Source organism: Podarcis melisellensis (assembly GCF_964234715.1).
Source record: "Podarcis melisellensis genome assembly, chromosome: 6".
In the NCBI taxonomy this organism is placed as follows: Eukaryota; Metazoa; Chordata; class Lepidosauria; order Squamata; family Lacertidae; genus Podarcis; species Podarcis melisellensis.
In genome coordinates, this window is record NC_138538.1 from 56,923,157 (window position 1) to 56,975,155 (window position 51,999).

General features: G+C 42.5%; 2 protein-coding genes across 2 annotated transcripts; both read left to right on the top strand.

Annotated features, from left to right (window-relative positions):
- Positions 1-612: 612 nt before the first annotated feature.
- LOC309372189 (lanosterol synthase-like) lies at positions 613-12,784 on the top strand (the record flags this gene model as incomplete). Its single annotated transcript, XM_081915487.1, has 11 exons — positions 613-671; positions 1,954-2,122; positions 3,307-3,445; positions 4,536-4,644; positions 6,363-6,484; positions 8,023-8,119; positions 9,435-9,570; positions 9,957-10,065; positions 11,570-11,688; positions 11,971-12,068; positions 12,748-12,784. The coding sequence occupies exons 1-11, from the start codon at positions 658-660 to the stop codon at positions 12,782-12,784; spliced, it is 1,149 nt and encodes a 382-aa protein (XP_081771613.1). The 5' UTR covers positions 613-657.
- A 441-nt stretch (positions 12,785-13,225) lies between these two features.
- On the top strand, positions 13,226-22,635 carry LOC309372334 (lanosterol synthase-like). Its single transcript, XM_081915872.1, has 11 exons — positions 13,226-13,578; positions 13,959-14,030; positions 14,691-14,741; positions 14,988-15,137; positions 15,664-15,760; positions 16,739-16,844; positions 17,583-17,648; positions 19,760-19,840; positions 20,520-20,690; positions 21,167-21,245; positions 22,163-22,635. Exons 1-11 carry the CDS (start codon positions 13,528-13,530, stop codon positions 22,340-22,342), a joined length of 1,104 nt encoding a protein of 367 aa, XP_081771998.1. The 5' UTR covers positions 13,226-13,527; the 3' UTR covers positions 22,343-22,635.
- The last annotated feature ends 29,364 nt before the right edge of the window (positions 22,636-51,999 follow it).

Here is a 51,999-nt window from a genome sequence, read left to right on the forward strand (position 1 = left end):
ATCCTCAGGATCTTTGCATTGGGTCACCCCAAATTCACCATCAGAGCACATAGCATGTCCATGGCTACAGCCTGCCCCCCAAAATCACACACCCACTGTTGCCTGGGGCTGCAATGGTGCAAAAACTTGGTTACAAAGCATGGATCCACAGGGATTCTCAGGATTTTTGCATTGGGTCACCCCAAATTCACCATCAGATCACATGTCTGTGGCCACAGCATGAAGCACAAAAATGATACATCCACTGTTTCATTCAGAATGTTTTTCCCCTTGTTTTCCTCCTCTAAAAACGATGTGCGTGTTATGGTCAGGTGCGTGTTATAGAGCGAAAAATACGGCACTTTACTCATGATAGATTTTTATCTCCAGAAAAAGTCTGTGCAATGCATCAAGGATAGCCCTGTCATACATTGACCTTTGTTATTGTGGGTGTGCCTTTCACTGATTGCATTAACACTCCTGATCCCACCCTGTAAAATTATTCTTGCTGTGATTGGTTAGGTCAGTCTTTATATAACCTTCAAGTATTTTACTGGATGTGAGCCTGAATGCCCAGGGTCCAAGAGTTCAGTGTCCTATTCAGTGTCCTGCGTGGCTGTCTGGCAACATCTAAAATATAACCAGAACAATCTGAGGCAGTTTCATCAACCCAAGAAGATGTCTGATGGGACGTAAGTACAGTGTGTGCAATCTATATGCTTTGAATTAGGATGATGGTTAAATAAAATAACAAAGTGTGCCAGTTGCTTGACTTAATTCATATTGATTAAGCAAGCTTTATTACAGGAGAAGTTCACAGAAATAAGATGGGAAGGGCAATTAACCTGATGTATTAAGGAATAAAAAGGCAGCATTTTGGCTTTTCTTCATTCAGAAATACTGTGGAAAATAGAACAGAAGTTTTTTTATTGTGATTAGGAACAGAAATGAAAATTGGTGTAAAGAAGTTTCATTGGTTATAATAACTTTGAAGAAAAAGATTTGCAGTTGAGAAATGACATGAAACTAGATGTGTTGATGATGTTAAACTTAGCAAACCCAATTTGATAAATGATGGGAATAACTAAAAGATGGGCAAAATATCTGGCTGCATATAAATTAATTACTAAAGCAGAGTGCAGCACAGTACATGCATATTAACTCTCTTTGGAACTGAATCAGTGGTCCTTATTATTTGTCAATTATTGATGTCTAAAACAGTTAAATTAGTGGAGGCCTATAATAGGCCAATTACGAGAAAATCACCCCTAAATTTTAAACATGGAATAGTGTACTAGGACAATCTTATGCATGCTTACTCAGAAGTAAGTACCACTGTTTCACTGGGGCTTTTCTCCAGGAAAGGTATGCAAGAGATTCCACCAAAGAGATAATGTGAAAGACAGACACGTGAAAATTCATCATTACCAAGTTAGAAGAGATATTGTAAAATAACTAAGAGAAGTGGGGGGGGGCAGTTTTAGGAGCAGACTTGGGGAAATGAACATAGGTGGACAGACTGGAAATTAAAGGTGTGGCCCTATGCCCAATTATCTGAAAATAAGTTATCTTGATCAGTCTGGGACTTCCATACTTAAGAACCCTAAAATTATATCTGTCATTGGAATGAAGCAGGATATAAAAGAAACTCATAAGCAACCACTTTCTGCTCTGAACAACTGGGACAAAAATATGGTTGTAGAGAATAGGAAGTGTTTCCATAATGAGCTAGTTAGAAAAAGGAAAGGATCTATTGGTGGTATATGAATATGCCATACTCAGAGTAGACTCACTGAAATCAGTGGACAAATTAGTCATGAATAGACCCACTGAAATGAATAGACAAGTCTGTCCCTCACTTCTGGCTGGAAGGACCACAAAATTGGTTTCAGATTAATTTCCTGTGGTAGGATAACAAACTGAAAATCTGCCTGCATGTTTTAAACTCCCCACCTCCTCTGTGTTCTTTGGCAGATGTCTGCGCAGAAGAAAAGGAGCACATGAAATAGAACCCAAAACTGATCTGACTCGCTGGCGATTCAGCTCCGTGGAAGGGCGGCATAGATGGTACTACGTGGCAGACAGTGAAGAATGTGTCCGTGAACAGAATGCACTTGAGGCTTACACTTTAGGGCTGGACACTGTAAGTGGCTTAATGATAACAGATGGTACAACACTGAAAGGCTACAAAAGGAGCACAGGGCATGAGGACTGCAGGCTTGGCCCTACCTAGCAGCAGTTTCTCAAGGGCTGGGTCATTTTTCTTTTGGCTTTTCATCTTCTGACACCTCACTTAGGAGCACAGGAAGCTTGGTTATTGCAATCATAGAATTGTGGAAGGGAACATGAGGGTCACCTAGTCCAACTGCCTGCCACTTGGTGCTGTACAACTGCAACTTGATAATGTCAGGGTTGAATATGAAACCCTACTTGAAAGAAAGACAACCTTGAATAAGATGAATATGTCGATCTACTGGAAATACTGAAATACATAACTTGGTTATCACTTTCTACAAGGTAGCTGCTCTGTGCTTGATACCTAGAAAGCTGAGTGAGTTCATCTGCAAGCCAGAGTCAGTGTAGGGTTCTTACTTGTGCAAAGGGAGTTGGACTACATGATCTTCTGGTCCCTTATATTCTATGGTTCTCTGATCTAAGAGCTCAGAGATGTTCTCTAGAATGATTATTCTCCAGTATACTGATAATCATTTCCATGATGTACATATGATGCATTTGCATGAGGGACTTTATGTGTGTGAAAATACGGAGGCACATGCATCCTCTATGCAGTTTGTTTAGAGAAAGACTCCTGGATTTCTGAACAGCTGTGATCTCCCACTGATGTGAAGCATTGTGAGATGCTTGCAGATGTTGATTTCACTTTCCGGAATCACGGTGTGATTGTAAAACTTTATTTTGGAATGGTTTGTCAGGAGCAAACCATCCATTACATTAAACAACTTTATGTATTTAACACTACTGTTGTTCAACTACATGAGGACCCAGTCAGGATGGGGATTGTGGTGGGTGGGAAGGAGGGAGTTTGCCTTTCCCCGCCTGCTGGTGTCCCCAGGCACATACAAAAAGCAGCTGGCGAGGGGCGGGGGGATTTCCTTGAGACTACTGCTGAGAGGGGAAGTATTAAATGACACTTCCCCATCTGCCATGGTCCCTATCCTGACTACCTTTCTCTGCTATATTTATTTTCAAATGACCCAACAGTTGCATTATATGTAGCAGGACATTTAACACTATGCATACTTTGTACTGTAGCCAGACTTTTAAATTTCTGTACTTTTCTCTTACTTCCCCCATTTTGTTTTACAGAGTAAGTTCTTTCCAGACTTGCCCAAAGCCAATACGGCCCAGGAAGCAGTCCAGAAAGCAATGAAATTCTTCTCTGGCCTGCAAGCGGAAGATGGCCATTGGGCTATGGAGTGCTCTGGTGTCGTTGCTCTTGGACCAGGTATAGGGACGCTAACAGACTTACCACAGATACATTAACGGACCTCCCTGTATATTTTCTATAAATCTATTTCTTTTTTTACCAGATAGGCTAGGCACAAATTGGTGGACATTTCAAGAAACCTCTGAAACTGCTTAAATCAGTTGTCTTTCTTTTGCCTGTACAAAGCTGTTCATCATAATAACATAGGAAGCTGCCTTATCCCACTGGCACATTTATCTCAACACTGAACTGGTAGCAACCCTCTGTGATTTCCCCAGCTCTATGCCCAGGATCCAAGTTGGGATTTTCTGCAACAAAGCAGAAGCTATCACTCTTTCCAATGAAGTCAGAATAATCTAGAAAAATGGACCTATAAGCCTTTAGTATGAAAGGAACAAAGAGCTCTCACCTTTCAGAAACAGCATGAGAACTGAAACACAGGCATCCACTGACATTTGCTATTCACTGAATTTTGTAGTGCAGGTCTCCAGTCACATAATGTGCAGAATGGCATATACTAGAGTAACAACAACAGCAGAAACAGCAATAATAGCTTTGCAAAAATTGTATATTGGGATGATGAATTTTCATGAGAACTAAAATAAAAATAATAATCACAAACCGATGCGAAAAAGTGAACCAAACTTTGAAATGAAGTGAGAGAAGTGAGAGAAGCTGAATTCAGTTCAGTCCCTGCATGCAGAAGGTCCTAGGTTTGTCCTCTGGCATCAGACCCCAGCAGTCTGAAGAAAATTCACTGAGCATCCTGCTGCCTGTTGTTCAATGGTTCACCACACAGGGGATGTGCATACAGCTCCAGGCAATCACTGTAAGCAGCATCCAACATTGAATAGTCCAGAATGAAATCATGCACCTTCTAGTAAGGGGGCAGAAGTGATGATCTTTTGCCTAAACTTGCTAGATAATTAAATCTTGTTATGTTTGACCTTTTTCTTCTGTTTCAAGATAGGAAAAAAAAACCATCTACCAGGGGTACAAAAGCACAAATTACATTTTGATACCCCATTGGGTAGTATCCAAACAAATCAAACCAAAATTGAGATAGTCAAGTATTATACATTGTTATCTTTTTTGAAAAATCAAACAGGTTTTTTGATGTCATGCTATGCTGCCAAGATCTCACTGCCAGAAGAGGCCGAGAGAGAGCTCCTGCGTTACATCCTCTCAAAACAGCTTCCAGATGGTGGCTGGAATTTGTGAGTAGTCCAAGGAGGGTGTGGTGTTCTAATTCTGCATATCTTTGTCTTGGGCTGGTCCATGATGCAATTCCCCCATGAAGGCTTCTTTAAATCACTTCTGCATTCTGCTGTCTTTTGACTATCAGCAATACTCACCATGTGGACTGGGCAGCAGGGCAGATGACCAGAATGCCAGCTGGCCTCAACATGTACTGAAGCTGCCCAGCTGTGGCAGAGAAAAATAGAATTGTGGCATGAGGGGTGGAGAGAGGCAACAATAATGAAGACATGATTGTGACGTTAACATATGAGAGAGTGCTGGAGGTGAAATAGTTAAACAGGTTACCCAATCAGGACCCAGGGGGGTGGAGTCAGAGGGACTATAAAACCAGCTCTGGGATAGGCACCCCATGTTTGTAATTGACTGATACCGTTTATTAAACCACACACTTGTTAAACTGCAATATATAAACAAAAGTTTATGTTCCAATTTAACCCTGACTGGGCTCAGTATTGCACCAGGTAGGGCCTGGGTGGTGGCAGCGGGAAATATAGTGGTGGCACAGGGATCAATAGACGGTGAAACGTCCGGGGACCCTGTGTGATCACCACAATGATATCTGACATCACTCTTTCCTTTAAAAAGCACCATCTCTAGGAAGTATTACAAGTGATAATGGTGTGGTGAGGCCATGTTGCCTCCATCCAAATGTATCCTGTCAAACCAATAGCAAACCACAAAATGTTTTGGGGTTTGACTCAGCTTTGAATCTGAATTCAGAATCTACATTCTCATTGACCAAGATCAGCTTTATTTATCTGGAATGGAATTTCAACTGGTATTCTGGCTGTATGAGCTGCTCTCAAGCCCATGCTGTCTCCTGAAAAGAAACATTTCAAATCACTACATGTCCTTCATTAAGGCATTATTTTTTTTAAAAAAAGGAAATAGAAAAAAAGTAGGTATTATGTGGTATCCCGGCTAATGGCTAGCTAACTGGGTATTCTTGGAGTACAGTGGTACCTCGGGTTAAGTACTTAATTTGTTCTGGAGGTCCGTTCTTAACCTGAAACTGTTCTTAACCTGAAGCACCACTTTAGCTAATGGGGCCTCCTGCTGCTGCTGCCGCGCCGCCACCACACGATTTCTGTTCTCATCCTGAAGCAAAGTTCTTAACCTAAGGTACTATTTCTGGGTTAGCGGAGTCTGTAACCTGAAGTGTATGTAACCTGAAGCATATGTAACCCGAGGTACCACTGTATTCTGACAAGTTGTCCAAGAAGTTTTTGAATTTAAGTTAATGCACCAGAAGAATGGAAACTAAACAATTCAAACAGCTTCTTAGACATCCAAACACTCTGGTGTATTTTCTAATGCAGTGTTTTTCAACCTTTTTTGGGCAAAGGCACACTTGTTTCATGAAAAAAATCACGAGGCACACCACCATTAGAAAATGTTAAAAAAATTAACTCTGTGCCTATATTGACTTTATATAAAGTAATTCTCTTGAATAGGAATCAAATAAACACAAAGAAAGTATTTTATAATTACTTTATTATGAAATAGTAAGTAAACAGAAATATGAAAAATTATAAAATACTTTATTTTTAAATCTTTCGAATTTTTCAATTTTTGCCACGGCACACCAGGCAACATCTCGCGGCACACTAGTGTGCCGCAGTACAGTGGTTGAAAAACACTGTTCTAATGGCTCTTTGATCTCTCTTTATGGTAGCCATCTTACAGAACAGTCATCAGTATTTGGCACAACCTTTAGCTACATAGCTATGCGAATCCTTGGACTTGGGCCTGACCATCCAGATGTAGTGCGGGCTCGGATAAATCTCCATAAGAAAGGTAAGGCAGAAATCTCCGGCAGGGCTGGATCAATCCATTTTGCTTGAGCGTAGTACCCAGGCAAAACTTGGGGGTCCTGGTGTTGTACAGTTATTTGGGAGCACCTCTCTATTCTGTCTCTTTTCCTTCCTTCCTTCCTTCCTTCCTTCCTTCCTTCCTTCCTTCCTTCCTTCCTTCCTTCCTTCCTTCCTTCCTTCCTTCCTTCCTTCCTTTGTGGGTCCTTTTAGAAATCTCCATAGATTTCAATGATCTATGATCTATTTCACCATTTCTATGATCAAACAGAAGATGCTGGTCATATCTTCCCTCCTGTTTTTTTCCTCCTCCAAAATTTATATTGGGAACTCTTGGGAGGGTCTGGACACGGGCCCTTTTGTGCCACTTTGTAAAGCACAAATGCAGTGATAAAATATTATTTAATAAATACAAAGAATGAGGTGAGTTATAGTCTTTTTATTGCAGTAGCATTCATACATAGGGTTTAATGGCACAGTGGGAGGTTAAGTTTGTATGACCTAGTTCCAAATGTGATGACTTTGATTTCTTCATCTGTTCTTATCTTTCTCAACAAAGTCTCTAACACCAGAATAAATAACAGGGGTGACAATGGACACTCCTGTCTTGTTCCCTTTGTTATATTACATTTTTCAGTAACTGTATTGTTTACTATTGATTTAGCCTGTTGCTCAGAATAAATTGCCTAAATACCCTTAGCAAAGACCTGTCCAAAATTCATTATTTCAATTACTTTTTTCATATATGTCCATGATATATTATCAAAAGCTTTCTCTGCATCAATAAAAATCAAAGCTGCTTGCTTATCAGTTCTAACTTCTAGATATTCAATCACATCAATAATGTTCCATAAATTATCTTTCATAGATCCACCTGGTAAAAAACCGGCCTGATCTAAATGAATTCATGGGTGCAATTCAGGATGGTACTTTCTGTCAGTTTCCCAACCTTCTATAAATCTTACTTGTGAGGCTCCTCTAGTATAACAGACCAGGGGATCAGCTCACCCGTCCGACTGGTTTGGGATTCTTCTCTTTCAAGAAGATCTCTCCCCTTCTTACTGAATTGAGAATCCAAATAATATGTCCTCTCACATGTGCTGTTCCCAATTCAGCTTCCCAGTTTTCTCTTGTCTATATACTCTTAAAATACACTAATCACTGTCTCTCAAACTAAGTTCAGAGACTTTTTTTTCTGATTACAGAGTGGATTTAACACACAGCTCAGGAGCTATACAACTATCCAGCTGAATGCCAGAACGCCAATTCCTTAACTGCTTTTTTCTCGTGCCTACGCCAAGTGCTGTCACCACCTCCCTCTGGCTACCTGTACCCACAACCAATCAAAAGGAGGCTGCAGCACAGCACTCTAGTGGAATTCTGAGGCACTGCATCACTAAACTCTAAACAAGTTGAGCTTTCAATCTCACAAGGCTATAAACATATCTCGGTTTTCACTGAAGGTTTCTTTGACTTTGCCCCTTCAGTCTATGGAAACAAAGACTTTGTTAATTCTCTTTTCAGGTGGTGCTCTTGGAATCCCTCATGTGGGCAAAGCTTGGCTGGCTACTATGAATTTGTACAGCTGGGAGGGAATGAACACACTGTTTCCTGAGCTATGGTATGTGTCCTAAAGTTTACTCATCCCCAACCGACCCTGCCGATCATGAATTGCCAAAGAAAGGTCTCTGCTGCAACAGTATTACACAGTAGGCGGATCCTTCACTAAATAGCAATGACTTGGAAACGGAGACATCCATATTAATCTTCACTACTTCATGTCTGTTTGTGACAGAACCTGTTCCTCACAGGATTTCATGTAGAGGTTACTCAGATGAAGAACATCTACTCATGAGTCAGAGTGAGGTATGGCTGGTTGCCATACCTCTGCCTGATTGGTGAGCAGACACATGTCATGGATGTGGTATATGCTGCATGTTAAGGAGCAAAAACTGCAAGCCGCAAATGGAGCTCAAACTGCAGCCCATAGGCCTGGGAAATGATTTTAGGACTGCTTTAAGCAGTGCTTCCCCCCCTAAAAAATGGTTTAGGGCTACTCTCATTTTCTGACTCATATTAAAATACTGCCCCTCAATGAGGCCAAACTTAGATTCACAAAATGTTTAGATGTATGTGCACCCCTGCATACCCCCAGAAAAGAAGCACTGGTTTTAAGAAAGAAGTAACCAGAAGCTTGCAGAAGATACTAGGTTTCAGGAACTACGTGTGTAAAGAAATGCTGAGACCATTTGGTCTCTGTGACCAGTGAATTCTTGTCTATCACATTTTTTTTGGTAATAGGGTATAACAGGGTTTCAATCTGTATATGTAAGAGACTATGGACTCAGCTATACAGCTGCAAATAAAACGTTTTAAGTGTGTTTTAAGAGCAATATACAATGTGACACAAGATGGCGATGGTGAGCCTTATGGAAAATTCAAGGTATTTTTAAAAAGCATTTTCAGAACATTTTTTATATGTGTGTAGATTCTACCTATATAATAGTTTGCTCATGTGCAACCATCTCTCTGCCTTTTTGATCTGCTTGGGATTACAAAACACAGCTACAAAGATGTTTGGTGCACATTATGCAAATGTGCACATCATGGCAATACTGCACTGGTCCCCTCCACACTTCATTTCCAAGCTCAGAGTGCAGGCACTCTCAGAGGTCCAAAGAGGCCAGTTTTTGAGATCCCTAGCTATGATAAAAATGAAGATAAAAACGACAATACTGGAAAGCAAAATAAGGCACAAAAAATATAGTGGATTGTTTTGTTTGTTATTATGTTATGATTTTTTGTCTTTTTATACCGTAAACGGCCCTGTGATCCTCGGATGAAGGGCAATATAACCTGCTTTTAGTGTTACCACTACATCCAGGATTCCTGACATTGTCTTCCATGAACCTGTTTCTTCCTTCTTTCTGAAATAGGCTGTTTCCTACATGGCTGCCGGGACATCCCTCAACATACTGGTGTCACGCTCGCCATATCACCCTCGCGATGAGCTACTGCTATGCCACTCGCCTGACTATAGAAGAAGATGAATTGATCCAGAGTCTAAGACAGGCAAGGCAACATTCTCCAAACACCCACCATCCTTTGTCAAAGTGGGACCCTCATACTCCCTTGGATCTGCACTGGGGGGATTGCTTGCTTGTATCTGACAGGGAGAAGGCTGAGCTGGGTGTCCTTTTTCCATTTAAGGCAGAAGCCGAGCTCAGAGTATCAAAATGGTGATGAAGTGGACTATGAAAGCTGATGCCATAACACAGGGAGGGATGGGCTCCCTTCCTAGCACAAAGCATTGCGTTATGTGGGTACAGAGCAGATTTTGCCACACTAACATGAATTTTCTGGGGTTTTTAAAGCTCTGAAATGACAGTTGTCAAGTACACTAATATCCTGCTTCTTCTTTACTAAGAAAGTTATTTCACTTCATGGTTTCCTTCTAGGAGATTTATGTGGAGGACTTCTCCACCATTGATTGGCCAGCCCAGAGGAACAATATTTACGAAGCCGATTTGCAAGCTGCACACAGCTGGATGCTGAATGCTGCTTTTGGTGAGTGATGTAGGATTTGGCAAGTCTTAGTCCAGGAATTCGGGTCTTCAGCGTAGGTTTTCTAGGGTTTACTCGGCACAGAGAAAGAGAGGAAGATACTTCTGTTGGTATAGACAAACACATTTTCTGAGGAATAAGACGTGGATGTTTTGCATGTCCTTGGCCCAGACATATATCCATGGAAACATACAACATCTTCCAGGTTTCATATTATCACAGCTTGTTAGCTGGAAGCAAACAGTCAGCACTGAGAACAAACACAATACAAACCTTTGTAGCAAATACAAGTAAGAGCCTTGCTTTGTGAGCAAGAAGCCTGAACCATGCTATGGACATATGCCATGGAATTATGGATTTTGTTGTCTCATAACCATTCATGGTGATCATCACTGTGGTTTTGCCTGTCAGACTACAGGGTAGTTCGGGACAAACGATCGTAGAAAGGTTTTGAGAAGGGGATCTGCAAAATGTTTATGGAAGTGTGGGCAGGGGTTACCACAGATGGAAGGCATGACATTTTGGTTTTTTCCTCTGTGTTAAAAAATTGATTTTTTATTTTTTTAAAAAAATCTTTAACTTTTGAAAGCTAAATTGTGTTTGTCTTGGCAGACTCTGGCTGGTATCTGCCATTTTCATCTACAGAGAATGCCCTGAATTCTGGGGGATATGTCAGCTGCCACAGTAACCACCATTGGTGGGCATAATTTTGGTGTGGTAGCAGCTGTTCTCCTTTCCCCACTGAATTCTGGGGAAAGAAAATGGTCAGCTTGCAGCTGCTGAGAATTCTGCTTACCCTTTAAATGGGTAACAAGATGGCCAATCACAAATCTGCTAAGTGGTGTCACTTGGGTCCACACATGAAAGAGGGTGTCCCATTAAAGGGATCCACAAGGAGTTGCTTCTGTCTGAACATCCAGGCGGGGATTAGGGTTATAGCACTCATTGACCAGGGATCCTTTGGGGGGTTTCCCAATTTGGTGTAGGTCATAGTATTGGGTTGACCTTAGAAAAACTTCCAATCGGTAGGTTGGACTTCAAATGATATACCCAATGCCTATTGCTAACATTCACATCTGTAATCAATAAAGTTGTGGCCTATTTGACCCATTTTACATTTACTCTCTTTGTCCTGTCTGGTTATTTCACTGTAATGGGGGCAATGGGGTCATTCATGGTGACTTGGCATGCAAGCTCCTCACTTGTTTGAAAGGCAAAGGGAAAAAACCAAATGACCCTAAACCACTGGTTCCCACTCCCTGGTAAACCCCTTGTTCACACCCATATTACTTTTGCAGATTCCCCCCGAAATCATCTTTGAAATTTGGGGGCTGAAATCCTGCCTCTATTTTGAGCCAAAAGATCTCTTGGAAGCAAGTGCCATTGAATTCAATGGCGCCTTCTTCCAGGTAATTGCATGGAGGATTCAGCCCAAAACACACGAGGAAGATAGAACCACATTAACATGATTGTGATGTTCATAGTGTCTCTCTTATTCCTTCTGCAGCTACCTTAAATTTGTATGAGAGATACCATTTCGCCAGTTTCAGAAAGAAAGCCATCGCAGAAATGTATGAGCAAATAAAGGCTGATGACATATTCTCAAATGCCACCAATTCTAATCCGGTAGGTCCTTTGTGAATGTATTTCAGAAATAATTGTATCGGGACCAAATTACTTTTGATGGCAGCATATGTTCCTTTTCCTGCGGAAGATTTCCCCCAGAAACCAGTATACTTCCAAAGGTAGAGCTATGCTTGTGGCAATCTTGTTCTGCCCACTTGAAGGGGTTTCTGTGTTTGGCTGGTGACATGCAGAGACATAGCCATGTGGCAGATGAGTGTGCTAAGCATGGAGGTATAGTGGAGGAGAATTTCTAACTGGAATGATATCTCTTTTGTCCTGTAGATTTGTAAAGCGTTTCATATGCTAATAAGACGGCAAGTTGATGGAGCCAATTCTCCAGCTTTTCAAGAACATATCTCCAGAATTTATGACTACCTTTGGTAAGGCTGGCATATTTATTCCACCCATCTTTGTAGTGTCCTGAACATGGTCTTGCATAAGTGTGGTTTTGCAGTTACAGATAGGTAGCCGTGTTGGTCTGCCATAGTCAAAACAAAAAAAATTCCTTCCAGTAGCACCTTAAAGACCAACTAAGTTAGTTCTTGGTATGAGCTTTCGTGTGCATGCACACTTCTTCAGATACCTATTTTTTTGCAGACCTTGATCTTTCCTCAAAAAAGGATCAACTAGACTAGAAAACGAACTTTCACATTCACATCGAAATTCAGAAAGGTGTTTATACCTGTGACATCTGTCATATGTGCACAGATGAGCACAGATACTCAGATGGCAGTTTCATCACTAGGAGTTCCAGGGGGGTGCAGGGGTGGAGAAACCAGAAAGGGCATGCACACTCTATAAAGATATCTCTGCCCCCTATCTTATGTGAACAATCCTGTGCAAATGTGGCTTGCAGTGCAGTGGGATAAAATGACCTTGCTGCGTTTTAAGCCAGTGATGTGAACATATCCTTATTTGCAGTATAGGCAGATCTCATGCACACCCATGCCTCACTCATGGTGTTGTATGGAAGAGATATCAGGATGATTTGGGTCTCCTATTATTCAATGCAGATAGGTCTTGTGTCTGCTATAATCTCTGCTTTTTATATCTCTGCAGGATGGGACAAGATGGTATGTTAATAAAGGTACAATAGTGTGAACCAATATGTTGGGAAATATTATGGGCTGCAATTTGCATTGCTTTGGTGACTCTGAAGCTCAGCTGTCTTCTCCTTGCCTGACAGCACCAGCTTATTTGAAGTGAATATCAAAATATCAGGAGATCCAGTCATGGCTCTCCTGCATAAAGTGTAGCTTCACCCCAGGGTTAGGGCTAGGAGATAAGATGTACGATAATACCAGGTCATGTAGCACCTTTTTAAAATGCTGATTCAGATCTTATCTGATGTGCCAAGAATCCCAAAACACATGCTGCTTAACTGAGAGAACAGGAGGAATTGATCAGTACACAATACAATCAAAACGAGGGCCAAGCGAAGGTGCAGAAGAGCCTTTTAGTTACTGATTTACTCCCAGTGCTCTTGCTTTCTTTCAAAATAGTGTATTATGAAATAAAAATGGGAGGAAACCAATTCTTCACCACTCCCACACAATTCTGACCACACAAATTTCAGAGGCTTCCACACCAGTCCACCCACATCTTTCCCCATCTTCCACTCAGTTAAGCAAGAGGCCTTATCACAGTTCCATGAGACATTCCAGCCCTTAAGGAGGGTGCAGAGCAAAGCCAGTGGGGGAGGGTGTAGGCTGGGAAGTGGACATGACTGGGGAAGCATCCAAGGGCTGGTTAGAGAGGACTGCCTTTAGATCCCAGGCCTTTGGTTTTCCACCCCTGATCTAATGGTCAAAACTGTTCTTCCTTTCTTTATATCAGGTCATGGGATCACAGACCTGGGATACATCATTTGCCATTCAAGGCTTCTTGGAGGTATCATTTTATATTGTCAAATCTTCTGCTTTTGTTCTTTCCACAATAATTTCCATTTACATATATATTTTAGATGAATGAACTGGCATGTAGAGAGTGTGTGTTCATTATTTAACCAAAGCACACACATTACGAGATCCGAACACCTCGTATGCCTGTCATGGTTAACCAAGAAAGGCATGTTCTCCAGGTGATTCTTAGGACATGAGGTCCAGAAATCCACACACTGAGTATTCCTTTTGTAACACTGAAGTTATCCCTGAAGAACTTGCATTTATTTTTGTGGCTGTCCAAAGTGATGATTTTGTGTAAGTGTCTGAGATTTTCTCTGTGACTTTCTTGGGTCAGAATCCTTAAGCATAACTTCTGTCCTTTTCTAGGCTGGGGTTCAGAACAATCCTGACTATGCATCCTGTTTGAAAAAAGCCCATGAATTCTTGAAAGCCTCTCAGGTAAAGCACTGATCTTGGAATAACATACACAGGGATTCAATACTGCTTTCAGCTGTCTCAGCAAAAGACTCAGGAGGGAAACACTTGTCTCTTTTTGCAAGGTAACATTGACAAGTAATATCAATTCGGTTTTATAGTGTGACTTCAGTCCTGTGTAAAACCTTGTATATCCACTGCAATTTACCTCAACTGACACTATGGGTTGTATGCAGTATGAATCCTATTCAGAGCAAACCCATTCAGGTTAATAAACCTGCCCAATTTGAGTTCATAAATTTCAGTGAGTTTGCTTTGAGCAGCGTTAGAACCGGACACAACCCTATGTGCTGCCATTGCATCAGGTTGTAGCCATATTCTGTCTTCTAAATTACAGAGCATATTTCTGACTGAGTTAATTTATTTATTATTTTCTATTGTTTGTTAATTATTGCATAGCCCATCTTCTTCTCCAAGGAGCTTAAGGTGGCATACATGGTTTTCTTTCTCCTCTTACTGAATCCACACAACAACACTGTGAGGAATTTTAGGCTGAGAGGAAGCAGGGATTGGCATCCTGGTCTCTCAGGTCCAACACTCAAACTGTTATGCCACACTGGCTTTCTCTGGTTATAAATATATTCTGATTGTCTTTTATTAATATGCTGCTAATCTGTTTTTCAGATTGTAGATAACCCACCTAACTACCAGAGATATTATCGTCAGATGAACAAGGTACATCCAGAATTGTGTCCTGTCTGTGTGACACACAGCCAGCAAAAAAAGAGTCTTTAAGTGTTAATTCTGAGAACCTAAGGAGCCTGCTGGTTTAGGCCAGGGCCCATCTAGTCTAGTGTCCTGAAGAAGAAATATGGATCACCCGTCAAATCTCTGGTTGCTTTATTGGTATCTTTTTGGGAGGAGATTATTCTACACTGATGGCTGCCCAAGGAGTCCTAATATATTTTCTTCAATACCCAGGGTGGATTCCCCTTCAGCAATCGAGAGAATGACTGGATAGTCGGTGATTGCACTGCTGAGGCCATGAGGACATTGATGCTGCTGGAGGAAAAATGCCCCTTCATAGAAGATCATGTGGCACCTCAGCGCCTCTTTGATGCTGTCAATGTGGTGAGAAGGGGGAAAGCTCAGAAGAGAAAATGGGAAGCAGGCAGGAGGAAGCTATTGTGGGGAGACTGAGGTCATCTAGCATTCAGTAATAGTGCTGAGGAGAATATTGGCTTTGTGGGACCGTAGGCTAAGACAATTGGTGGAAGTGTCCCTATGGCAGCATTGTATCCTCTGTGAAGGATGATCAGTCTTGAAGTTTGAGTTCCTTAAGCTCAGGTAAAGGGTTGTAAGGTAGCAGGACTGAGAGCAATCTATCCAGACTTGAAAAACAGAAAATGGCCACATGAATCATGGGAATTCTTGCACAGAAAGGGGCAACTAAAATGATGAAGGAGTTGGAGGATCTCCTCCATAACATTTGGGGTTTTTGGTTTATAAAAAAGGCAAGTGAGAAAGGGGCACAGGAGTGGCTGGTGGGGCTGGACAGGAGCGACTAGCCATGTTCCTCTGCAAGTAGGACAAGGAACACCATGCCTGTTCTTACACCCTCTCCCCGCCCCCCCATCCCACTTGTACTTTTTTGCAGATTCTGAGCATGCGAAATTCTGATGGTGGTTTTGCTTCTTATGAAACCAGACGAGGGAGTAGGCTACTGGAGATAATGAACTGCACAGAGATATATGGTAAGAACACAGCCTTGATATCAGTACAACTTAAATGGGAATCTTTTGTGAATTCTGGTCCTTTTTACAATTTCATAGTTTTGGGGATAGAGACCATGAACTGAAGCCACATGTTTGAAGGCAGTTTGTTTTGGCCATAGGACCTTGGCAATTGTTCACGTTGTCAGAGTCCACCGTAGGTACTGATAGGGGAGATGTTCTAAGGCAGGCTGGTGGTTGGTTTCTGGAACAGGCAGAACAAAGATGGCGTGATACAGACAGTCCATGTGGCTCTGACCATGGAACCAAAATGATAAACAGGTACACAAAGTCAGCTAGAAATCAGTGGTCTCCTCACATCACACATCGTCTGACTGTCAAAACTCTGAAGCCACCTCTCCCAGGATGACCCCACTACCTCACAGCCTTCAGGGAGGCGACACTTTCCCTTGAGGGCATTCTGCTGTGAACTGCATGCCAGTGGCCAGAGCCGTCTCTCCCTCCTTTTGCCACACCCCCTTCTCTTCCTCTCTCTCTTTTGCTCTGTGCCCAACAGGCTGCTAGGGGAGAGACCAATAATTCTTGCAGGGTTCTCAACTGTTTGCTTGCAAAGGGATTTCCTCTCATATCACCCCATCTGTTTCACCTCCTCCACCATCTTCCTCTCCCTTCGGGCTCTTCCTGCGCTTCTAAAAATAGGCTGAGGTCTGTATGTGACCCCCTGGGTGCAGGTTGCCCACCCCTGATCTAGACAAAGAAGGATCTCGTTGATAGTCCTCTACACAAAATTCATGACCGGTTTTCCTGATAAGCTTTTGGTGGGCAAAGGGCTGACATTTTGACTGTTGTTTTTATAGCGGTTTTTTTTTTTTTCTGCTGCTGTTTAAACTGCTAGGTTTTGGCTCCCCTTTAAAGGATATTTTTGGGGATGCTAGCATTTTATAAATCTGTAAGCCACCTTGAAACATAAAGTAAAATACTTCACTTTATGATTTTCAGCTGACTGTATGGTCGACCACACCTATACAGAATGTACTTCATCCATAATGCAGGGATTGAAACATTTTGGGGAAAGATTCCCAAATCACCGGGAAGATGAAATCAGGTAAAGGTATGGGGGGGAAATCCCCAGAAGCTGAGAAGGATATTATTGTTACAGCATGAATTCATATTATATAGTCTTGAATTCTGTATTCTAATAGAATATTCCATGTTAAGAGCTCAGGAGTTCAAAGACTGAATTTTTTTTGTATTTGATTGCAACTCTAGTCATTATTCAAAATATATACATATACCTCCATCTGCTTACATACCTGGCAACTAATGATCACATGGTACATCTGAAGTGGACTCCAGTCCATAAAAACTTTTGCCACAATAAAAATGTGTTAGGCTTTAAGGTGGCACAAGACTCTTAGTTGTTTTTGCTGCAGCAAACCAGGACAGCTACCCCTCCAAAAATGTTTATGTACATGTAACTTACAGCATACATGTTATTTCCAACATAGAAGTGATACAGTATGTAAAGTTGTTGCTGGTGGTTTAAACAAAGACTGATGAGGAACACTCTTGATCTTAATTAGCCATCACCTGGGAGGCTGGTAGGACCACTACTGGATCACAGCCTGCTCTAAGGTGGGTCACAATAGCAACACTGACGTTGTTAAAACATTAAGAAATGGGCCACTAAATGAATGTTTTGGGTGGGTCCAAGTTCTGAAAAAGTGGAAGGCTTCTTTAGGCCGTTGAATGCCATTGTTACATGGAGCTTGTCTTAATGATTGTCTTACCCAGAACCTGGTTAGCTTGAAATGTAAGAAGACTCCTTTGTTTTTCTTCCCAGTGATACTCTAAGTAAGGCTTTGCAGTTTTGTCGTAATACGCAGAAAGCTGATGGCTCCTGGCTAGGGTGAGTGGCTTACAAATATCCCACACTGAACTTGACTGTGGCACTGGTTGGCGGAGTTTCTGAATGCATACATAGTGTTCTCAAAGAATGACTTTGCTGACTGAGCTGTGGAAACCTTCCCCTTTTGAATGCCTTTCCTACACAACAGTTTGACAGATAAAAAGGAGAGAACTAGCTAATGCAACACGCTGTTCCATTGTTTCAGCTGGCATGTGATCCTAGTAGACGAAGTGCTGTGGATCAGCTGACCACTTGTAGTGTAGTTGACACAGTCAGCTGTCCTATGTTGATATGGCCTATGATTGTGGCCCAGTGCAACCCCTCGGGGGACGTGGATGGGGCAGGTCCTTTGTCCTTCATGGCCAATTGTTTTCTTCAACTCACCAGAGGGGATGATGGGAACGCCTGTCAATTTTTAAAATATAAATTGGCCAATAGTGACCTGATAGTGGAGTGGGGCTTCAGCAGCAGAGATAGATACTGAGGGTTCACTCCAGTCCTCCACTGGAGTATTTAAGCCATCTGCACTGGGAGCCAGCAACATAGTTGGCAGCTGATCATCCCACCCACCTAAAAATTGGCATTGCCTTTGAGGTAAGTGGGCAATGTGTATGGAGGACCTTGCTGTGGAGATAATCGGTCACTGCTTTCAGGACCAGGAAGGAATTTGCATGCAGACAAATTGGGCCCAATTGGTGGTTTTGCCTTCTCATAGCAATTGTCACAACTTTCAGTGGATAAGGCATGGGATGAATTTTGGGTCTATTTCTTGGGGGGTAAAATGGTGCATCACCCCCTTCATTTGGTGCCTTATCTCAGGGAACCCTGGTAAAGGGGTTTGGGTAGAAGATTCTGTCCAGAAGTCCAGATGGGGGCAGACAAGCAAAGAACTTTCATTTGGTGGCCTGGGGGAGTGGTCAGTTTGGTTGACCTGTGTCTTGAGGTGACCAATCACAGGCACAGTCCTGTTTATCTGCATTTGCACTGGCGACAGCTTGCTCTTTTGGTATGATCTACAAATATGAAACTATTTTGGGATGGAGGATAAAACACAAGCAAGGAACGGGATTTCTCATAAATGCACAGAATTGCCTTCTCGCTGTGGAGAGGAATGCTGCAGCCTAACTCTATGCATGGGAATGAAAGGACGAGTATGCAGCCTCTTTTTTGATGCAATGAGATCCTAAAAATAAACAGAGCTGGATCAGACTTAACCCTGATGCATGAAATAGGCAAATTCAGCATGTGACAGCTAAGAGGGCAGTTAGGGGTCTTCTTCACAACAAATAACTGATGTTAGCCTGTCTGAGGAGTGATTTGAAACCAGCAGCCTAAAATGTAGTACCAATATCTAGGCATCAGCAGCTTTTTCCACCCTCAGTAAATCTGTCTGTTCTGAGGCAGGATTTTGTGACCGTTCAACTGAGCAGTCTTTTAACAATGTAGTTGCATTAGGTAGTTGCACAAACCTTCACATTGTCATTAGGCTTAGAGAGAAAACATACTGTACTGTTGGCAACACTATGTACTGATCCCATACTGATCCCTTCATGAGTCATTCACATCCTTAGATCTACAGCCAGTAAGAAAAATAACTGGTTATATAAATTAGATCTAGTTAAATGTACAACAAGAAAAAAATAACAAGTTATATAGCAATAAGAGATTCTGACTTTGACTAGGAACATGAAATTCCAAAGATTCTCACATTACAGGGGGTTGGACTAGAAAAGGGGTCAGCAAACTTTTTCAGCAGTCCCCTAGACTTGTGGGGGGCCAGACTATATTTTTTTTTTGGGGGGGGAGAACGAATTCCTATTCCCCACAAATAACACAGAGATGCATTTTAAATAAATTTAAAGGAGACATACTACTCATGTAAATTAATGCTGATTCCTGGACCGTCAGTGGGCCAGATTTAGAAGGCGATTGGGCCGGATCCGACCCCTGGGCCTTAGTTTGCCTACCCATGGACTAGATGACCCTCATGGTCCCTTCCAACTCTTTGATTCTATGAAACAGTGAATGGAAGGGCATACTCAAAGGGTGTAGTCTGTCATTTGTCTCAGTATCTTTCATTCAGCGGCTGATGGGTTTTTCCTCCCTGACAGGCGATGGGGCGTATGCTTCACATATGGCACCTGGTTTGGACTAGAGGCATTTGCATGTATGGGATACATCTACCGTGGTGGGTGAGTAAGCAGCCTTTCGGGTAGACGATTAGCATGAATGTTGCTCTGCTGGGAGCCCTTGATGGAGCTGAGCTTCGGGTGTGTGTGTGTGAAGTGGAGAGACTGTCAGGCTCCTCCACCCAAAATATCAAAGGCATATCAAAGGGGAGTCATGAGCATATAATATCGACAGCGCCAGCCCCAATGCATGCTTAAAAAGGTAAAGGGACCCCTGACCATTAGGTCCAGTCGCGGATGACTCTGGGGTTGCGGCACTCATCTTGCTTTACTGGCCAAGGGAGCTGGCGTACAGCTTCTGGGTCATGTGGCCAGCATGACTAAGCCATTTCGGGCGAACCAAAGCAGTGCACAGAAACACCGTTTACCTTCCCACCGGAGCGGTGCCTATTTATCTACCTGTACTTTGACGCGCTTTAGAACTGCTAGGTTGGCGGGGATTCAAACCGCCGACCTTCTGATCGGCAAGCCCTAGGCTCTGTGGTTTAGACCACAGTGCCACCCGCATCCCCTAATGCATCTCCTAATTTACTCAGAAGTAAATCCAACTGAGCTTAGTGGGCCTTACCTGCAGGTAAGTGTGCATAAGATTATTTGAATGCAGTCAAGGCCAACAGTGGAACAAAACCCAATGAGGCATCTCATGGGCTATTTCTCTCTCTCCCCCTATCATATTTTCTAGGGAGGCGTGCAAGGAAGTGACCAAAGCCTGTGAATTCTTAGTCTCCAAGCAAATGGAAGACGGTGGCTGGGGAGAGGAATTTGAATCCTACAAGTTTTGCAAATATATTCAGCACACTGTTTCCCAGATCCACCAAACCTCCTGGGCTCTGTTGGGGCTGATGGCTGTTAGGTAAGCACAGAAGCTGGCAGTTACCTACCTTAGCAAAGGCTTCTGTCTGCTTTTGCCCAAGTGGTTTCTGCAGCAGCTAGACAAACCAATTAAGGCGTGCTAAAGAAACATGCTAAATTTTGTGAACTTGCAGAGGACAGAATTTTCCTGCAGCTTCGTATGTTGATGTTCCCAGGTGCTTCTTAGTCCAAACAATTGAAATAATGCCAAACAAAGAGGCAGTTCAGGCCGTCTTAAGGACTGGGATGGAGGCCTCACAATTTCATTTCTTTAGCTGCTTCACTTTTTTGAAATTGTGTGAAGGACTCATGCACTTACAGGTCTTTCCACTAGGGGGACCCATTGAGTTTCTGTGATCCCATGAGGGTTTCTTTCTTTTAAAAAGAAATTGTAGTCATATAAGCTCCTTAGAAGAAAATATTAGGCTTTCCCTGCTGATAACAGAACTAATGACCGGTATTTTTGTGGCTTTGCAGATATCCTGATGTTCGGGTTCTGGAAAGAGGAATACAAGTTTTGATTGACAGACAGACATCGATTGGCGAGTGGCCTCAGGTGTGTTAATACTTTTAATTTCTTCTCCTAATCAAATATCCTCATAGCAATATAATTTAAAGGTTCACAGAAACAGTATATTTCAGCCAATTGTGAAATGGATTATATCCTCTAAATATATGTAAAATGAATGAACGCAGAGCATTTTCCACCAAGTACTGAGAGTGGGGGTGGCTAAGTTGTTGCCTTCCAGCCTACATAGGCAATAGACAGGGATGATGGGAGTTGCAATTCAGCAATATAGGGAGGACCAAAAGTTTTCCACCCCTCGCTTACTAAATGAGGCAGATCAGAATGTACTCTCTTTGGCGTTGTTGCTGTCATAAAGATGCTTCTCATAGATGGCTGCAATGTATTGTGGACACACATGGACACTTGTGTGGCATTGGCTGGTTAGATCTTACAGGTGCTGCCCATGTTCTCCCTCTATTGGACACTCTGATGTTCCTGTGGGAAGTATTCTGTTGCCTTAGGCACCCAAGTGATTCATGCACCTGTCTTGTTACTGCTGTGGCATCAAAATGTGCCATCAGGATTGAGTTTGTGTGGTATCAGAGCACAGGACACAGCCGGCCCTACTGTTAGATGTGGCAGGTCAGAGGGGTGCTTTTAAAAAGCCATAGACTGCCAGTTAATTATTTTATTTTTTAATCATGGAACCATTTGGATATTCTGTCTGAGATGCCACAATGTCTTGAGTTGCCTTTTCTACATTTTAATTGGCTCTGGTCTCTGATTCCTGCTTCCAGAGTCTTGTTTGCCAGCCAAAAGCTCAGTGATACTGTATGTGACTGCTGCTCTTAAAAGAGGTTATAGTGATCATACAACTGGGTTCTCAAATGGAATTTAGTCACCATGAAGTCAGGGAGAAGACTGCATGTCGGTTGTTCAGGAATTTCTCTCTTGCTTCTCCTCAGGGTGACATCGCTACAGCGTTCTACAAATCTGGTACTCTGCATTACAATGCCTACCGAATCATCTTCCCTATCCTTGCACTTGCCCGCTTTTCCCGGCTATATCCCTGCAGCCCTGTCGCTAAAGGACTCCTGAAGAATGGATCTGTGCATTCAGCACAGAGTCAGAATGGAGGGTGCTGAGCAGAGGTGCACTGTCATTCCTGAGAGCTTGGGTTTCATCCTTCTCAACATCACCCAGTGCTTTGCTCTCTTGGCTGATACTCCCCTTGTAGCACGATTGCACTTTGAAATGCACAAACATGACCCAAAGAAAGTGGACAAAGAAGCACGTTAGCTTAATTTCCTGGCAGCGATTTGCACCACTTCAAATCCCTTATTGGCAACAGAAATTTAGAAAAGGCTTTGCCCACTGAGCGATTCATAACCATGATCCACATTCCTACACAAAGCAAAATACAGCTGAAATTTGTGTTCTTGAGGAGGAATAACAGGGTGTGGAAAATTCAAGATATGTGCCAGACTTTAAACTTTATTATGAATCAGCCGCTTTTTGCTGGCTGAGAGAATGGCTGCTTCTTGACTTCCGGTCGGCGCCAGCGCTTAATGGCGGTCCTCCCTTCGAGCTCCGGAGGAGGACTGCTTCACGAGTTTGGGTCTGACCGCTACGGCGAAGCGGGGACCCCCAAAAATCACAGGCGCGGAAGCCTGTGAGCAAGGAGACTCAGTGGGCACCATTTGCGCCCCCCTTTACTGCAAAAGAGCCTTTTTAAAGGCTCCGGAGCGGCATCGGGTGTGCCCGTGGAGTGAAGCCGCGTCGCCATGAGCAGAGAGCGCTGATTCCTTCCTGAAATTTGAAATTGAATTTGAATACCCGTAAGTAGGATTGAAAGGCTTATTGGGACTTTTAAAATTTTGTTGGAAAATTTGGCCGAAAACGGGAAAGGTAAAAATTAAGGAAGTCTGCCTTCCCCGGACTGCATGACAGCTAAAGCAACGAAACTACAAAGCTGCAATTGGACGAAAAATAATTTGAAAATTGTTTAACCTGGACATTGACTTTGAACCTCCCCCTAGCAAGCAGGAGCAAGGGGGAAGATAGGTGGATTTTGTTTAACCTGCATGGAAAAAGTAAAGGGAAAAAAGTTTTCTACCGTCTTAGACTCTTGGAACGGACTGCCTGAGTAAAGCACCGAGACAGTGAACTGTCATTTGAGATTTGCTACAAAGTTGGGACTTTATTTGTTACAAGTTTGGGACTTTTTTGAAACTATTAACTGATAGGCTTGATACATTGAAAGACTGTTGCTAAAAACTTTTTTTGGGGGGACTTTCTGGTTCTTTGTTCTTCTGCCTAATGGATACTTTAAATTACTCCCTCTAGAGGATTGAGGGGTAACAGTTGCAAACAGACTGTAAAAAACAAGTCAGTGAACTTTTCCATTTAAAAGCTGCTTCTGTGGGAACGACCTTGGGACACGAGTGGCCCAGCAGAAGAGATAATAACAAGAGCTAAAAGTAAAGTTGGACAAAAGAAAAGGGGCTCAATATCTAGTGTACTGCCAGCAGGTGCAGCTGGGCAGGAAAAAGTGACAAACATACCTATGGATCCAGTGACACAAGCACTACTTAAAATAAATGAATCATTAGAAGTCTTGACAAAGCAGAGCACAGAAAATACCAAACAGCTGACAGAACTTTCAACAAAACTAGATTTGAACACTAAAAGTATTACATCTAATACAGAAACTATAAATAAATTGATTGAAGAAAACTCCATAACTCGAAAAATTGCTGAAGAAGCTAAAACTACTGCTGAAACTACACAGGAAAAATTAGTACCAGTCTGTAAAAAGTTGGATGAACATGAGGCGGCCTTGTCTTTGTGGGAACTACAGAGGAAGGAAAGAAATCTGAGATTAAGACTAGTCCCTGAAAGTGAAAAAGACAACTTGGTGGACTTTCTCACAAAAGAGTTTTCGGAATTTTGGCAGGTAAACTTGGAGGAAGAAGAATTTAAGATAACAGCTGCCTTCAGACTGGGTATGAGACAAAACAGAAAGAGCCCAAGGGATTGTCTGATAACCTTAAGATCCAAAGAGGATAAAATCCAAAGAGATAAAATATTAAATCTACACTATCAAAAAACTTTAGAGATCGAAGACGCTTTTGTGCAAATTTACAAGGACATCCCTAGATACATTTTGGAGGCGAGAAATTATTATAAGGACCTGGTTTACCTGCTGAAAAAGAACAATTTACCTTTCAGGTGGGAATTTCCACAAGGTTTGTCTTTCAACTACAAAGGGAAGAAAATAAAAATAAGAACAGTGCAAGACAAAGAACAATTCCTGGAAAGAAACGGGGAGGACCTTCAGAAGGGAGTGGTGGAACTGACTTCAGAAGCAGATATTTTGAATTTAACATTTGGACTTAAACCACCGATACAGGAAGAACAGAAACAGGGAGCAGCTGGAGGAGGAACTAACTAAAATAACAAGATGGCTCTGCAATTTCTAAGTTGGAATTGTAATGGATTGAACCTTCCCAGAAAAAGGCGTAAGGTTTTTCACATATTGAAAAGAGAACAATTGGACTTGATTTGTTTACAAGAAACCCACGTGACTAGGGCACATAGAAAATTGCTTATAAATAAAAGATTAGGACAGGAATTTATTTCATCAGACAAAGTTAAGAAAAGAGGAGTGGTGATCTATGCAAAGGAAAAGCTGGCCCCAAAGCTGATCTTTAAAGATGAACAAGGAAGATTTCTGGCAATTGAAATACAAGTCCAAGGAGAAAAATTTTTGACATTCGGAATTTATGCACCAAATGAAGGGAAGGCAGAATTTTTAAAGAAATTGCATGAGATTTTATCGGATTATCTGGATTATAATGTAATTTTGATGGGAGATATGAATGGTGTGGTCTCCACAAACATGGACAAAGCACAAAGACAGGTGGTCTCCAAGGATAGGAGATTACCAAAGACTTTCTTTGAAATGACTGAAAATATGGACTTGATTGATATCTGGAGAACGAGGAACCCTCTGGAGAGAGAGGGAACCTTTTTCTCTGAAGCAAAAATGACATGGATAAGAATTGACCAAATATGGATTACTAGTGGGATGGCTCCAAAGATAAAAAAAAGTAGAAATCTGCCCAAAGACTTGCTCCGACCATAACGCCGTAAAGATGGAGATGAAACTAACAACAGCTGGCTCCTTCAGATGGAGAATGAATGACACCCTATTTAGAGATGACGAGATCTACAAAAAGGCCCAAAAAACTTTGAAAGACTACTTTGAGATAAATCTGAGGACAGACGTCGAGAAAAGAGTAATTTGGGACGTAAGTAAAGCCGTGATGCGAGGTTTCCTAATACAACAGAACTCTCTAAAGAGGAAGAAACAAAATGAAAAGAAAGATAAGATTTTGGAAAAGATAAAAGAAGGAGAAAAGAAACTGAGGTCAAAACCAAAGTCTCATGAGATTTTGAGAGAAATTAAGTTTTACCAGATGCAGTATATGGAACTGATGAATCAACAGATAGAATGGAAAATTGAGCAAATGAGACAAAGGACATTTGAATCAGCAGACAAATGTGGGAAACTTCTAGCATGGCAATTGAAGAAGAGACAAAAATTGAATACAGTTACAAGTTTGGAGGTGGAAGGCAAGAACATTTACAAACCAAATGAGATCAGTAATTGTTTTCAGAGTTATTTCAGAAGATTATATGCAAGAGGGCCGGAGAATGAAGGAGAAATAGATGATTTTCTTAAGAAATATGGATTACAAAAGATTTCACAACAAAGTACGATGGTTCTGAATGAAAAAATAACAGAACAAGAAATAGAGGGTGCCATTCAAAATATGCAATTAGGGAAATCTCCAGGACCAGATGGGTTGACCTCCAGATACTACAAAGCTTTGAAGGAATGGTTAGTACAACCGTTGAAGGAGGTCTGCAATGAAATTTTAGAGGGGGAAAAGGCACCCGAATCGTGGAAAGAAGCATTCATTACACTTATACCAAAAACTGAGACTGAAAAGAATCAGATAAAGAACTACCGCCCTATATCATTACTCAATGTGGATTACAAAATATTTGCTGACATTTTGGCAAAAAGACTGAAGAAGGTGTTGGTGGAAGAGATTCACAAGGAACAGGCCGGCTTTCTCCCAGGGAGACATTTGTCAGACAACGTGAGAAATATAATTGACATTATTGAATTGCTAGAAGCCAACATCAACACGAAGGCTGTATTAATATTTGTGGATGCTTTTGACAACATTTCTTGGAGCTTTATGAAGAAGAATCTCCATGGGATGGGGGTAGGCCAAAGGTTTGAAAATGGTATAGGTGCAATATACTCTGAACAAAAAGCAAAGTTAATTGTAAATAATGTGGTTACTGAAGAACTTCCTATAGAAAAAGGGACACGACAGGGGTGCCCAATATCCCCACTACTTTTTATATCTGTCTTGGAGGTTTTGTTAAATATGATCAGGGGGGACCAGCTGGTTAAAGGAATTCAGGTCGGAGCTAAACAATATAAACTGAGAGCCTTTGCAGATGACTTAGTATTAACTTTACAACAGCCAGACACTAGTACGAAAAGAGTTTTAGAATTAATTCAAGCTTTTGGTCAGGTAGCAGGATTTAAGCTGAATAAGCAAAAAACTAAAGTCTTGGAGAAAAACTTAACAAATGCTGAAAAAGAGAGGTTTCAAAGTGAAACTGGATTAATGGTGGCAAAGAAAGTGAAATATTTGGGGATTAACATGACATCTAAGAACGTGAACCTATTTAAAGATAACTATGATAAATGTTGGACAGAGGTAAAGAAAGATCTAGAAATATGGTCAAATTTGAGACTTTCCTTATTAGGCCGAATTGCTGTAATCAAGATGAATGTATTGCCTAGAATGCTATTTTTGTTTCAGACACTACAGATTGTGGACAGAATGGACTGTTTCAAGAAGTGGCAGAAAAATATATCTAAATTTGTCCGGCAGGGCAAAAAGCCCAGAATAAAATTTAAGATATTAACTGATGCAAAAGACAGAGGGGGGTTTGCCCTGCCGGACTTGAGACTGTACTATGAATCGGCAGCTTTCTGCTGGTTGAAAGACTGGATACTTCTTGAGAATACAGACATTTTGGATTTGGAAGGTTTTGATAATAGATTTGGTTGGCATGCATATATATGGTATGACAAGGTAAAAACTCATAAAGGATTTAAAAACCATATTGTCAGGAAAGCACTATATAATGTTTGGATTCGATACAAGGATTTGTTGGAAAATAAAACCCCTAGGTGGTTGTCACCAATGGAAGCAAAGGAGGTGAAAAAACTTAATATGGAATCCAAATGGCCAAAATATTGTGAAATTTTGGAGCAAGAGAGTGGAAAAATTAAATTACAGAATTATGAAAAAATGAAGTCTAAAGTACGATATTGGCTTCACTATCATCAAATAATGGAAGTGTTTAAACAAGACAGAAAAATTGGCTTCCAGGTGGAGAGATCAAAACTAGAAACAGAACTGTTAGAACCCAATACTAAGAATCTGTCAATAATGTATAACCTGCTGCTGAAATGGAACACACTAGATGAGACAGTTAAATCAGCCATGATTAAGTGGGCACAAGACATTGGTCATGATATTATGTTTGCTGACTGGGAACAGTTATGGACCACCGGTATAAAATTTACGGCATGTAATGCCCTAAGAGAAAATATTATGAAAATGATTTACAGGTGGTACATGACCCCAGTCAAGCTTGCAAAAATTTATCATTTGCCCAATAACAAATGTTGGAAATGTAACGAGACTGAAGGTACTTTCTACCACCTTTGGTGGCCTTGTCCGAGGATTAAGGCCTTCTGGGAAATGATTTATAACGAAATTAAGAAGGTACTTAAATGTACGTTTCATAAGAAACCAGAGGCATTTCTCCTGGGCATGGTCGGCCAATTGGTGTCTAAGAAGGATAGGACGTTTTTTATGTATGCCACCACGGCAGCAAGGATTCTTCTAGCAAAGTATTGGAAGACGCAAGAACTACCCACGCTGGAAGAATGGCAGATGAAGGTGATTGACTATATGGGACTTGCGGAGATGACCGGCAGAATCCGTGACCAAGAAAAAGATACGGTGGAAGAAGATTGGAAGAAATTCAAAGTATATCTTAAGAACTGTTGTAAAATTAATGAGTGCTAAAATGTCAAGGGAAAGGAAAATATAGAATTACAGCTGTAATTGATTAAGTATGAGAAGAAGCTAAAAAAGAAAATAAGTAATCAGTTAATTGGTGTGAGGGGTTGTTGAAGAAATTTTAAAACAGGGATGCAGAAAAGGGGAGGTAAGGGGAAGTCTGGGAAGTAAGGTTAATGAAAAAGAGGTCTTGAAATTATACATGTCTATATGTTTTGTTTGTTTATGTGTGTGTGATGTTTTGTTTGTAATCTGTGTCGGAAAATCAATAAAAAATTAATTAAAAAAAAAGAGAATGGCTGCTTCTTGAAAACACTGACGTGCTGGACCTAGAAGGTTTTAACAACGTATTTGGGTGGCATGCATATTTGTGGTATGATAAGGTCAAAGCACATAAAGCGTTTAAAAACTATATTGTCAGAAAAGCACTGTTTAATGTCTGGATAAGATATAAGGACTTGCTTGAAAATAAAACCCCAAGGTGGTTGTCACCAATGGAAGCAAAGGCTCAGAAAAAGCTCAATATGGAGGCCAAATGGCCGAAATATTGGGAAATTTTGGAACAAGAGGGAGATAGATTAAAACTGCAGAGTTTTGAAAAACTAAAAAATAGAGTGCGAGACTGGATCCATTATTACCAAATGATGGAGGCATATGATTTGGACAAAAAAATTGGCTTCCAGGTGGAAAAATCAAAATTGGAAACAGAACTGTTAGACCCCAAAATTAAGAACTTGTCAAGAATGTATAACTTACTGTTGAAATGGAACACTCAGGATGAAACGGTGAAATCAGATATGATTAAATGGGCACAAGATGTTGGACACAATATTATGATGGCTGACTGGGAACAGTTATGGACCACAGGTACAGTGGTGCCTGGCAAGACGAATGCCTGGCAAGACGAAAAACCCGCAAGACAAAAGGGTTTTTCGGTTTTTGCGACGCTTCGCTAGACGATTTTCCCTATGGGCTTGCTTCGCAAGACGAAAGCCCATAGGGAAATCTCCGGGGACCTCTTTTAAATGCTGGCGGTGGGGAGCAAAGCCTCCCCCCCTGGACTTCGGAAGAGGTCCAGGAAGGCCGGCGGGGGCGAAAGGCTTTGCTCCCCACCGCCAGCATTTTAAAAGCGGTCCGGGATAGCAGGGAAGCGCTTCCCGCTATCCCAGACGGCTTTTGAAGGCAGGCGGGGGGGGGGGAGCAAAGACTTTTGCCCCCCGCCAGCCTTCAGAAGAGGTCCAGGGAGATTTCCCTATGGGCTTTCCCGGGAAGGCAGGCAGGGGGGACAAAGACTTTTGCCCCCCGCCCGCCTTCGGAAGAGGTCCTGGACCTCTTCTGAAGGCTGGCGGGGGGCAAAAGTCTTTGCTCCCCCCCGCCTGCCTTCAAAAGCCGTCCGGGGGCTTTTAAATCGCCCCGGACAGTCCCGGGGCGATTTAAAAGCCCCCGGTTAGGCAGGCAGGGGGGACAAAGACTTTTGCCCCCGCCCGCCTTCGGAAGAGGTCCTGGACCTCTTCTGAAGGCTGGCGGGGGGCAAAAGTCTTTGCCCCCCCGCCTGCCTTCCCGGGAGAGCGGGAAGGCAGCGCTGCTTCTCCGCTCTCCCGGGAAGGCAGGCGGGGGGAAGCAAAGACTTTCGCCTCCCGCCGGCCTTCAGAAGAGGTCGGGGGACAGACTGTCCCCGGACCTGGTCTGAAGGCGGTTTCCATAGGAACACATTAATAGATTTTTAATGCATTCCTATGGGAAACCGTGCTTCGCAAGACGAAAAGACTTGCGGAACGAATTAATTTCGTCTTGCGAGGCACCACTGTATGAAGTTCACGGCATGTAATACCTTAAGAGAGAATATAATGAAATGATCTACAGGTGGTACATGACACCAGTCAAGCTCGCAAAAATTTATCATTTGCCCGATAATAAATGTTGGAAATGCAAAGAGACTGAAGGTACATTTTTTCACCTTTGGTGGACATGCCCAAGAATTAAGACTTTCTGGGAGATGATCTATAATGAAATGAAAAAGGTATTTAAATATACCTTTCTGAAGAAACCAGAGGCCTTTCTCCTGGGCATGGTCGGCCAATTGGTGCCAAAGAAGGATAGAACTTTCTTTATGTATGCAACAACAGCAGCAAGAATACTTATTGCAAAGTCCTGGAAGACACAAGATCTACCCACCAGGGAAGAATGGCAGATGAAGTTGATGGACTACATGGAACTGGCGGAAATGACTGGCAGAATCCGAGAACAGGGAGAAGAGTCGGTGGAAGAGGATTGGAAGAAATTTAAAGTTTATTTACAGAAACATTGTAAAACTAAGGAATGTTAGAAGGATGTTGGAATGAAATAATGTGGTTTTAGCAGAAATGTTATAAAGGATTAAGAAAAAACAGACTGTTAATTGGTGAAATGAGGGAAAGTAAAGCTACATTATATTAAGATAAATTATAGGACAAAAACTGGGAAAGATGGAAAGGATTTGCTGAAATAGCTAACCGAACTAGAATACAAAAAAGGGAGGTGTGAGGAGGTCAAGGAAACAAGCAAATGAAAGATAAGTTAAGCCAGGGAAGGTTCGTTGTGTTTTTTTAATTGTTTTTATTTTTCTGGTTTCCCCCCCTCTTTTTCTTCCCCCCTCTCTTTTCCCTTATTGTGATATGTTGTCTTGTTTTTGTTTAATTTGGTGTTTTCTTTTTTTTCTTTTTGTAACCTTTAAAACTTTAATAAATATTATTCTAAAAAAAGAAAAAAGAAAATTCAAGATATGTTGCTCTCCCTTTAATAGGTGGATTCAGTGGGGATACCGTTAGGCAACATTTTGAAGGTACAGGATATTCCCCACCCTCCACTATGAATGAAGCCCAGCACCTCTGGGTTATTGGTGGGGCCTGCCTGGTGTTCGTTCATTCCCCCCCCCCACCAAAAAAAAATATTGTCCAGCCCACCACATGGTCTGAGGGATGGTGGACCGGCCCACAGCTGAAAAAGGTTGCTGACCCCTGTGCTAAGTATTTGGTCCCCTTATTGAAGGAGGGGATTTATCGCACTGACTCTTCCAGGGGGTCTTTTCTGCTGAATAATTGTAGTGGAGAATGTGGCAGGATTTTTGAGAGATGCCGTGAAATGACGTTACCATAGGTCCTAAGAGCCATTTTTGTACCTCATGATGTCTGGACAGTTTTATGCTAAAGTATCTCCTACTATGTTTTGTTCTCTGTGTTGTGTTCTGATCCATGTATACAATGCACTTTTTCTATGCCAATAAAGGAGATTGATTGTTTGCATCAAAATCCCAAAAAAGTATACATGTGCACAGGGGGGGGGGGAATAGTGATTCTGAAATTAAGTATTTCAAAGCAAGAGATGATCAATTCCTAGTAGGTTTTCCTAGTAGGTTCATGGATGCACAGCGCAGGATCTCAGCATGAGACAGTGGTGTTCAAACAGGGAGACAGCCCTGTAGATCTTTGAATAAGATTAATTCCTCAAAAAAGTAATGTTTAGACTGCATTGACAGCACTGAGCAAACGGGATCCCTGACAGTGATTAATAGTGGGAATACAATGCATTGCAAACTAACCAGTTTGGCTTTACCCCCATATTAAAACATTCTGGCATAAAGCATATAATACTGGTTCTATCAACCTAATGCATTTGTCTTGCAATCACCTCTTAATCTGAAGCTGTATGAGTGTAGGATGGGTTCTCCCAATACTTAATAGTGAGCTGATCTCTAGAAATGCTTTGTGCTTGATGCAACTATGAACATCCAAAAAGACTCTTAACAGCAGAGCACTGTGGCAGTGGAGCAAGGGATAAAGTTACTTGTTCTTCTGGTTTGCTGTGGGGCCAGATTTCCCTGATTTTTCTTTTACACTTGCACTCTCCTAGCCAAGTTTTAAGATACAGGTAAATACATTTTCATGGATCTCAAGTGCTTGGCAGCTTGCAGAAAGTGTCATCACTTCAGAAAGGCACTCTCACAATTTCTGCATATGATACAATTCTCTTCCTTCCCTTATGTGGATATAGTCTCCATTTTGGGGGATCTTCATGTTAGGTTGTATAAGCATTCATAGTGCACTAGGGTAGATGGTTCAGATAGCATAGCTAAGAGTTCGACCTTGAACAAATCTATACACACATCTTTGGGGGAAGCTATTTTACTCATGATAGATTTTTATCTTCAGAACCAGTCCACAGGCATGCTTTTAATTTATTACATTAACACTCCTGATCCCTGTAAAATTATTCTTGCTGTGATTAGTTAGGTCAGTCTTTATATAACCTTCAAGTATTTTATTGGGAGCGTGAATATTTTAGAAACTGTGGAACGTCTGAGGCAGGAACTGTAGCCCAGAGTCCAAGAGTTCAGTGTCCTATTCAGTGTCCTGTGTGCCTGTCTGGCAGCATCTAAAATATAACCAGAACAATCCGAGACAGTCTTCTTCAACCCAAGAAGATGTCTGATGGGATGTAAGTACATTGTGTGCAATCTATATGCTATGATGGATATGCTAGGCAGAGGCATAGCAAGGTCAGGTGGTACCCGGTGCTGAATTTTTTTTGTCACCCCCCCAAAGAACTACTTCCAACCTCCACCGTCCATTAACTCATTATTATTTATTTGCTGCAGATACTGATACCTATTTTCAACTTTTCCTCCACCCTCTCAGTTTTGCAAAACGTTTATCAGTTTTTACAATTCCTTGCGGAAGTGTTTTATCAAGCACTTTTCTTTTCTCTGATTTTATATCATGCACTTGTACATGCACATACAACTTTCATAGCAGCATAGAAAGGGGTCACATGAGCAGATTTTACATGTCTTGTAGTCCACTTTTATGCATGTCAACTTGAAAATAAATTTCATTTAGATAACGTGGCTTATTTATTTATTTATTGAATTTATATACTGCCCTATATTCTGATGTCTCAGGGCGGTTCACAGAACAAAATCACTTCTTGACTTAGTCCCAAGTGTGCATAGGATACCAACTTTAAAATAAATTTTGGAAAAGCACCAGCAGGACACACCATGGGGTGGGGGGTGGGAGGTGAAAAACTAGGAGGAGGAGGTGGAAAACTAGGTGAGGAGGAGGTAGGCCTTTCATAGGGTATAAGGCTTACATGCATGCATACTAAAGAAGATTCAGAACAAGACGCCAAAGCATGACCATAAGTATTCCCGCAATTATGTTATATTTTTATTGTGAGCACATGAGGAACAAGATTTACCACCACAGCAGGTAAGTCTGTGTGTTCCAGTAGTGGCTGACACCTGTTGGGACTGATAGGGTGGAAGGGAGGGAGCCCAGCAGCGCACGGCACCAGAGCAAATGACAGGCAGAGCCAACTAATTCTAGTTTTGCCTTCATCCTCCTTCCCTGCTGAGTTTTAGCAATGACAAACCTAGACAGCATCTTAAAAAGCAGAGACATCACCTTGCCAACAAAGGTCCGTATAGTAAAAGCTATGGTTTTCCCAGTAGTGAGGTATGGAAGTGAGAGCTGGACCATAAAGAAGGCTGATTGCCGAAGAATTGATGCTTTTGAATTATGGTGCTGGAGGAGACTCTTGAGAGTCCCATGGACAGCAAGAAGATCAAACCTATCCATTCTTAAGGAAATCAGCCCCGAGTGCTCACTGGAAGGACAGATCGTGAAGCTGAGGCTCCAGTACTTTGGCCACCTCATCAGAAGAGAAGACTCCCTGGAAAAGACCCTGATGTTGGGAAAGATGGAGGGCACAAGGAGAAGGGGACGACAGAGGACGAGATGGTTGGACAGTGTTCTCAAAGCTACCAGCATGAGTTTGACCAAACTGCAGGAGGCCGTGAAAGACAGGAGTGCCTGGCGTGCTCTGGTTCATGGGGTCAGGAAGAGTGGATCTGTTTGATCTTCTTCCAAATGGAAGAGCACATCCTCAGGTTGCTACAATTAAGTTGAATGAATGTATATATCCAAAATCAGGTTATAAGGATATAAGTATCAATATCTGGCCACATTAAGTTTTATTATTTTCTTTATGGCTGGTGGTCAACTACTTATATGAAGAAGTGACTGGAGAAATGTGAGGGCTAATGATGTACTAATGATACCACTTTGATATGCGCAAACACGCCCCAAAAGGAACAGGACGAAGAGGCACATTTACTTAATTTCCTGGCAGGTATTCACACCACTTCAAATCCTTTCTTGGTAAACGGAAATTTGACAGAAATCTAAGAAAGGCTTCCTTCGCTGAGTGGTTCTTGACCATTTCCCCCCCTCCCCAGCGCAACACAAAACATAGCTTAAACTTGTGTGCTTGAGGAGGAATGATAGAGGGTATGCAACATTCAAGAGATGTGGATTCAGTGGCGAAGGCTGCACATGCTAGGCAATAAGTTGGGAGGACAGGATACTCCCCACCCTGAATGAAGCCCAGCACAGGGGAAGCTCTTGGAATGACTTTCAAAGATCAGTAGTTAGGACAGTCCCTGTCTGAAAAAAGACATCAGACACAAGGAAAGGAAGGTAAGAAGAGAGGATGATATTTATTTTATTATGCATTCACATATAGCTTGTTTGCATCTGTTGCACTAAATATCACTATGCTTTGGGGCCCATTTAAGTGCTATCTGTGATCTTTAAAGCTTAACATGATCTGGGATACATATAACTAAAGGATTGGCAGCCCTTTTATATGGCTGTGTACCAAAGTTGGGCTCTTTCAGTAGCTCCATTTGATCCTTTCAGTTGGCTTGCTGCTTGCCTCTCTGTTGTCAACAACTTTCTGGTTCTAAACCTTTCCCCACTGAAGTCTGTCACACTGTTGTTTTCCATGCTGGCGATTCTTCTCCAAAGCTTGCTTCACTGTTACTTGCACAATACAGTATACATTTTTCAAAACCTGATCAGCCATATATTTCAGGTTTGTTTTTTCGTTATCTGATCAGGCATAATAGCACTGAGATTTTTTTCTTCAAGTTGAGGAAGCCTGGTAGCTGTAGGATAAAGTTAGTTTTGGTAATATGGGGAAGTTTTACTAGTTCCTTCTGTTTCTTTCTTCCTTAAGCACTGGGTGGTTTCCACATAGGGGCGGGGGAAGGGTGTGGATGGTAGCAAAATTGACCTTCCTTCACTGAGTGGGCATTCTCAGGCTATCCTAGGGTAAGTGTGGCAAATTCAGTTATGTGTAGTCATTAGGGCTATTGTTTTTGTTCCAATGTGCTTCATTTTACATCAAGGGTTGACAACATTTTGGGGCTTGTAATCACTTTTGAATTTTGAAAGCGTGTCATGGGTACCACTCTCCCTGATTGCTTCTCCCTTCACCAGTCATTCCCCTTCCCAAAGACAAGGCTCAGGTTAATTTGCTGCTGGTTAACCTTTGGGTACTTAAAAAATCAATGGCTTTTAAACTGTCGTGTGTGTTGGGGTATTGTTTTTGTTTGCTACTACATTGTGTGTGTGTGTGTGTGTGTGTGTGTGTGTGTGTGTGTGTGTATCTATCTATCTATCTATCTATCTATCTATCTATCTATCTATATGATATGTTATATATGAGTATAGCAAGATAGCTTGAAATAATGTCTGTGTCATAATGTAATTACTGACATACTGTAATAAATAGCCCCTGAAGATTTGGAGTATGAACCAATGAGCAATAGGCATGTATATTCCTAATAAATCCTGCCTTATATAACATAGTATGAAATCACTATGTCCCAAGTGAATGACCAATAGCTTTGGATAAATGAGGAACAACAACAAAACTCCTGGCTTTCCAAATTCTTCACAGAACTGTTCTGGTCTTTGGACGCAATTCTTGTTTTCCTTGTTTTTAGACTAAAGGCTGTGTGACATGCATGAGCAAAAAGGGGTAGGAGTGTGACAATTGAATTCATCTGGGATTTGGGTATAGAGGCTAAGTCTACTGCAAAGATTTGAGGAGGTAGGATTGTGCAGTGGAGCATAGTGATTAAAGTTATAGGAAGGCATTCACCTTTCTTGAAAGACGATGGAAGAGTGCGCCATTGGGGGTAAAGTCAAACTGTTGGAGAGGTATAGTGCCTGCCATGGCTGTAGAGACCAATAAGGGAAAGATATGTTTTATTGCAGAAGATATCTGGCTTTGCTGGTGCAGATGCAACATGGCGTTTTGTTTATCTGCACTCTTCAGTTTATCTGAACAGTATTACATCAAGGTAGAACCAATTCAGATAAAGTTTTCTTATTAGTAGGAACACAGTGTTGGGTGTCAACATGGGAGAGCCATATTCAAGTGCAGATTCACCCAAAGTTGCATGGATGACTTTGGCCAGACAGTGCTTCTCAGTTAAATCCACACCACCAGGTTATGGTGAGGACAAATGAGATATGAAATCAGATTCCTTTTGTAGCTCTCTGTCTTTTCCACCTCAGCTAGATACTCACCACACATTCAGAACATCCTTCCCAAAGAATCCTAGGAACACTTAACAAACAACATCTCCCAAGATCCCTTGGGAGAGAGAAATGTGCTTTAAATGTTCACTTGAGGATTATTCCACAGAGTCAACTCTACATAGAAGAACAGAGCTGTATCCACATCATAAGGAACATGCAGCCCCATTTTTCCATGAAGAGTTGGCTCTGTGGAAGAATCCTCAAGTGGACAATTACAACAGAATGGCATGTGAAGAAAATGGGGAAATTCACATGAGTGACAATAGTCAAACATTTAGCCAGCTGTAGAAGCATATAATCTGGCAATATACCCATCTTTGGCATCTCTTTGACTTCTGTTTTGGCCCTGATACACTCAGAACAACACAGTATAAAAAACTCTTTTATGAATTCCCTGTGCTACAGTGGTTACAATGAAATAAAAGCCAAAGCCAAGCCTAGATTATTTAGTCAGTATAGCGTATACAGAAATGAAAACGACTACACCTAAATCAGTGATTATTTACAACAGAATTGAATAAAAGTGTGCATGTGTGCAGGGGAAATCGTGATTCAGAAATGTGAAATCAAATATTTTGAAGCAAGAGATAATTCCTAGTAGGTTTTCCTTATGTTCATGGATGCACAGTGCAGGATCTCAGCATGAGACAGTGATGTTCAAATGGAGACTCAACCCTGTAGATCTTTGACTAAGATTAATCCCTCAAAAGAGTAATGTTTTGTCCCATTAAACTTTAATTAGTTTAATGTAAATGCCCAGTGCACTTCCTTCTTTAAAAGTCTCACCACGGCAGAGGATTTCGCGCAGCAGCTAAGAAGGGCAGGAGAGGCAGCATCTTCTCAAAAAGAGTCCTGGAGCATGCGGTTTGTAAATCAAAAAATAAGGTTTATTTACAAAACACCAAAAAACAACCCTGGCGACGAACCACACATCTCAGCAAAACACACACCCAAAAGGGAGAAGGGGGAAGAACAAACAAACAGGGGGACTATTTATACAGACTCATGTTCCTGGAAGCCTAATGACCTCCAGCTGCTCAGTGATTAGAGCGTTTCTGCTACTCTTTTAACCCTTTGATAGCAACACCCCCTCTCGCTCGTAACACTGAGCTGTACCAACCTTAATACAAATTTAAACCTGAACAGAAACATTTATGAGATTGCGGACTCAAAGCTTTTGTAAAACCGTCTGCGAGATTTTCTTGGCTTGGACAATACTTTAGTTCAATTAAACCTTGTTTTACACTTTGGCATACATTTTGATAACGGATATCCAAGTGTTTTGTGTGCGCCTTGAATTGACCTGATTTAGCTAGTTTAATACAAGGTTGATTGTCTTCCCACACTCTGATAGGTAGGGAACATTCTCCAAACAATTCTTGTACCAGTTGCTTATAAAATTCCAGTTCTCTACATATATCTGATAACGCATTGAACTCAGATTCAGTTGAACTTAAAGCTATAAGTGATTGTTTTCTTGATCTCCAACCAATTAGTGCATTTCCAAATTTTATCGCCATTCCTGACACTGATTTTCTATCTGGTCCAGCATCTGCCCAACTGCTGTCGGCCCAACATTCAAGTTGTGTGCTGCCCTCTGCTGATAGTTTTAAGCGAAAGCTTTTGGTAGTTTGGAGATACCTTAAAACTCTTTTTACTCCTTGCCAAGCATGCATTGATGGTTTTTCAGCTTGTCTACACAGCATGTTGACAGCATATGTTATATCGGGCCGAGTCCACTGTGCAATGTGGAGTAGACTGCCTATCGCTGACTGGTAAACCCCGGGATTACAGAACTCTGCCTTTTGCTCAGTTTGAGCATCCTTTGTGTAACTTAACTCCATTGGGGTTTTAACACCAGCACAGTTGTTCATTTTAAACCTTTCCAGCAACTGCTGGATTTTAGCTTCTTGGCTAAGCCAATAGTTACCATTTTCATCTTGCTGAATTTTAACTCCTAGATAAACAGATACATTGCCTAGTGATTTTATCTGAAACCTTTCTCCAAGCTTTGTGGCAAATTGTTGTGCAAGTTTATCATCCTTTCCACTGTATAATAAATCGTCAACAAATATCAAAACTGCTTCTTGTTCACATCCCGAGCCTTTTAGATAAAGACACGCATCTGCTGCGCTCTTTCTGAACCCCATGCTCTCTAGAGCATCGTTTAAGCAGGAATTCCAATTACGGGCGGACTGTTTCAACCCATAAATGGATTTGTGTAGGCGCCAGACCTGGTTTGGCTTGTCTCCTTCAAAACCTGGTGGTGGTGTCATATAGACTTCCTCCTGTAAGTCTGCATTTAAATAAGCCACATTGACATCAAAATGAAACAGCTTATTTCCCTTCTTAGCTGAAGAGGCTAGAAGCATTCTTAATGACTCCGATCTTGAAGTAGGGGCATAGATTTGAGAATAGTGAACACCTTTGCGCTGCGAAAACCCTTTTGCAACTAGTCGGGCTTTATATTGCAACTCTTCAGTAGTTGTGGGCTTTAAACGATATACCCATCGACAACCTACAGCTTGTTGCCCTTTCGGAAGCTCTGTACTTGTAAACACACCGAGAGACTTCATTGAAGCCATCTCTTTTTCCATTGCTTCCTGCCACTTTACGGCTTCTGAGCTTGGAAGCTGTTGTACTTCCATATAGCTTTCTGGCTCACACTGTGCCATATTTACGTATACACTTGTCACCTTAAACCGCTCTGGCGGCTTGCCCTTCGTGGCGCGTTTTGACCTGCGCAATTGCTCCTCTTGTGCCCCCTCTGACCGTTGGCTGTCAGAATCTGTCTCAGACTTTATGTCTGGACGTGCCTCTAGGGATAAAGACCTCCGTTTAGATACCTCCCTTGGGCTTGGTGTTGCAGGTGACCTGCTTTGCTTTTGCTGTCTGCTAGGCCTACTGACTGGCGAAGTTGGAGCACTCCTAGATTCTGGCTTTTCTACCTTAGGAGAAGAACCTCGTGCCTGATCAGAATCTGCATCTGAACCATGTGCACCATCCCCTTCTGGCTCATCACTCTCTGGACTTTCTTTCTCAGCATGAATGCCTAAATCATCTCTCAAAATGTCAGGGTTAGGTGTAAGTGAGTCCATCCGGACTGCTCACAAAAATCAGCGCTCCTACTGAGGACCACTCTTGTAGTATCCCCATCTGGGTCCACAAACCTCCAAGATTTGGCATGTGGTTCGTACCCGCAAAAGATGAGTTTCCTAGCCCTTGGACTTCCCTTTTTCCTTAACGCTTTTGGGATAAGTACATAGGCTTGAGATCCAAACACCCGAAAGTAATTAACTTTGGGCTTCTTCCCATATAAAGCAAAATAAGGCGTAGTATCAATTACCGAATTATATACTCGGTTCAGAATATGAGTAGCCGCCTGCCAGGCTTCCGCCCAGTAACTCTGAGGAAGTTTAGCATCAAACAACATAGAGTTTGCCAACTCTTGCAGAACCCTATTTTTACGTTCGGCCACGCCTCCTTCTTGGGGGGAATAAGGTGTAGACAGACGATGCTTAATTCCCTTTTTCTTAAAGAAATTCTGCAACACAGACCCGGTAAATTCTGACCCTCTGTCTGTCTGAAAAGCAAGTACTCTAGTACCGAATTCAAGTTCTACCGCATGAACCCAATTTTTAACTGTTTCTGCAGTATCTGCTTTTGTTTTGAGAGGAAAAAACCATGTAACCTTTGTTTTGTCATCCGAGAGACACAGTGCATACTTCGAACCTCCCATGCTAGCAACAGGCATTGGGCCACATAGGTCCATATGCACAAGTTGGAATGCTTTGTCAGATTTCCTATCTGAACTGGGATAGCTGCATCTATGAACCTTCGCACTTTTGCATGCAGTACAATCCAAATACTTAGTACATTTGTTCAATTTGCACCCTTCTGATAATTCAGGTTGCCTTTTAACATACTTAAAATTAATATGCCCTAAACGGCGGTGCCATAAATGAACACAAGAATTATGGGTAGGCGTGTTCACACAACCAGCATGAACCTGTTCAACTTCATCTGGACTTGTCTCAAAATAATATAACCCATTTCTGCATTCCACCTGCAAAAGAGATACGTTATTCTTTGAAATAGTGCAAACCCCATTTTCAAACACAGTTTTAAACCCATTTCTATCAAGTTCTGACACAGACAAAATACACCCCTTCAGTCCCTTTAGCACGTAGGCATCAATTTCTGTTTGCAAACAATTTAAGAACACTGTGCCTACAGTCTCTAAGGAACGTTTAGTTGAATCTGCCATTGTCACAACTTTAGGGGTTTGCAAATGTCTGCAATTCTGCAAACGTACACTAGATGGCGCCACCAGGTGGTGAGATGCACCACTGTCGATCAACCAGCGTAGATTGCTGCCTTGGCCACGCCCTTGCATCAACGCCATTGCTGAAGCCATGTGCTGTGTGCTGTGGGAGTAGCCACGACCTCCTCCTCTTCTTCGACGTCCCCTGGAACTCCTTGTCTGGTAACTAGGGGTAACGGCCTTGTTGCTGTCTTGACCAGGTTCACGTGTGCAATTCCTGATTAGGTGGGAAGGGGAACCACAGCGAAAACAGTGTCTAGCTGCAAAAGCATTTACTGTGTGCTCAAACTCAGCATCAACACTCTTAGGCACAGCATAACTCCCCTTTAAAGACAAACCTCTTTCTCTTTGCCTTTTATCCTGTTCATCCGCAAGCCGAGAAGAAATGTATTCAAGGGTTAATTCAGTTGAAGGCATAGCTTCCAAAGTTAGAGCTAGAGTCTCATAGCTTTTATCAAGAGAAGACAACAATATGTATGACTGCTGCTCCATAGAGAAAGGAATGCCCAGCTGCCTTAGTTGATTAAAGGCAGACACCATTTTGGCAATATGTTCTTTCACACACGCTCCCGGTTGGAGACGTAAATCAAACAAACATCTTGTAGCATGGATCTTGGCCCCCGCAGTGTTTCTGGAATTTAACCGCTGCAGAACCGTCCAGACCTCATGCGTGTTCTTTAACTCAGAAACATAAGGCATTTGCTCTGGTCCCACTGCCAAAACTAGTAGACCTTGGGCTTTCCTGTCGCGTTTCTGTGAAGCTGCTGCTGCTGCTTTGGCTTCTGCAGACGCGTCTGCAGCTGCCTGTAAAGGCGGTGCTTCAGTACAGCTCCACAACTCTTTTGCTTGCAACCAAACCCTTACTCTAGCCTTCCAATCTTGCCAATTTTTCCCATTGAGTCGCGTAAACGGGACAGTAAAACTTTCCTGGGACTCTGCCATCCTCCCTGGGGCTTAGGAACGATACTCACACACCTGTAGACCGTCTCCCAGCTGCTGAGGTGGCTCCTTGAGGAATCAGACGTCTTCCAGCGAGTACAAACTGCGCAGTGCCTCTTTAAAACTTTTCTAGGCACGTTGCAGGACTCAAGCTGCTTTGGAGGCTTTCGTTGTCAGCAACCGCTTCTGTCTTCACTCCAGTCCTTGCATAAATCACTCTGAACTGCTCTCCTTATCTCCTTCTTGACGTACAAACATCCATAACCTGTCCCATTAAACTTTAATTAGTTTAATGTAAATGCCCAGTGCACTTCCTTCTTTAAAAGTCTCACCACGGCAGAGGATTTCGCGCAGCAGCTAAGAAGGGCAGGAGAGGCAGCATCTTCCCAAAAAAGGAGTCCTGGAGCATGCGGTTTGTAAATCAAAAAATAAGGTTTATTTACAAAACACCAAAAAACAACCCTGGCGACGAACCACACATCTCAGCAAAACACACACCCAAAAGGGAGAAGGGGGAAGAACAAACAAACAGGGGGACTATTTATACAGACTCATGTTCCTGGAAGCCTAATGACCTCCAGCTGCTCAGTGATTAGAGCGTTTCTGCTACTCTTTTAACCCTTTGATAGCAACAGTTTAGACTGTATTGACAGCACAGGGGCAATGGGATTTCTGAGAGTGATTGATCCTGGGAATACAACGCATTGCAAACCAACCAGTTTGGCTTTACCCCTGAATTAAAGCATTCTGGCATGAAGGAGATAAAACCGGTTCTATCAACCTAATACATTTTTCTTTCAATCATCTCTTAATCTGAGGTGGTATACCTTTGGGTGGATTCTTTAGCGAGTTGATATTTAGAAATGCTTTGGTGGTTGATGCAACTGCGGACCTCAAAAAAAGCTCTTAACAGCAGAGCACTGTGGCAGTGGAGCAAAGGATAAAGTTATCTGTTCTTCTAGAGTTAGTTTTGGCAATATGGGGAAGTTTTACTAGTTCCTTCTGTTTCTTCCTTAAGCACTGGGTGGTTACCTCAGGGCAACAACATGGGGGTGGGGGAAAGGCGTGGATGGTAGCAAAATAGACATGCACTGAGTGGGCATTTTCAGGCTATCCTAGGGTAAGTGTGGAAAATTCAGTTATGTTCAGTCATTGTTCAGTCACCATCACTGCAAAAGAGGCACTTTCACAATTTCTACCTATGATACAATTTGCTTCCTTCCCATATGTGGACGTTGTCTTCATTTTTGGAAATCTTCATGTTATGTTGTATTAGCATTCATAGAACACTACAGTAGAAGGATCAGATAGCATAGCTAAGAGTCTGGCCTTGAAGAAATCTCAACTCACATCTTTTGGGGAAGTTAATTTACTCACGGTAGATTTTTCTCTCCAGAACCAGTCTGTGCAATGCATCAAGGATAGCCTTTGTAATTGTGGGTGTGCCTTTCATTGATTACATTAACACTCCTAATCCCACCCTGTAAATTTATTCTTGCTGTGATTGGTTAGGTCAGTCTTTATATAACCTTAAAGTATTTTACTGGATGTGAGCCTGAATGTTTTAGGAATTGTGGACCTTCAGAGGCAGGAACTCTAGCCCAGAGTCCAAGAGTTCAGTGTCCTATTCAGTGTCCTGCGTGCCTGTCTGGCAACATCTAAAATATAACCAGAACAATCTGAGGCAGTTTCATCAACCCAAGAAGATGTCTGATGGGACGTAAGTACAGTGTGTGCAATCTATATGCTTTGATTAGGATGATGGTTAAATAAAATAACAAAGTGTGCCAGTTACTTGACTTAATTCATATTGATTAAGCAAGCTTTATTACAGGAGAAGTTGACAGAAATAAGATGGGAAGGGCAATTAACCTGATGTATTAAGGAATAAAAAGGCAGCATTTTGGCTTTTCTTCATTCAGAAATACTGTGGAAAATAGAACAGAAGTTTTGTATTGTGATTAGGAACAGAAATGAAAATTGGTGTAAAGAAGTTTCATTGGTTATAATAACTTTGAAGAAAAAGATTTGCAGTTGAGAAATGACATGAAACTAGATGTGTTGATGAAGTTAAACTTAGCAAACCCAATTTGATAAATGATGGGAATAACTAGAAGATGGGCAAAATATCTGGCTGCATATAAATTAATTACTAAAGCAGAGTGCAGCACAGTACATACATATTAACTCTCTTTGGAACTGAATCAGTGGTCCTTATTATTTGTCAATTATTGATGTCTAAAGCAATTCAATTTGTGGAGGCCTATAATAGGCCAATTATGAGAAAATCACCCCTAGTAGAATAGTCTACTAGGACAATCCTATGCATGTTTACTCAGAAGTAAGTACCACTGTTTCACTGGGGCTTTTCTCCAGGAAAGGTATGCAAGAGATTCCACCAAAGAGATAATGTGAAAGACAGACACTTGAAAATTCATCATTTCCAAGTTAGAAGAGATATTGTAAAATAACTAAGAGAAGTTGGGGGGCAGTTTTAGGAGCAGACTTGGGGAAATGAACATAGGTGGACAGACTGGAAATTAAAGGTGTGGCCCTATGCCCAATTATCTGAAAGTAAGTTATCTTGATCAGTCTGGGACTTCCATACTTAAGAACCCTAAAATTATCTCTGTCATTGGAATGAAGCAGGATATAAAAGAAACTCATAAGCAACCACTTTCTGCTCTGAACAACTGGGACAAAAATATGGTTGTAGAGAATAGGAAGTGTTTCCATAATGAGCTAGTTAGAAAAAGGAAAGGATCTATTGGTGGTGTATGAATATGCCATACTCAGAGTAGACTCACTGAAATCAGTGGACAAATTAGTCATGAATAGACCCACTGAAATGAATAGACAAATCTGTCCCTCACTTCTGGCTGGAAGGACCACAAACTTGATTTCAGAATAATTTCCTGTGGTAGGATAACAAACTGAAAATCTGCTTGCATGTTTCAAACTCCCCACCTCCTCTGTGTTCTTTGGTAGAAGTCTGCGCAGAAGAAAAGGAGCACATGAAATAGAACCCAAAACTGATCTTACTCGCTGGCGATTCAGCTCCGTGGAAGGGCGGCATAGATGGTACTATGTGGCAGACAGTGAAGAATGTGCCCGTGAACAGAATGCACTCGAGGCTTACACTTTAGGGCTGGACACTGTAAGTGGCTTAATGATAACAGATGGTACAACACAGAAAGGCTACAAAAGGAGCACAGGGCATGAGGACTGCAGGCTTGGCCCTACCTAGCAGCAGTTTCTCAAGGGCTGGGTCATTTTTCTTTTGGCTTTTCATCTTCTGACACCTCAGTTAGGAGCACAGGAAGCTTGGTTATTGCAATCATAGAATTGTGGAAGGGAACATGAGGGTCACCTAGTCCAACTGCCTGCCACTTGGTGCTGTACCACTGCAACTTGATAATGTCAGGGTTGAATATGAAACCCTACTTGAAAGAAAGACAACCTTGAATAAGATGAATATGTCGATCTACTGGAAATACTGAAATACATAACTTGGTTATCACTTTCTACAAGGTAGCTGCTCTGTGCTTGATACCTAGAAAGCTGAGTGAGTTCATCTGCAAGCCAGAGTCAGTGTAGGGTTCTTACTTGTGCAAAGGGAGTTGGACTACATGATCTTCTGGTCCCTTATATTCTATGGTTCTCTGATCTAAGAGCTCAGAGATGTTCTCTAGAATGATTATTCTCCAGTATACTGATAATCATTTCCATGATGCACATATGATGCATTTGCATGAGGGACTTTATGTGTGTGAAAATACGGAGGCACATGCATCCTCTATGCAGTTTGTTTAGAGAAAGACTCCTGGATTTCTGAACAGCTGTGATCTCCCACTGATGTGAAGCATTGTGAGATGCTTGCAGATGTTGATTTCACTTTCCGGAATCACGGTGTGATTGTAAAACTTTATTTTGGAATGGTTTGTCAGGAGCAAACCATCCATTACATTAAACAACTTTATGTATTTAACACTACTGTTGTTCAACTACATGAGGACCCAGTCAGGATGGGGATTGTGGTGGGTGGGAAGGAGGGAGTTTGCCTTTCCCCGCCTGCTGGTGTCCCCAGGCACATACAAAAAGCAGCTGGCGAGGGGCGGGGGGATTTCCTTGAGACTACTGCTGAGAGGGGAAGTAATAAATGACACTTCCCCATCTGCCATGGTCCCTATCCTGACTACCTTTCTCTGCTATATTTATTTTCAAATGACCCAAAAGTTGCATTATATGTAGCAAGACATTTAACACTATGCATACTTTGTACTGTAGCCAGACTTTTAAATTTCTGTACTTTTCTCTTACTTCCCCCATTTTGTCTTACAGAGTAAGTTCTTTCCAGACTTACCCAAAGCCAATACGGCCCAGGAAGCAGTCCAGAAAGCAATGAAATTCTTCTCTGGCCTGCAAGCGGAAGATGGCCATTGGGCTATGGAGTGCTCTGGTGTCGTTGCTCTTGGACCAGGTATAGGGACGCTAACACAGTGTTTCCCAACTGGTGTTCCGCGGCACACTAGTGTGCCGCGAGACCTTGCCTGGTGTGCCATGGGAGGGAGGCGGGCGAGAGGCGGGGCGGCGGCGGCGAGGATCCGCGTCGAGCCGGGGGCGGCTCCGCAGTGGCGGTGCCAAGGTTTCTCTCTCCATTCTCCCCTCACACACACACACAGGAAATAACACAGGATCAGCTGACAGGACCCGGCCAATGGGGCGGCGGCGGGGCAGCGCGCACAAAAGGGAGGAGCGCGAGACAGCGGACGAGGAGGAGGCCGGCATGTCCGGGCAGCAGCATGGAGCCTTGCATGTCCTTTCAGCCCCGCACCCACCGCAGACCCCTTCCTATGCCACTGGTAGCTAGGCAAGGCGGGGGGCACTGGGCGCCACACCTCGGCGCCTGCAGCGTGCCTGAGCCATGCGTCTGCGGGCGAACTGCCCGCAAGCTCCGCTCTGGCCTCTGCCCACCGCCTCAGCCTCCCTACAGCTGAGGGGGAGGCTGCAGCGAGGCTCCACGCAGCGCGCCCTGCCATGGCTCGCCCCCATGACACTCGCCCCTGGCTGCAGGACGCGCGCAATGCCCCGGGCCCCTGAGCGGCTAGCTGCGCCGCTGCGCTGAGCGCAAGGAATACGTCCTCTCCGAGTTCGGCGTAGTCTTCGTGGGCAGCGCGAACCGCATCTCCAGCTTCGGGTGGAACTTTGGCCAGGTAGGGGGAAGCCTTTGGGCGGGGGGGGTGGAGACCGGGGTGGGGAGGGGTTAGGAGAGACGCTACCGGCGCCGTCCAGAAATGCCCAGAGCAACTGGAGCTCAGCTACGCGCACACATGCGCCCTCCAAATCCCGTTTCCCACCCCTTTCTCAAAAGAAGAGAGAAAAAATGGGTCCTGGGTGTGAAACCAAAGGACCTTTCCAGCTCCTCCTCAATTCCAGGTGTGGATGGCAATGCCTCGTGTCTCCTCCCCCGCGACCAGAGCACACTTCCTAGGCTGGTTGGACGGTCCCTGGGGGTCTTCGGGTTGCCATATTTTGAAGAGCAAAAAACAGGACACATTTGTCGACTTCTGCTTTTAGCTATGGATCAGTGGCCTAGCGTGGGGGGTGCAGGGGGGGCCGGCCACACCGGGCGCAACATCTGGGGGTTAGTGTTAGGGGGCGCAAATCCATGGGTTAGGGGGCGCAAATTACTTGCATTGCCCCGGGTGCTGACAACCCACGCTACGCCACTGCGGCCCTGAACGAGCAGGAGAAGGAGCTCAAGTGACGCTGCGCGCTGACGTCACGGGGCTGTAATGGTGGTGTGCCTCGATATTTTTTTCATCAAACAAGTGTGCCTTTGCCCAAAAAAGGTTGGGAAACACTGCGCTAACAGACTTACCACAGATACTTTAACGGGCCTCCCTGTATATTTTCTATAAATCTATTTCTTTTTTTACCAGATAGGCTAGGCACAAATAGGTAGACATTTCGAGAAACCTCTGAAACTGCTTAAATCAGTTGTCTTTCTTTTGCCTGTACAAAGCTGTTCATCATAATAACTTAGGAAGCTGCCTTATCCCACTGGCACATCTATCTCAACACTGACCAGGTAGCAACCCTCTGTGATTTCCCCAGCTCTATGCCCAGGATCCAAGTTGGGATTTTCTGCAACAAAGCAGAAGCTATTGCTCTTTCCAATGAAGTCAGAATAATCTAGAATAATGGACCTGTAAGCCTTTAGTACGAAAGGAACAAAGAGCTCTCACCTTTCAGAAACAGCATGAGAACTGAAACACAGGCATCCACTGACATTTGCTATTCACTGAATTTTGTAGTGCAGTTCTTCAGGCACATAATGTGTAGAATTGCATATACTAGAGTAACAACAACAGCAGAAACAGCAATAATAGCTTTGCAAAAATTGTATATTGGGATGATGAATTTTCATGGGAACTAAAATAAAAATAATAATCACAAACCGATGCGAAAAAGTGAACCAAACTTGGAAATGAAGTGAGAGAAGTGAGAGAAGCTGAATTCAGTTCAGTCCCTGCATGCAGAAGGTCCTAGGTTTCTCCTCTGGCATCACCTGATAGGAGACCCCAGCAGTCTGAAGAAAATTCACTGAGCATCCTGCTGCCTGTTGTTCAATGGTTCACCACACAGGGGATGTGCATACAGCTCCAGGCAATCACTGTAAGCAGCATCCAACATTGAATAGTCCAGAATGAAATCATGCACCTTCTAGTAAGGGGGCAGAAGTGATGATCTTTTGCCTAAACTTGCTAGATAATTAAATCTTGTTATGTTTGACCTTTTTCTTCTGTTTCAAGATAGGAAAAAAAAAACCCATCTACCAGGGGTACAAAAGCACAAATTACATTTAGATATCCCATCAGGTGGTATCCAAACAAATGAAACCAAAATTGAGATAGTCAAGTATTATACATTATACATCTTTTTTGAAAAATCAAACAGGTTTTTTGATGTCATGCTATGCTGCCAAGATCTCACTGCCAGAAGAGGCCGAGAGAGAGCTCCTGCGTTACATCCTCTCAAAACAGCTTCCAGATGGTGGCTGGAATTTGTGAGTAGTCCAAGGAGGGTGTGGTGTTCTAATTCTGCATATCTTTGTCTTGGGCTGGTCCATGATGCAATTCCCCCATGAAGGCTTCTTTAAATCACTTCTGCATTCTGCTGTCTTTTGACTATGAGCAATACTCACCATGTGGACTGGGCAGCAGGGCAGATGACCAGAATGCCAGCTGGCCTCAACATGTACTGAAGCTGCCCAGCTGTGGCAGAGAAAAATAGAATTGTGGCATGAGGGGTGGAGAGAGGCAACAATAATGAAGACATGATTGTGACGTTAACATATGAGAGAGTGCTGGAGGTGAAATAGTTAAACAGGTTACCCAATCAGGACCCAGGGGGGTGGAGTCAGAGGGACTATAAAACCAGCTCTGGGATAGGCACCCCATGTTTGTAATTGACTGATACCGTTTATTAAACCACACACTTGTTAAACTGCAATAAATAAACAAAAGTTTATGTTCCAATTTAACCCTGACTGGGCTCAGTATTGCACCAGGTAGGGCCTAGGTGGTGGCAGCGGGAAATATAGTGGTGGCACAGGGATCAATAGACGGTGAAACGTCCGGGGACCCTGTGTGATCACCACAATGATATCCGACATCACTCTTTCCTTTAAAAAGCACCATCTCTAGGAAGTATTACAAGTGATAATGGTGTGGTGAGGCCATGTTGCCTCCATCCAAATGTATCCTGTCAAACCAATAGCAAACCACAAAATGTTTTGGGGTTTGACTCAGCTTTGAATCTGAATTCAGAATCTACATTCTCATTGACCAAGATCAGCTTTATTTATCTGGAATGGAATTTCAACTGGTATTCTGGCTGTATGAGCTGCTCTCAAGCCCATGCTGTCTCCTGAAAAGAAACATTTCAAAGCACTACATGTCCTTCATTAAGGCATTACTTTTTTTAAAAAAGGAAATAGAAAACAAAAGTAGGTATTCTGTGGTATCCCGGCTAATGGCTAGCTAACTGGGTATTCTTGGAGTACAGTGGTACCTCGGGTTAAGTACTTAATTCGTTCTGGAGGTCCGTTCTTAACCTGAAACTGTTCTTAACCTGAAGCACCACTTTAGCTAATGGAGCTTCCCACTGCTGCCATGCCACCGGAGCACAATTTCTGTTCTTATCCTGAAGCAAAGTTCTTAACCTGAAGCACTATTTCTGGGATAGCAGAGTCCGTAACCTGAAGCGTATGTAACCCGAGGTACCACTGTATTCTGACAAGTTCTCCGAGAAGTTTTTGAATTTAAGTTAATGCACCAGAAGAATGGAAACTAAACAATTCAAACAGCTTCTTAGACATCCAAACACTCTGGTGTACTTTCTAATGGCTTTTTGATCTCTCTTTATGGTAGCCATCTTACAGAACAGTCATCAGTATGTGGCACAACCTTTAGCTACATAGCTATGCGAATCCTTGGACTTGGGCCTGACCATCCAGATGTAGTGCGGGCTCGGATAAATCTCCACAAAAAAGGTAAGGCAGAAATCTCTGGCAGGGCTGAATCAATCCATTTTGCTTGAGCGTAGTACCCAGGCAAAACTTGGTGGTCCTGGTGTTGTACAGTTATTTGGGAGCACCTCTCTATTCTGTCTCTTTCCTTTCCCTTCCTTCCTTCCTTCCTTCCTTCCTTCCTTCCTTCCTTCCTTCCTTCCTTCCTTCCTTCCTTCCTTTGTGGGTCCTTTTAGAAATCTCCATAGATTGGCACATTGACACCATTTCTATGATCAAACAGAAGGTCAAAACAAAAAAAAAAAATCCTTCCAGTAGCACCTTAAAGACCAACTAAGTTAGTTCTTGGTATGAGCTTTCGTGTGCATGCACACTTCTTCAGATACACTTCAGAAGAAGTGTGCATGCACACGAAAGCTCATACCAAGAACTAACTTAGTTGGTCTTTAAGGTGCTACTGGAAGGAATTTTTTTTGTTTTGACTATGGCAGACCAACACGGCTACCTATCTGTAACTCAAACAGAAGATGCTGGTCATATCTTCCCTCCTGTTTTTTTCCTCCTCCAAAATTTATATTGGGAACTCTTGGGAGGGTCTGGTCACAGGCCCTTTTGTGCCACTTCGTAAAGCACAAATGCAGTGATAAAATATTATTTAATAAATACAAAGAATGAGGTGAGTTATAGCCTTTTTATTGCAGTAGCATTCATACATAGGGTTTAATGGCACAGTGGGAGGTGAAGTACAGTGGTACCTCGGGTTAAGTACTTAATTTGTTTGGGAGGTCTGTACTTAACCCGAAACTGTTCTTAACCTGAAGCACCACTTTAGCTAATGGGGCCTCCTGCTGCTGCTGCGCCGCCAGAGCACGATTCCTGTTCTCATCCTGAAGCAAAGTTCTTAACCTGAAGCACTATTTCTGGGTTAGAGGAGTGTGTAACCTGAAGCATATGTAACCTGAAGCATATATAACCCGAGGTACCACTGTAGTTACTTCTGCATGGATACACTCTGAGAAACATACGCATATGGTTCCAGGATGATCAGGGCATTCACTCTGTCCAATATAGAAATGAAGAGGGGACCCTTTGGCTCAAACCTGTTCAGAAACTCTACGCTGAATGTAGCTGACAGCTGTGCAGCTGCTGCTAGACTTGCCCTGCAATGTGTGGAGTGTGGCCAAGCCAGGCAATGAGGGTATGACAGGGCAGTTAACATATATAAATATATTAAATTCAGTCGTTGTTACAGGTGTCTAAACAATGTGGAAAACACAGCTTATTTTCACTTCAATTTCTTCAGCTAATTGCCTAGGTGTTACAGCTTAGTACTTACGTAATACTTTGGTTCTGAAACAGGGTGGTAATATCTTTTTATATATATATTTTA

What these genes read in the sequence shown, in the direction of transcription:
- LOC309372334 (XM_081915872.1), top strand. Translation starts at nt 13,528, where the DNA reads ATGGGATCACAGACCTGGGATACATCATTTGCCATTCAAGGCTTCTTG. An exon ending in CACCGGGAAGATGAAATCAG is followed by an intron (nt 16,845 to 17,582) that starts GTAAAGGTATGG and finishes TTTTCTTCCCAG; the next exon opens with TGATACTCTAAGTAAGGCTT. An exon ending in GGATACATCTACCGTGGTGG is followed by an intron (nt 19,841 to 20,519) that starts GTGAGTAAGCAG and finishes CATATTTTCTAG; the next exon opens with GGAGGCGTGCAAGGAAGTGA.